General features: G+C 37.3%; 5 protein-coding genes, 1 non-coding gene and 1 pseudogene across 9 annotated transcripts; 5 read left to right on the plus strand and 2 right to left on the minus strand.

Moving 5' to 3' along the window:
- Positions 1–6627: 6627 nt before the first annotated feature.
- Positions 6628–12432, minus strand: LOC125470521 (long chain acyl-CoA synthetase 9, chloroplastic-like). 2 transcript variants are annotated; one of them, XM_048569700.1, is made up of 12 exons: positions 12180–12432; positions 11368–11845; positions 11015–11095; positions 10229–10492; positions 9289–9420; positions 8968–9141; positions 8627–8856; positions 8034–8151; positions 7627–7758; positions 7396–7530; positions 7120–7326; positions 6628–6997 (listed from the first exon to the last, which is right to left on the minus strand). In XM_048569700.1, exons 2-12 carry the CDS (start codon positions 11812–11814, stop codon positions 6830–6832), a joined length of 2088 nt encoding a protein of 695 aa, XP_048425657.1. In that variant the 5' UTR covers positions 11815–11845; positions 12180–12432; the 3' UTR covers positions 6628–6829. The 2 variants fall into 2 exon arrangements, with proteins under 2 accessions (XP_048425657.1, XP_048425653.1); XM_048569696.1 differs by having other exon boundaries at positions 12156–12432.
- Positions 12433–21278: 8846 nt separating this feature from the next.
- Positions 21279–22878, plus strand: LOC125470524 (protein DMR6-LIKE OXYGENASE 1-like). Its single transcript, XM_048569718.1, has 3 exons — positions 21279–21802; positions 21874–22201; positions 22272–22878. The coding sequence occupies exons 1-3, from the start codon at positions 21279–21281 to the stop codon at positions 22527–22529; spliced, it is 1110 nt and encodes a 369-aa protein (XP_048425675.1). The 3' UTR covers positions 22530–22878.
- Positions 22879–24179: 1301 nt separating this feature from the next.
- Positions 24180–35529, minus strand: LOC125470433 (annotated as a pseudogene).
- Positions 35530–45159: 9630 nt separating this feature from the next.
- On the plus strand, positions 45160–49661 carry LOC125470527. Its single transcript, XM_048569725.1, has 7 exons — positions 45160–45318; positions 45668–45734; positions 46585–46662; positions 46742–47911; positions 47981–48683; positions 48788–49255; positions 49359–49661. The coding sequence occupies exons 4-7, from the start codon at positions 47100–47102 to the stop codon at positions 49530–49532; spliced, it is 2157 nt and encodes a 718-aa protein (XP_048425682.1). The 5' UTR covers positions 45160–45318; positions 45668–45734; positions 46585–46662; positions 46742–47099; the 3' UTR covers positions 49533–49661.
- On the plus strand, positions 46092–46239 carry LOC125470564. The gene has a single exon (XR_007252866.1). It is a non-coding gene; the product is annotated as a small nucleolar RNA snoR135 (small nucleolar RNA).
- A 10524-nt stretch (positions 49662–60185) lies between the features above and the next one.
- On the plus strand, positions 60186–61996 carry LOC125470529. Of its 3 annotated transcripts, none has more exons than XM_048569730.1 (3): positions 60186–60346; positions 60513–60844; positions 61587–61996. In XM_048569730.1, the coding sequence occupies exons 2-3, from the start codon at positions 60544–60546 to the stop codon at positions 61628–61630; spliced, it is 345 nt and encodes a 114-aa protein (XP_048425687.1). In that variant the 5' UTR covers positions 60186–60346; positions 60513–60543; the 3' UTR covers positions 61631–61996. The 3 variants fall into 3 exon arrangements, with proteins under 3 accessions (XP_048425687.1, XP_048425693.1, XP_048425684.1); XM_048569736.1 differs by having other exon boundaries at positions 61596–61996; XM_048569727.1 differs by lacking the exon at positions 61587–61996 and adding an exon at positions 61152–61465.
- Positions 61997–66391: 4395 nt separating this feature from the next.
- Positions 66392–70413, plus strand: LOC103953175 (DNA repair protein recA homolog 2, mitochondrial-like). Its single transcript, XM_048569745.1, is given in 9 exon segments — positions 66392–66688; positions 66774–66803; positions 66885–67103; positions 67317–67404; positions 67861–67949; positions 67951–68034; positions 68545–68691; positions 68809–68943; positions 69651–70413. Coding segments are annotated over 9 exon segments (1164 nt in total). The 5' UTR covers positions 66392–66592; the 3' UTR covers positions 69927–70413.
- Positions 70414–71775: the final 1362 nt, after the last annotated feature.

The following is a 71775-nucleotide window of genomic DNA, read 5'->3' on the forward strand; positions in this document are numbered from 1 at the left end:
AATAAAACATCACGAATAATTAGATATGATGAGATTCACTTGATATTTCAATAAATTTTCATAAATAAACCAAATCAAATCCAATCTAATAAGCTCTAGTTAGATTGGGTTGGATTTACGCTACTAGTTTCACAACCTCAAATTGTGAAATTCACATCTCAAACCCCAAAAGGTCTATTGGATTCCTAACCAACCATGTCTACGTGCAATTTATTGCTTTTAAGTAGATAGTAATATGTCACTTAATATTACAATTTAGTAGTATTTTTTTTCATTATATGAAGTTTAGCCTACTCCATTCCCCTTAATGTAAATAATATCGTTTGTTTAAAAAATATATATATAATATTCTATGCAGGTGACCCTCTACTATGGTAGTGGAGAGAAGTGTTGATCTTGAACCACGACGCCTTAATTTAACATTTAATCTAACAAATTTATCGTTTGACCCAAAAAAAAAAAGTAAAGTTGAACAAAGTTTTGGATTGGATGCTTCCTTTTTTTCACAATTCAATTACTAAAGCTAAAATCTCTAGCAAAAGCATTGTGAATTAGTCTTGTTGCACTAGATAGACCCGTTCTCCTCCCAAGAGGAAAAAGAAAAAGTATGGAGGCAGTGGTGTCAACTGAACTGAGAGCCCACACGTTGAGTTGATTAGTATGATATATTTATGGCTAATCTTCCTAAAACCAAAAGTGGAAGACTAAATGCCTAGAATTTGACAAACCAAACCCCGAAAGCCTATCGAAAACGCTTGGATTGGGGATGCGGTGTTGGTTACTGCCATGTGACTTTTAAGTCAAAAAGTGCGACTCCCACTTGATTTCTTTCCCAACTTTATAAAGGCATAGATAAGATGTAAGCTAAAGTCGTGAGATTGCAATTGCAAAAGTAGGTTTTTATAGGTAGTTTGTAGGTGCTCAAAGAAAAGTTACAAAATGGAGAAATTTTTGCGTGCGACAATTATATCAGGTATATACTATTCGACTCATTTGTAAAGAAATGAGTTGTTTTGTATTTTAAATAGAGTAACTACTGATTTCTCTCTTGAACTTTCATTTAACTTTTTAATTAGAAACTCAAGGACTTGAACTTTTCTTTTTGTCGATTTCCGACCTAGTGTTAGCTTTTCACATATTCCATCCAAATTAACATTAACGCTTATCACGTGGACACCATGTGACTCCTTTGAGGAAAAAAACGTCACTTCACTAGACCTTCAAACACAAAAACTATAGAATCACATAGATTTGCCTAGGTCAATATTTTAGAAATCTAAGGTTTTCGATTATTTTAAAGAACAAAGCGACCGAACTATCCTCACATGTTGTGCACATGCTTCCATTTAACAGAAATTTGGATAGAATAAATGAAAACCAAACAGCAGGGGAAATCGGCCAAAAAAAATTAGTTTCCTTAATTTTCCAATTGAAAAGTTTACGAGGGAAATTGAAAGCTAAAGTAAAAGTTCAAGGAGAAATCAGCAATTTACTCTTTTAAGTATCACTTGATTCTATACACGTGCTGTATGAATTTCAATCCAAAAATCCCACTCTTTTATGAGTAAGTTGAACAGTTCACTTAATTTGACCACCGGACACAAGAACTTCTCAACAAGATCACCTAGCTGTTTTTTCGTCATATCACATCTTGGAAGAAAGCTACGGTGTGGGTGCATAACCTTTCTCCAAGAAGATTGTTTTCACTACAAATGTGTAGTCAAGGCCTTGATATTCCAAATTTCCTTGGAAAGCTATGAGGATTATGTGAAAAAATGGACTTGTTTTTTCTCTCTGTGAAGATTTTCCGGGACAATTATGCAAATCCCTATCTCCAAAACCTCTCATTCATGCCTCGTTTTCTACAAATTGGTCTACATTTTTCGTGTATCAAGATATAGGTCACTCAACAGTTGCTAACAAGATCGACAAGAGGTTTGGAAGACATAAGAAAAATCAATACCTCCTTAATTTAATTATGTCTTGTGACGTTTTATTATCTGAACTTTTTTTTTTTTTTTTTTTTTTTGAAAAAGATTAGCAAGTGGTTTCGTTATGGTAGTCTATTTTTTCAAATACTGAAAAGACTCATAGAGACATTTCAGCCTCTTCCTAACCATCATTATGTGATTCAGGGAGGCTGAAATGCTTCTTTGAATTTTAATTTGTGCCAATATTATCATTTCTAGTCCCTTTTTAATAAAATAAATAAATTATAAAATAAAAAATAAAAATAAATAAAAAATCTTTTAAGTTTGCTCCCTCAAAACTTTTAATTCGTGCCAATATTATCGCTTCCCCCAACACCTTCCGGTTAGGTTGGTCAATTTTTCTATCAAGTAAAGCGTTATTTGTGGCCATTTGGTACAATGAAAGCTTTTAAATTTGTTGTTGATGTGTAAGTTACCCTCTGTATTTTTCTCAAGCTCAAATTATCATAATCTTAAACATTTACTATTCTACCTTGTAAATGTATCATTTTGTTGACAGAATTGACCGTTGGGGGTATGTGTCTATATATATATATATATATATATTTTTTTTTAATGTAGAATTAAAGTGACCAATAGGTGGCTTCACCACAATAGTCCCCACTTCTAGGGGCCGAAAGACTCACAGATGCATGCACTGAAAGTTTAAGAGGATTAAAACCCAAATTGAAACTTTTTGCAAACCGAAATAAGATCCAAAGTTGAAGAGCATTGCTAAACTTTTTTTTCTTTTGGTTAAAGATTATTGAAAGGGAAAGTAAATGAAGCATAAAGTTAAAAGGATTGAAAGTTGATGGAAACAAACTAACTAACTAATGGAGCACATGGGGTAAGTGGCCCTCTACCATAATGGTTCAAACCTCGTTGGCTCTCTAATTTAACATCTAATCTAATAAATCTATCGTTTGACCAAAAAAAAAAAAAAAAAGCGAACCTCGTGGCTCCCTAATTTAACATCTAATCGAATAAATATATCATTTGACCAAAAAAAACAGAGAGCACATGGGAATGCTTCTAGTTGGGCTGCCTCAACTCTCCAAGTCAGGTTCATAGCATTGAGCGTGGAGAATGGACCAGACCAGATATTTCCCTTCTCCCTTTCTTGACCAGACCAGATAAGTCCCTTTCCAAGCTGAAAATTTCATTTCCAAACCCTACCTTTACTTTTCTTATATACCAATAATGAAATGAAACATTTTAAGGTCCATGAATTGGAAAGTGAATACACTATATCTTCTCAACGCTATCGTGTTATTTCTAACCAAAAGAACGAATTGAGTTCGTATAGGCATTTTAGATGCTGCTATTGAAATAGTCCTTCTAGCTATATTTTTGTTACTCTGTTCATTTCATAAAGTATTCTACCGAGTTTAACAATAGTAGCCCAATATTCGGGAGATCCTTTTCCCGAACCCATAGGTGTTTATATAGGTCTTATAGTAACAGCTTTGTCTGAAAATATGCGTACCCATATTTTTCCACCGTTGTGTGCATTTCATGTTATTGCTCACCTCCCTGCTTCTATTTTTCTAGCTATGATCCGAGATGGTTCAAGCGCTTGAAGAGCATATCTACCAAAGCAATTACAATTACTTCAATACGATATTGCTTTCATTATTCCTCTGTGTTGTTTACAAAATCTAGTACGACGTCACGTGTTTTAAACTTTATATGGTATCACATGTTTCAAATTTCACGTTGCTTGATTCAAGAAGTTATCGTATAGGAATTAACCATTGGATTTTATTTAGTGGTTCAATGTATTCCCAATTTTTATCTCTGAACACCCTAAAATTGTTGGCAAAAAGCTATGGAGACCCATTGCACTAAGAAATTTGAGAAACAACGACTTTTCTTCTTTTATTGTAAGCTAAGGCACCACTCTAGGTGGTTGGAAAATGATTGTCTGCAAACCTGTCGATTTGAAGGTGGGAGAAGCGCCGGTCACCATTAGTACGGTGACGAGTCAAAAATTGATAAGAGAGCGGATAAAGGATATGGGTGGTTGTGCACCGATGAAAGAGAGGGCAGGGCGACTGAGAGAGAGTTGGGTGGTGCTGCAACTGCAACACGATTTAGCTCCAACACTAAACCCATTCATTTTTTATTTTATTTTTTTTATACCTAACAATTATTCCCTAAAACTTAGTTGCGTGTTTTGGTAACTTAAACAATAGGATACAATGATCATTAAAATAAGAAAAATATGTGGGCTGTCCAAAGAAAAAAAATGAGTATACAAAGAACCAATGATAAAATTACGCTAAATGGTAGCCTAAATCCCATAATACGTAATAATTGAGTATCAACCATGGGACCAACTGTGGTACTAAGTGATTGTCAAATTCTTCGAAACCTAAATTTTGCCGCAACAAAAAAAATGTGGACAAGACGAACGAAAAATACAGGTTAAAAAATCAACTTAAATAAATAAAAAAATACAGAGAGGATGGTGGCATTCTAAAAAATTGGTATCTTGAATTAGGGTTGGGCACGGACCAGGTCGGGCCCAATTTTGAAAGGACCAGACCAGACTTAGGTTAAAAAAAATAGGCCAGACTGGGACGGGTACAACAAATTTTAATACAGGAATCGGACCTAATCCAGCCCATTTGAAACGGACTGAGTCCACAGTCCTCCTTTTTTTTTGTGGGGAAAAAAAACTGAATTTTTACCGTAGCACAACTACACAAATTCTCAGAATACAGATTTTACAGTTTGCACAACACATCCAAACATTACAAAGTCCAACATCTAAGTCCATAGATTAACATTACATCCAAAATAACAACATTACATTGTCCAACATTGTTCGATACATTAAATCCAAGACATTCAAAATAACATCCAAGACATCTAAAGATCAAATCAACATAGAAAATAACATCCGAGAGTTCGAAACATCCAAATTCGAAGTCCAAAATCAAATAATCCAAAATAACATAAACATGACATCCACAATAAATTCCAAATTAACATCCGAAATCATATCCAACGTCCAAGTTCCAACAATATTCCTCATTGAATCTATAAGGAAAAATAGAATATAAACATGACATTTTTAACATTCAATATCATATTATCCTAATTGAATCATTGAAATTTAAAGTTTATTCATTTGAGATATTAGCACAATTCTTTGCTTTTATTCTTTCGAGTTGTTTGAGGAGCTTCAATTTCAAGAACCCATGGTGAGAGGGTTGAATTTGTAGATATAGTATTTGTTTTTTTTCTTTTATATTCTACAACAAAGAACAAAAGAAGCACGTTAATTGTAAATGAATAGAAGACAACCATTAATATAAACCAAACTATACAAAACAAAATAATTACCTTCTTCACACTCTTGATAAAATTCAAGCTCGGCCAGATTTGCTTCATACTCAATGTTGCTAATTTGTTCACTTCTTAACCAGTTTTGGAGGCATATCAATAACTCCACTATTTGAGGAAGGAGAGATGATCTAAAGGGATCAATTACTCTCTTTCCTCATGGCCTTCTACTTGGCTTTGAGATAATGCAAATCCAACTTCCGTAAAATCGTCTGCAGGAACAAATAAAATATACCAAGAGATCTAGTTAGGATCACCTGCTAAATTTGAACGATATTTTCATGAAGACTTAAACTTTAATAAGAAAATGCAGAATTCGATCAATCCCAGATTGAGACTTATATGCTACTTAGATCCATCTGACTAAATATTCCTAGACGTGAACCTATGAAACAGATATGATCTAAGCAAACCCTATCAACAACAATATTCTACAACAATGTAAAAAAAAAAAAAAAAAAAAAAAAACTTATAGATAAGAATTAGCTCAAGAACTACAGTCCAATTCAAATCGAAAACCCACATCAGAATTACATACATACCAATAGATCAAACTACAAACACACAAGAAATTATGCAAAATATGGGAAGGACTAGGTTTAGATTTGGCAGGTTTTTAAGCATCAATTAACATTAGAGGTTAAAGAATTCACTTGAACTAGCGACGACGATGAACTGTTGGTGGTCACGACAGTGATGATGTCGTCGGGGAGGAGAGAAGGAGAATCGAGAAGATGGGTGGTGTGGGTGTCCTGGGTTCTCTAAGTCTGAGATGTCGTCGAGGAGAACAATTGAGAAAATCAACCGTCGTGGTGGTGGCCAAGGCCCAGACTCACGACGGCGGTGATGTCAGGGTGGTGGAGGAGATGGCTGATGGGTAGTGACGGAGTGTGGGTGGAACCGTGGAAGGAGGGGATGACACGCGCGAGAGACAAAGAGTTGAGGACTCGAGTCTGTAATCAAAGAGCAGACTAGGGTAAAAACTAACAGTGAATATTGGATGATATGTTACTTTTTAATCTAGTCCGTCCATTGCAATTACAAACAGGCCGGTCCAGGACCCCCTTTTTCTATACATTTGGAATCGGCCCGACCTGGCTCGCCCTGTTTCCTCTATTAAAAAATTGAAACCGACCCATACCCATCCCGAACCTTGATTACCCATCCCAACGCGCGGTTCATATACCCATTTGCCCACCCCTACCTTGAATCGTCTTTGTTTCAATGTTGTAAAACAAAGAAACAAAAAAACCTCGAACTAACAAATCTATCGTTTGACAAAAAAAACAAAACAACCTCGAAATAACCAATAAAAAAATCTGACCACTTTGCTTCAGTAGCTAACATAATTACACTAATATCCTCATTCCTCTTATTGCTTGGAGAGTAGCTTAATACAAGTAAACTCAACGAATTTTCCCTAACACTAATCCTTTGGCTTGCATTAAACCTCCCAAGGCCACAAATAAAATGGAGAAACGAAATCTGGTGGTTCCATCGATTTATCACGAAGCGTATAACTTGGAGAGGTCTTCTGTGAACGCCTTCCTAATGACATCTCTCTTGAGCTTCAGGGCTGCAGTGACCAGGCCGGTTTCTGGAGTCCATGGTTCCGAAAGCAACTTGATTTTGGCAGGGATCTCAAACTTCTCCAAACGCGCATTCTTTGCTTCCTGTTAATTGGTGAAGCATAAATATTTGAATCAGAACAAAGCAGAACAGATGGCACCAAGCATGTTCAAATAGATTGCACTAAGTTTCAAGTTACAGAAATTTATCCAGAAGATGTACGTACCTTTACAAGTGATGCTTGCACTTCTTTTATGGCTTCTGATTTCGAACACAAGTCTGCAAAATCAGTAAAAGCGATTCCTTGCTTTGAAGCCCAATCTTCCACCGTGACTTGAGAAGCCACCACCAGAGCCACACAGTAACTATGAAAAGGATCAGCGTGCAACATGATGTTGTCGATGTAGGGGCAAACTGAAAGAGCAGCCTCAACCTGTAAAGGAAACATTAGTCTCCGAGGAAAACCTGATGAAAAGTTGCATTCATCTAGCAACACTCGTACCTTTCCTAAGGAGACATACTCCCCATGCTGAAGTTTGACTATATCCTTCTTACGGTCAATTATCTCAAGACAACCATCAGCATGAAATCGCCCTATGTCACCCGTATAGAACCACCTCATTCCCTTCTCATCGACCTTTTCACGATAAGACCAAAACAAAAACAAAAACAAAAATTCCACTAAGTGACTGAAATGAACAATTGTTTTGGTATGAAATATCCGTAAGTCTACCTTGTATGACTCTCTTGTTTTTTCTTCATTTTTGAAATAACCAAGTGTAACATTTGGGCCACCAATGACTATCTCTCCACGAGGCATTGGGGTATCGGTTTTCAGGTATCCTCCTTCAGCCCAATCAATTAACTGGATACAGAAGATAAAATATTTTAAAATGATTCAAGTAAATATCATCTTCATGCCTTGGAAACAGAGTACAATGCTCTTAAGCAATTTGCCCTTAACAGATACAAAAAACAGACAATTCAATCCAGAAATGCACAAATGAACACCTCCATCTATAAGTCATGAATCATGATAAGGATTTCATACAAGTTTCTTTCTTTCATGTTTCTTTTTAAAGAGAAGTTGATATTATGAATCAGAAAACATGTAAATAAAAACCCACTGTCATCTCTTACCTTTATAAATGAGCAAGGAAGCGGAGCTCCAACTCGACCTACAGAAGTATCATCAAACTCTGAGAATGTCCCACCAGCGCAAGTTTCAGTGAGGCCATACCCTTGGCCAATTGGAGAACTGTCAATAAAGAGATATGATGAGAATAGAGCAAAAGAAAACAGGAACACAAATAAATTTGTTGCTTTACAAGAATGGAATAATGAGTCATCGCACACCCCTGAATTTTAACATTCTTAGGAACTTCTTATTAATATACAAGTTGAGTTCTTCCATAAGTATTACTGTCTAAACTTTATTTACTGTGGAGAAAGAAATAGGGTATCATAATCCTTTTAGAACACTGAATTTGTCCTGCTGGTAATCTTTGACTTTGAATTCATAAACTTTATAGGATTGGAAAAACACTCGAGGTGAAATGAGAGTTGGCCAACTTAAAGAAGATGAGCAGTTAAAAGTACTAAGACCATGTAAACCCAAAGCAAACTTTCATGAACTATTAAAATCACTCGAAAAAGTAGCAACATCACAGGATAAGGTCATGATTCACAACATCTTATGCTGTAGCTGTTAAAAGTACTAAAATCATACTAACCCAATGCAAATGTTGATGAATCTTTGAGTATCACCCGAGAGAGGGGCACCACCAGAAAGGATAAAACGAACGTGACCTCCTAGAACTGCACGGACCTTTCTAAACACAAGAAGGTCCCACAGAAACTTTTCCAGGCCCCAAGCCCCAAACCAACTGCCATTCACAGAAGACAACCTACGAGCATATGCCAAGTGAAACAATCTCTTGGCTAGTCCACCCTTTGCATTTACCTGAAGCATCATGAAGATACAGTGTTGATAAAATTGGCATAATGTGCATTTGTATATGCATCAGCTCATGTAATTTTGTATATATATTATATGCACAAGAAGTTTCAAAACCTTATTGAGCACTCCATCTCGAACACGGTCAAGAATTGCAGGGACAGCTGTCAATACGGTTGGTGCAAGTGCAGTTGCATCCCCCCTTGTTCCTCTTTTTATTTTACTTGATGTATCAATAAGGGTCAATGGAGATCCATACCCTATGGAACTTCCAACAGCAACCATGACGTTCTTCAACATAGATAGTAAAACTTGTTAATCAAGTACCAGAAATATATAAGAACATAACAACGCAGCTAGTGAACGTTATTAACAAAAAAAAACTATCAAAGGATCACTGTAGCCATGCAATCTAGCCAGCTAACATATTCTCCATACCTCCGCTGCTAATTCAAGGATATGAGCAAGGGGAAGATATGCCAGATAAACATCCTTGCTTCCAAGGCCAGGAACAATAGTCATGACGGCAGAAACTACAGCTAGCACATTAGCATGTGTCATCATTACACCCTGTAAAAAGTGAAGATAAAGGTTAATTAGTGGTGGTTGTTGATTGGATGAATGCCTATACTTGCATTAGATGCCAACTCAAATAAGCATACAAAAAGTAAAAAAGAACAGTACAGAATAGAGTATAATACAAAATTTTCCATATATCTGAGGAAATTATGTAAGGAAATGTAATGCAACAAGTGCCTATTCTATTTACACATACGACATAAATTGATAATATTTAATTGAACGCAACCATCTAGTGTTCACCACCCTGTACCCTAACTCCATAAGGCAATGCTCACATTAGCAAATTGCAATGCTTGTACTAAATAATTCCATCCATATTGATACACATGATAACTTTGTTCCGAAAATGTGATGGAGATGGATGCTACAAAGCGACTTTCAACCATATCTTAGTATTTAACTCAAGACTATATTAATAAGAAGAAATTTATCAAATGAAAAGAAAAAGAGTATGGTAGTAGTGACATTTATAATGCTGCAGCAGTTTAATACTGATAGAAACTAGAAATGTGCATTATAAAAATGTCACAATCAAGCATCCTTGTCTTCTGAAAACTTTAACAGGGTAACAAAAGCACTTTTCAAGGGTTGTTTCAAAACCAAAACTCAATATATATCAACTGTCGACAATGTGAAGGTAAAAGGAAAAAGAGTTGCAATATTGACCCAAACATCGCACAAACTCCCAAGTCAACAATCAACGATTAAGTAACCAATTAGAAGGACTACCATGTCTGAAAGTGCAAGGAAAAAAAGGCAGAAACCAAAATAACAATCTATAATAGAAGCTTTAAACCTTGGGTAATCCAGTGCTTCCACTTGTATACATAATGACGGCAATATCTGCTGGAAGAGGTAAATCAGGATCAACAGGGTTTTCTCGGCCAAGTTTCTCGACATCATCAAATGAAGTGATTTGCCATCGACTTTCAACAGATGAGGCACTAGACGGGATCTCGTCATCCAGACATATGATTCGCTTTACTGTGTCTAGTTGTCCACTTATGTGTAGAAGTTTTTTAAGTTCTTTTTGCCCACAAATCACAGTTGTAACTTCCGTCTGGAGAAAAATAAAATGAAAATTATGTTGGTTATGTAGTAGAACAAAAACTTTGAGGACAAATGACAAACAAACCCTAATGTAGAACTAACATGTCAACACCATCCATGCATTTATTTTCTCTATTTTTTTTTCTTTCAAACACAGAGAAACCTGACACCAGAAAGCATCTCCAGTCATTGAAAAGCTTCCCAACTAGGTTGCAACATTTTGGATGAGCTATATGTAAGTCACACTATGAAATTAGAAATATATTGCTTGTGCTTAATACGCTGTTTAAAAATTAAAATCACTAAATAAGTAAATAAACATACATGCCTCTAATCAACAAAAAAATGGTACAGAAAGCAGCCTATTCTGCATAGCATACTGTGCCAAACAACAGGAATGTGTGTGCGAGTCTAAGACAGAGAGAAACAGAGATATATATAATTAATAAACATGTATATGTATATATACAGAGAGAGGGAGAGAGGGAGAGGAGAGGAGAGAGAGAGAGAGAGAGAGAGAGAGAGAGAGAACCTCATTTAGTGAGTGACATAGAGCCTCCTCCCCAAGAGATGCGTATATGGTAACAACAGTGACATTGCGCCTAAAACAACCCTGATATAAGAAAGCATAATCAGGAAAAAGAAATTTGTGCATAAATTCAACCGCTTTATCATTGCTTACAAACAAAGCCTTAAAACTCTAATTAAGCTATAGATTATACAAATTAAAATCACATCATACGTGCAAAAAAAAAAATCATGCTCTCAGGAAGTTCAAGGTGAAGCAATAAATGAATCTCATGAATGTCAGAAGAATGATTAATTGTATGTCAGAAGAGCATGTAAGACATAATTTTATGTAAGAAGAGCAGGTAAGTAACGCACCTGCAATGCAATAAACCACTCTTCTCTAGTGTCAGCAAAGATTGCCACTCTCTCCTCCCTTTGATGCCCGAGTTGAGCTAAACCGGAAGCAAAGTTGCATACAACTTCAAATGCCTGTCCATATGTTAGCCATTCGTACTCCCCCAAATGAAGCTTCTCGAAGGATCTTCCGTCCTTTGATACTTCAACCTCCCTTGCAATCAATGCTCGGGTTCCAAGAAGGCATTTATCCTGGAACCGCTTGGATGACTGCTCGAAAAGCTCTGCAAGAGTTGTAACAGTTTCCCATAGTGTTTGAACTGGGGCAGTGTACCGATGGTTTCGGATTGCATACCCGGGTTCCCCACCAACATCAACGGGCACACCCCGTTGCTTCGCTTTCTTCGATTTCTGAACTATTATAGTTAGTAACAGAGGAATAAACGCACCAACAATGTAAGGACCCATCTTTTCCCAAATGAAAATCCAAATTTCAATCCTGAAAATTTAATAAAATTCAGTCACATTTTATTCAATCACAATTACACTAAAAAAACTTAAAAAATAAAGAAATTTAAACCGTTTTGATTATTCCAAATTTTAATAATTTGCTCACATTTATTTTTCATTTTTCAAATTTATAACATTCTTGCTACATTGTAAGCAAAGCATGTCATGAACTGAAGCACAAAAGCAGTGGAACGAAAGAACAAAACTACTACAAATCGCACATTGCAACAACACATAACAGAGAAGCAGAAACCCCAAAGAAAAAGCATAAAAACAACTTTTGAGGAAAGCAGATTCACCGTGTTAATTGCGCTTTGGAGTACCTTGTTGTTCAAGCCAGAGCCCCAGAAACCGAATTCGACCTTCAACTCATCAGCATTGCAAGAAATGCGAGCAATTAGAGAGCGAAGAGCTGAAGAACTGGGATCCAAACGAGGTCGTTTAGTAGCAGTGAGGGAGGGAAGGCTGAGAGGCGGAGAGATCGAGAGGAAGGGGAGTTGAAGTCTCAGACTTTTCGGACCGACTGAAATAGTCTCTGAAGACTGAACTGGAGCTTTATTTTGTTTTTTTCTGTTAGGTTATCGGCGCGGATCGAGTTAATATGGACCGTACGATGTGGGTATTTGTACGACCAGATATGGTGCTTGCGGCCCATGTGGGTTTGAATAACGGCACCCTATGCTCCACTATTTTGTCTTCTATTTACCCTCTAAATTGGCTCTTTTGTATTTCTAGTTCCGTCAAATCACAATTTGATATAACCACAGCAAGTGGATCAGTGGTCAGGACGCGAATTGTAACTCTTCAATAAACAAAAAAATATGGAAAATTTCAGGTTCGATGCTCCAAATTGGTGAGGCTGTTTGAATGTAGTCACAATTTGATATAACCACAGCAAGTGGATCAGTGGTCAGGACGCGAATTGTAACTCTCCAATAAACAAAAAAATATGGAAAGTTTCAGGTTCGATGCTCCAAGTTGGTGAGGCTGTTTGAATGTAGCCACGAGCAGGATGAAATTCTCCATAACCTCTCCAAATCCGGAAGGAAAAAAAATTTTAAATAACAAGAGAAATTGTTACACACATGTTAAATTATGATTAATAAGAATGTAAGAATGGCTCTTTTCAAGTTGTCTCCCTTTTTATAAGATGACATTTAAACTATCTTAATTAATAGGAAGTGAAACTGAATTAGGACAGAGTGAGACGAACATGCTAATTTAACAAACAAATCTAACTCACATCTCCGCCTTCTATTTTGCTATTAGAAAAGAAGAACCAGAACGTTGCATTGTTTATAAGTAAGAATTCATTCCTCTCAAGTCCTAAGTTTGAATTACAGCCTAACTGGTACAAAATTAAAATAGTGTTGAGTTTTACATCGTCTATGAAGAAGAATCAAAGAAGAATGATTCCTTACGGGTAAGATGACAATCGTTTTCGTCAAAGGAGGAGAAAAAAAAAACCATTTTTGAGAGGAAAAAACAAAAAAGTTGTTATTGATTGAATGAGTGTACATTGGTCTAACCACGTGGCGCAACATGAAAGAAGAGGATAAGAAGCAGGATGGTGATGCTAGGCCACCAAATTAGTTAGGTTTGGAATTAGTTATTAATTTTGAAAAGCACTCAACTGATTGGAGAAAAACTTCGGTGTAAGGCATGCATACACCCTTGTCGCAAGAGGGATGGGAACGAAGTGCATACAAACCCGATATGGCAGAAGTATGTCATGAAATTATCATGTGATAAGATAGATAAACCAACAAATCAAAATGTATACAATGTGAATCATGTGAAGAGAATAAGATATGAACAAATGTGCATGCAACGGGGAAGATAAGTTTTGTCCCCAACTTTTTGTACATTTCCCTACCTAAATAATCATTGCCAAATTACCAAACTACGTTTTGAATCATTAATTGAAATGACAAAGGTGTGTTAATACTCCTGTTTGGTCTCATTTCCTAAGGTTTCGATGCCGTCCCTAAACGCATGTTGATGGCATGTTGATGGCAATATTGTTTTAAAAATTTCCGTCTAGCATCGTTTAGGTTTTGCTTAGGCGCTAAAAGTTTGGTCACTGTCCCAATTAGTTCTTAGGCAAGAAAATGTGCCTAGACCCCTTTAAGTATCTATCTAGCCCGCCTAAATCCGTTTAAGCACCCGCTTAAATCGTGACTCTTACTTAGACAGAAAATCAATTAACTTTCATTTTAGATTTTATTTGTTCAATGGAATGTAAGAGACTTGTTAAATACCTCAATGGACACTTATTATACGTTTTCCAATATATTCTAATAATTTATGTTATTTTATTTTGCAATTTATGTAAACAATTATGTGTTTTTTAAGTATCAGTACACTTATTTATACTATATAAAATAAATTTACTCAAATCCGTCTAGTCTGCCTAAGCCCCGCCTAGCCCACCACCCAACTAGTGCCCATCATCTTTTAGAACCTTAGCAATGATACAAAAAGAAAAGATGTGAGAATTTATACAGTTCCAACATGTTGTAGGTTTTTAGCTTGGTCTTGGCCTTTAACTCGTAGTATCTTGTGAATTTCCATGGGACGTAGCTCCTCCAGAAAAACATTTCCTTCACTGATCTCAAAACTCCAGATAGGTCCTCAGGTATTTGCCCACCAAAATTCAAATTGGCGTTACTCCAATCCGTATTCTCGGTTCATCAGACCCATCGGTGCTGCTATTATCTCCTCAGCTATCTTGAGAACGTTGTCCTCGGTATGCGTTTGCAGCAACGTTCATGAACATATTGGCAAATTCTGCAAGAAGAGCACCTGTATGGTCATAGAACCAAATAGAGGTGGTGCAGCCAAGGTTTGAAATGACGTTAGGCACTAGTTGGGCAGCAAGTTAGGGACTAACACCTAATGTCTAGGCCATAATTGGATTGCCACCAGTTATCTCATTTCAAGTTTTGTCCTCCCTTTTAATAAGATGATATTTTAAACTATCTTGATTAATAGGAAGTGAAATTGAGTGGGGTGAACATGCTACTCACATCTTAAGAGCATTTCCACCTCAAAAAGTGTCTCGGGCAATAGTCAATTCAATTCACTCGTGTGAATGGTAACTGTCTATAATGAATGTTAACTATCTAAATGCATCTCTACCCTGAATAGCCCAAAGAATTTATATTAAAATATTATTATTTATTATAAAATAATAAAACATAATTTTATTTTAAATTTATGATAATAATAAAATATTGCTTGAAAGTATTTGAAATACTGATTGTGTAGTGGAAAAACATGATTAGGAATTTATAGTTATATTTTTAATTAATTTAAAAAAAATAAAACTAAATTAATAGAATTGTCATCTTGCATCACATGGCCTAGAGATTGGGCTAAGCAATTGTTGACTGGGAGACTAACTGGAGTCCCTTGGAGCCCATTGGATGTAATGGGCTGGAGACCAATTTTGGAGGGGAAAGAGAGGATTATGCCACGTCCCCTAGGGGATGCACAGTGGTGGAACTACTTTAATAGCATAGATGTAAGTCCCTTTAGTTATTCCAAAAATACGGTGACATGATTCATATCCACATGAACCAAACCTTTTTTTTTTTTTTTAATTATTATTATTAAGAGAAGAGTTCAAAATTATTAGAATTATTTAAAAGAAGTGAAGTTTTGAACCCTGAACACATATATAGAAACTTAACATCTTATAAACTAAATCATAAGTTGTCGTATGCAACACCAAACAACAATTGCGTATCTATAATCCTATCCATTGTATTACAAGCACTTGGTATTGGACACTTTAATTGCTATGTCACGAACAATAGTTTTATTTTTTTTTTTTTTTACAAATTAAGAAATTCACATTCAGCTCTTTTATTTATTTTTATTTATTTTAACATATAAAATGAAATAGTTAGTATAAAAAATGGTCATGCATATATAAACGGTAAGGTTAATTATACAAATTATTTCACAACTTAGTAAACCAAAACAAGAAAGTGAGTTTTCTAATGATTCATGGATTTTAAGTTGGTTTTGGTTTATTAAGTTGTCAAATATTTTAAGTCTTTGGATCTAAACTAATATAATATTGTGGCTAATATGCATTTGATTTATACAAGTCCTCAAAATAAGGACCTTGATTGCCCTTATCTTGGCCATTAATGCAAATTTTGTTTTTTAATAAACGATATTATCTACACTAAGTGAGAGGAGGTAGGCTTAGCCTCACAATGGGCTAGGAATAATGTGGTCCAAATTTGTCTCTAGCAAGAATCGAACCTAAGACCTCTCGCTTACAAGCATAAAAAAATATCACTAAACCATAGTGCTAAATGGCTAACCATTAATGCAAATTAAATGTCTCATTCCCACTACAATGAATCAACCTATGCAAAAGATGACTTGTTTATCTGAAAAATAGATGATCATTCTTAGAAGGATCTTCGAGCAATTCACTCCACCATTTATCGGCTTTTTATAATGAAATGATATTTTTGTTTGGTAGAAGTGTCGATTTAGTCATTGAACTATCATCTTAGTGAAAATTAGGTTCTTGAATTATTTTTTCGGTAAAATAAGTCTCTAAATTCATCAAAAATTGCTAATTTTATTCGTACTATTATATTCAAAGCTATTTTATCCAATTTTTTGTCAACTTAAATTACTTGACATACTTTAGAGTGTAATACCATTTTTTTCCTCGCCTATAAGCCTTTAACATTTCATATAGGTTGCAAATCTAACGTTTAATTTACCATCTAAAGTGAACTCTATATACTATTTATTTACGTTAAATTACAAATCTACTCTCCCATGTGTGTCATGTGCAAGTACATGACTTAAATTGATGTAAAATTGAATATAATATTTTTGAATCTAATATTAGGGATGTAATTGACTGATTTAAAGACCTAATTTTTACTAAGATGATAATTTAGCGATTAAATTGATAATTTACCCTTTTTGTTTTGAAACAAGTCTCTTACTTCATCCGGAGCTGGAGCAATTTATGCAAAAGGGAAGTTTTGGTTATCCAATTTTGCCATCCACCACATTTTGTCATTCCACCTCCACCATCTTTGTAAGCAAAGTAACAACACCATGTATAATCTACATAATTGCCATCAAATTTAGCTAGGAATGCTTTAATTTTCAGTTAAAAAGATTCTATAAGTGATACTTCTAAGGCCTAGTTTTGTATTGTTTTTTTTTTTAACCAAAAGCTGTTTCATTTTAAAGTTAAGCAGTAAAAAAATGTTTGGTAAAAAATAAATATCCTTCTTATTTTAATTGTAATAGCCTCCAGACAACAACTTTTAAAAATAGCATGTAGGTTGTTTTAACAAAAAGCGGAGTTGCATCTTTAATGAATATTTTTAATTCATATCTTTCTAAACACATTTATCCTTGGAAGTGACCACCACCACCTAACACTACAAACCCTAACCTCTTACACCACCATCACCATTACCACCACCACCACCACCACCATAACCATACCTACCACCATTATCACTACAATCACAATTGTCAACTGCCACCACCATTGTTAACAGCACCGCCACCACCATCCTTCTTAAACACAAATGCCACCACTGCCACACAACCACAATTGCCACCATCCCCATTGCCACCGCCCCTGCCACCATTGTTACTTATGCAGCCCAACCATCACACCTCTTTAACACCGCTGCTATTTTTGTCACTATATATAGGGTTGGTTCGGGTCAGGATCCCGAATCGAAACCTTAACCCGAATCCCAAACCAAAACATTTCGGGATGGGATTTTATATCCCAAAACCGAACCGAAACTATTCATTTCCCGAAATTCAGGATTCTCGAAAGTGTTTCGGGATTTTCGGGAAACTTCGGGATTGGGCCTTGAAGCCCAAAATGTTGGGCTTTTTAAACTTTTTACAATTTTAAGCTCTTTAACAAGTAAACCCCCCCTCCCCCCAATTTTTCAAGAAAAAAAAAAAGCTAACAATTGCAGGCTTGCAACCCACTGCCCGCACAGCCCACCTGTTTCAGTTTCACAATCACATAAATAAATTTAATTCAATCAAAGTTCACCACAATTTCATCTCATAATTTCAATTTTCATACCAAGCAAGCAACAACTAATAAGTTAAGTTTAAGTTCACAATTGTCTACCAAACTCGTTAATTAAAAGTGCATGTAACCAAAATCAAATAAGTTAAGTTTTACAAACCAAACTTCCAAATGAATTTAGATTAAGTTACAAACCAAAAGCAAAACATAGGTTATAAGCAAAAAAGTGCAAGCAACCAAAATGAAGCTTAAGTAAGTTCATTCCCTTTCGCCCATTCAGCCCCTTCCTCTTGTTGATGAATGACCCGTTTCCGTTGATGGTGGACCCCTTCCTCTTGTTGATAATTGAACCCTCCTTTGTGTTGGTGTAGATGCTCTTGAAATGGGTGGTCACGAAGGTAGTGATGGGCAGCGTTGAACTTGAGGTGGTGGAGGAGATGGCATTTCACAATAATATATCACAACCACAGTTCAGCATATATATAATATTCATATATCTCATATACTGATCAAACACATATATATATATATATATATATATATATATCACAACCATAAACTGATAGAGTGCACATTCCATAAACTGACAGAGTGCACATTCCATAAACTGATCCATACACACATGTATATCAAACAAATGCAATAGGAAACTAACATGCTGCAAAGTTGGCAATAGGAGAATAGGCTAAATAGCTACGGCGTGCTTTGATGAAAATGCTTTGATAAAACGGTAACAAATGCAGTAGGGAACTCACACTTGCTCTTAGATATTAGTTTCATTATATGATTGCCTATTATTATGCATGAAAAACAATAGTTCTTGTATGACACTGAAGATGTATGTTGGTTTTTTCTTTTGAAAAAGATTTTAAAGTGGTTTTTTGGTTTTTTTTTTCTTTTGAAAAAAAGATTTCAAAGTGGTTTTCTAGTGTTCAAACTTCAAACGGATTGAGAAATAACTTTTTTGTCATAAGAATAAAACTATTTTAGTTATAGTTTGGAATGAAATAACTCAATAAGCATGCAAAGCATAGTCAAATTTATGAAAAGGATATCCGATAGTTTCACAACCATTTATGCGAAAGTGATTTTCCATATGTTGAGATAAATTTGGGTTTAAGGGTACTTAAAAACAGCGAGTACATAAAATAAAACAATATATGATGCAGCTTTTATGGCAAAGCCTTGTATTTACCCACCCTAATTCGAAACCCACAGTCCTCAAACCCTCACACATTCAACAAAACCCCATTGAAAATCAAGCTAGTCAACATGAAATTTGACCCTAAACACTAAAGAACAAAACCCCAGTGAAAATCAGAAACCCTTACCTGGATTTTGGGACTCGATTAGTGTCAGATTCGTGTCTTCCTACGTCTGCATCTCTGTGTGTGTGGCCAGCTGGATGAGCGTCATTGAAGTGGACATACAACGGAAGGAGCGGCATTAGTCGATGGAGGAGCGGAACGGCAGGAGCACGAGTAGCTTCAGGAGATTGAGTGTGAGACTGTGAGAGTGAGCGACCAAGAGACCACAAATGACCTAACTCCATGGACTTTTGGATTAGATCTTACCAATCCAACAGTCCAAGTAATTTCTAATTATAAATTAAAAATAAATATATATATATATATATAATATTTGGTTCGGTTTAGGATTACCAAACGCTTTCAAAGTTGTGGCTGAATCCCAAACCGAAACTTTCGAGAAGGGTTCGGTTTCGGGTACCGAATTTTTCAGGAAATTCGGTTCGAGCATTTTTCGGTCAAATTTCGGGACAACTTCGAGACTGTTTGGGAAAAAATTCCACCCCTAATTATATACAATAAATTATTTTTATTGACATTTACCAAACGCTATAACACTGTTTTTCATAGTCACAACAATTTAAAAATACAATTTTATCAAACGCTTAACTGCTTTATTTTGCAGTTGATTTTTCTTAAAGCACAACAGAAGTCGTTTTTTTTTATTTTTTATTTTTTATTTATTTTTTTTAAGCATAGCAACTATACATAGTGTGTCTATTGTGAAATTGATGACATATGTGCAGTGAAATATAAAATAAATAAGACATAATATTTACGAGGTTCAACAAGTATGTCTACGTCCTTGGGGTTAGTAACAATAGTCTCATTATCATACTAAAATTACAAAGTAATGGAAACAATACATTATATCTCTTTTATAGCAATTGTGAGATGTGCTTAGGAGGGTTTGATAGAAACCCCTAAAATTATGGTGCATCTCCACCCTCTTTTCTTAACTTTGTCTATGCACGAAAGTGCCACCACCTTTACAACTGCACTAATTTCTTCAGGACCAACCTTACTCACTAAGTTGAGAACAGAAAATACGATTCAAAATATTCACGCAAGCTTATGCTAAACTTCTGAATTCAACTTAATAATTCCAAACCATTCAATTGGTTTTGGATTAATTGTATTGAATACGGTTAGAGATAAGGCTTGATTGATGGTGCTTTGTCTAGGCTCAATGACAAAACCATGCGCAGAACTTAGGCGCATATGTGGGCAATAAATATCTTATCTCGAATATAAAAGATAAATTAAATTGAATGTGACCATTAATACTAACTCAAATGCACCGCATCTTATTTGATCTGGAAAGTTAAATAAGTTTTGGCGAGAGTACTACTAAGACGAGTGACTTGCGTGAGAAGTCCTCGCATGCTTTCCTTTGTTTTGTGTAAAGACATGCCCCACTCACATGAACACATTACATTACTCTTTTTTACAAATAAAAAATTAACATAAATATAAATAATGAATCAACGTACGTAAAAACAAAAAACTTATGCATATTTTTCAAATTGTTATTGTCAAGTGAATAACAATGGATACAAGATTTCCATTAACGAGCCAAGTATTCAACGTTGCAGAAACTTCAATGAAACTCTCTTTGGTTTGAACTTTGAACATTTTTGGCCTTATTGATAAATGACCTACAGAAAAATATCACTAGGTCTTGGTCTTGTAATAAGACAAGTGAAAGCTGAGTCGGATTGTGTGACGAAATTTTGTACCATCATGCAATAAGTCCAACCACCATAATTAATTAAATCCTAATGACAGTAACCCATAATTAATATGGGAGGCATTATCAATGAAATGAAGCTAACCACAATAAGTGGTCTAGTGGTAAGGGCGCGGACTGTGGTTGCCCAATAAACAAAAAAATGTTGGAGGTCCCGGTTTTGACGTTCTGAGCTGATGAGTCTGCTTGACTGTAATCACGAGCATAGTGAAATTTCTCAAAAGAGGTGGATAACCGTGGCTTCCCATTAGTTGTCCTCAAAAAAAATAAAAAATAAAAAGGTGAATGAAATGAAGCCCTTATGCAACTATAAATGCAATGGCACCAGTGCCTAGCTAGGATAAGCAGCTCCTTAACAATGGAAGAAATCAATCCATCATACATTCTATCAGAAGGATACAGGCCTAAACACGTAATCACCGAAGGCGAAGGAATCCCGTTGATCGATCTCACTCCGATAACCAACCGAGAAATGTCGGCCGGCTCTAACAATAAGGCAGTGGAAGAGCTTGCCGCTGAGATAGGGGACGCTTGCAGGACATGGGGGTTCTTCACGGTGATCAACCATGGTGTGCCTTCGGATATTCGGAGAAGAATTATGGAGGCGTCGAGGAAGTTCTTTGCGCTGCCGCTGGAGGAGAAGAAGAAGGTAAGCAGAGAGGCTCATAACACAGCAGGGTTTCATAACGATGAGCATAGCAAAGACTTCAAGGACTGGAAAGAAGTTTATGATTTTTATGTAAATGATGGGATGCTAATGCCGGCCTCCCATGAACCCGATGACCCCGAAATTGTTCCATGGTACACTCCGTGGCCCGAGAACCTATCCGAGTTCAGGTAAATGTCCCTTACAAAATACTAACGTTATGTAAATTATTGACAATCTGACAACATAACATGCCATGTAGGGAAACATGCGAAGAATATGGTCGAGCATGTGAGAAGTTGTTTTTCAATCTGCTGGAACTGGTAAGCCTCAGCTTAGGCTTACCTCCTAAGAGGTTGCATGGATACTTCGAGAATCAGGCAAGCTTTGCCCGGCTCAACTACTACGCTCCGTGCCCCAAACCGGACCTTGTTCTTGGCACCGGTGGACATAAGGACCCCAGCGCTCTTACCGTCCTTGCTCAAGAAGATGTCGAAGGCCTCGATGTGCTGCGAAAATCAGACGGAGCGTGGGTTCGCGTCAAGCCTGTCCCGGATTCCTTTGTCATCAACGTTGGTGACGTTCTTCAGGTACTACATCTCTTGAGCAAATGTTCATCCTGTTAACATTATTCGATTAAAAACTTTGGTTTCTTGGCAGGTATGGAGCAATGATCTTTACGAAAGTGTCGAGCATCGAGCCATGGTGAACGCAGAAACAGAGAGGTATTCGATCCCCATATTTTTTCACCCGTCTCACGACGTAACAATGAAGCCGTTGGATGAATTGGTCGACGAAAGAAGCCCGGCGAAGTATCCAGAATACAAGGCAGGGAAGTGGTTGAATCTGAGGATGTTTAACAATTACAAGAAACATGGCTTCTATATGCGGATGACTGACTACAAGATTGCTGCTTAGCCGACGGATTTCTAATCCAACGGCTTATACTATGCATGATTCTCCAACTTCTAGTACGGATTATATGGTAAAATCAAATAAAAAGTTTGTAAAACTATACTGTTTATTTTACGAGTAACGGGTCACCGAGAAACCGTAGAACGTTGTAGTTTTACGTATTTAGGAACTGAATCGTAGCTATTGAGCTCAGAAAGTTTGGTACTGTGACAATGTCGTATGTAAACAAGAGCACACATTGCAAAAGAGATGCAGGCAGCGAACTAGGATGCTATACATCAGAATTAGCCCTTCGATCTGATAGCATTTCCAAACTTGAATAAAATGACACGGACATTGTCTTAAATTATCATTCTACTTCTGAAAAGTACAAATATGTATGAGAATCTGTTCTTGCCTCTCAATTAGCATTAGAAGAACACATACTCGTTTCTACGTACTAAAGAGTTTCATTAGCAAGATGACTCGTAGATATGTACTTACGCATTCAAACTGTTCCGATGTTGCTTGCTTGTTAAGGAAGAATATATACAACACTGGCATCTAGAGTGATTACTTACAATGGCAAGGGGTGCAAACTCTGGGATGACCTGCGGGAACTTTCTGCCGGACTGAAAGCACCAGAGATTCCTTGGAGTGATCTGCCCCCGACCTCTCAACTAGACTGATTTTTAAGTTAGAGATGTTGCTGTTTTCAAGCACTCTAGTGCAGGATGCAGTATAATTCATAATAAAATATAATCATAGCTAAATTAGTTTCTTTTGTCTTCAAGTTCTTCTAGCCACCTGAACAAAGTAATCAAACAAAACTAGCGAAACATATAACCAGGGATATGTCAATAAACACAAACATACAAGGAACGAATTTTTCCTGGGCTGCAAGGAAACAACGATACTGCAAATAAATTATTCGACTTGATATGTCAATGTATAAGAGCAAAATGTAATGATAACAACGAAAATACAATGCAAGCCTTGCAGCATCCTCATTTGCATTAGTAACTTCTGATGCCGATGTGTCCACAGAGGCTTTTTTCCCAACCCTTTGTTTCTGCTACATCCAAAACTACAGAGTTAGCATAACATCATTGGAACAGGGCAAAGAACTCAGAGTGCAACTTTCACAATTCACAAGTACACACTGCACGCACAAAAAGACAATAATTTTCACGCTGTAGTTGAATGTTGTCAAATGGTATTTAGACTCCTGGGTAGCATGCATTGGAAACTTTAATGAATGATGCATCGGATAAGTATGAAATCTGCTAAAATATACATCCACAATAAATTAGTATATAATGAACGTAGTACACAAATCCATTCCAAGCTTGCGTCTCATAAGAATGCATCCTTTAAAGAAACAACATAGACTGTTACTCACTATCAACGTTGCATCAAACTGTGGGTGTGGTGATGGTTGAACAAGAGGTAGTTCCGACGTTTATAGAAAACTAAAACATATATCTAGTTTATGACTAAAACTAACTACATGGAGGCGGAAATGATACTTTCATCCAAGTCCACTTAAGATTTCAGCGATACAGCCACTTTTTGAGGGAATGGTATAACCTGTTAAAATTGTAAATGTCAAACAATATAAACTGAAGTTGAAATTAACAAGCTAATAAAGCATTCATAGTATTTCACTCTTACCCTTTCCCCCCGTGAAACGTCACTTGATAGTTTCCCAGCTCTCACTTTCCAAGCATACTAATTGAACGTCCCAGCTACTGTCACATGTGATCTGCCAATATGATGGGAAATTAATCACAATAATTCAGATCAAGCAGTACGGCGACGGTTTTGATAAATACACAACGTATCCAGCTTACAATGCATTAAAGATGAAACAAAGGCAACGAAATTTAATCTCTAAACTTTCCACATAGTTTACTGTATCATTGAAATAGTTGTTTAAAAATGGAAATAAAAAATATAGTCATATTTAGTCACCTTGTACGTATTGTTTCGAGTATTATAACCATCCACTGTACCTGAATAAAAACTGGAAAAGAAAAACAAATATTGTTATAAACAAGGGCTAAAACAATGCTGAAAATCATCTCCCAACTGGGGGAATGCTCACCATTTATCTACTGGAGACAAAAATTTGATCCTTTGCCCAATCAATGCCTCAGCCTTCTTACTAATTTCCTACATAATTAATTATAATCTAAAAAATGTAATACAATTTCAAGTGTACTCTCAGAAAGAGCTTATTCTTAGTTTCAAGCTGCAAGGGCCCTTTAGCTTCGTTCTGGGGTGATTGGAATGTTCCACATTAATGTTTCTTTTCACATTAACATTTTCCATCAATGGAATGGTATTTTTTTTCAAATTCTGGACTGAGACATTTGATCCATCGATTGTAGCTACAGAATCACAAGATGAATGTATTTCTTTTTCCAAAGTAATCTCAGATTTTTTGGATACACCATTCTGGTAATCATTATCAGAATCACTTGGCGAGAGATCTCGTTTTCTCCTACGTCCTTCAGTACTGGTGCCTTGTTTCTCAGCCTTCCGGGGTTCAGCTCCCCCATCATTGGACAAATTAACTATCTTGGAAGATGTTAGGATAAGTTTGTCGTCCTTGAAAACACCAGATTGTGTGCTATCCTCTTGACACTTACGCCCACGTCTAGGAAGAGCACTGGCAGGCTGAAACATGAAGAAAGAGTTTCCAACAAAATGTTTATAGGAAGAAAATATCATTAAGAAAATCATAGGGGCAATATAACTAAAGCTGTAAAGGAAGACTGGAGATACATACCAAAGAGATATTTGATTCAAATATGTCAACTACTCTTTTGAAGTACTCATCAAAACATGATTGATTGAGGCATCTTGAATTGGACTGCACAGAACAGATAATAAAAAGGTGAAATGATGTAGAACATTTAACTAGAAATTTTTCTTCCAGCCAAAAGATAAAGAAAAGAATATCAAATCTTATCGAAAACTGCTCATCACTTTTATTAGAGATACTTACTTTATATAAGGATGATGGTAGAAAAACTTTCCCAGGAGCATGTGATGCGGAGATGCCATTATGATTTGTTAACGTCACAAAAGAGTTCCCAATTTCTGCCAGAATATGCAGCTTCTGCATAACAAGAAAAACCTCCTTTCCTTAATTATAAAACATAAACATAAAGTGAGAGGAAAAAAGATCTTCTGAAGGAAAACTCTTACACCGGTTAGTTCAACGTCTATAGCATTCTCAGCTCTCTTAATAGCACGGAAAATGCAAATCAAATACAAGACAGAATCCTTGGTAATATCCAGAGCACCAGCAGCATTACTGGCATTAACTAAAGCCTGCAATAAAACTAACAGTGGACTGCAAAGAGAAACATAATCCAAAGTGTGTCAGCATAGCTGCATTCATATTCAGTACTAGGCAATCTTCAATGTGATTATCTGGATATATTTACATACCTGCAAAACTGAGCATATGCGTTTTCATCTTGACCGTCGTCAGGTGGGAAACCTGTATCATAAGCAAGAATATGGATTAAGAGCACCACTATGTATGCTGGAAAATCAGTGTTTAATCCTTCTTGGACTCCAGAGATTTGACGCATTTGAGCTTCTCTACTGTAATCCTTGACAAATTCTGCAATATATTTTGACGACTAAATTGAATGGTATCAGAATACATTTACTTGCTCAAGCATACAGAAATAACTCATAGATACCGCATATTTAGCATACATCATCCTGCAGATCCTTGAGGCAATCTGAGGTGGCCATTGCGAAAGCACTTGCATATCTGCTAGGTATGGCATGCTCCTTCAGTAATTTGTGTGTTTTTATCAAGAAGTGATCTTCTCACCAATGGTGAGTCATCCTGAAATGTTTAAGAAGGAAAAGAAAAATGTCCGTGAACATATAATTAGTGGCAATTCAAGAGTGACAATGAAATCAAATATGAAGAAACTGAAGAGTATATAAATAGTATGGGATGCAAGTCAACTAACTGGATTAAGCATTACTGGTGATTGATATCAGATGCATAACACGCTTACTGCAGTGTTGTCATGCCATCTATTTAATAAATTTTATAAAGTGCATTTCTTTTACCATTTGTCAATCAGTCTATAAATGGGACAGCTCACTAGAAAAATCAGTGAATATTATTAAGTTAGCTAAAGACACGTTTATACTTTAGCAATAAACCATCATGAGCTCCAGGGACCAAAACCTCAAATTCCATCAGGATTCAGGAATATGTCTTCATTAGCTTTACAGGAAATGAAGTTCGAACAAGAAGTCCACCGGAATAACAGGTAACCAAGAAAAATGAAGGACTACACTAGGATGCACAAATCAGAACCAAACATAAATATCTTTGCCCTTAAAATTGTAAAGTGAAAGATCTCTGGAGAAATATGGAAATCCCATCTTTGAGCAAGCTGGAGAACAGACTTTGCAGCAGCTATAATCTAATACAAGCCTTATCACTTTCATTGCAATAAAAATAAGTGAAACCAAATGAGTGGTGTTCGAAAATACTTTCGACAAGCAAGTAAAATAGTATAACATAATTCACCGAACACAGATTTTAAAAGCACAAAAAAAAAAAAAAAAAAAAAAAGGGCAGAAAATTGTAGCCTTTTTATTCAGTTGTGTGTTGCTCAAAATTGCCGTTCACAATAATGAGCATCAGTCACAGACTCACAATAAAAGCCTAAACAAACAGTTGAGAATCTCATTTCTGAATGTGAATTTAAAAAATTACGTCAAGGTTTCAAAGCATCCCTCTTCCCATATTAGCAGAAATCTGGAAGAAAAAGAATTGTAACAATAAACTCAACCACTAATGCAGTCATGCTTATGAAAACAAAACCACATGTTTGACTGGTTCATTCAAGCACCACAGAGATTCTAGTCAAAAGCTGAGACGATATCCAAACACATGTATAAGCTATAAAAAAAAAACTGAGCGCACGGCAGAGATATGTAATTAAATGAGTTCGTTAATTTGATCTTCAATTCACTTGAGCCAGAACGAAGAATTAAACCCATATAAAAGTTAAGGACAAGCTCATACAGTTTTAAAACTTTCTATTTTATGAGGAATCTGAAATCATACCCTGAGGTGATACCCTCTGCAGTTTCTCCCTTTTGCAGCATTGATGACAAAATGCCACAGAGCTCATTAATTTGCCATTTAGTGTTGTCCTCGAGCTCATTAATTGTCTGTTTGGTGTGAGTTCGGTGTGGCAAGAAGCTCTTGACAAGTGTTTTCAGGCCATATATCTGCAAAATGAATGGTTAGAGAAACCAATGGAACTATCTGTATGAAATGAACAATTTCAATACAAGTTATTCTCTAAGTTATATAATCATCTTCGGTGATTTTGGACCCCTTGGTGGGTTGATCCTTGCATAGACACAGAATCGACCACTTCTTTCACATGAGCCCCTAACAACACTTGTAATTCATTAACCTAAATGATACATACAGGCTACGTATCATAATTCCTGCAAACTATAACAGTGCCAAAAATTCTAAACAAAAAAGGTATCCACTCTGTCAACCAAATCTTATAGTAACGTAATGACATACTTTCTCCTCCTCCATGGTAAACATTTCAGCAAAAATTTAAATTGGTTAATTCCATACAGAAATTAAGGAAATTTTTCGTGAAGATTAGCTCAATTTAGCACTGAATTGTCAACAATTTCATCAAATCCCACTCACAGCTCAGCTCAACTCAACTCAAGTTTTTTCATATACAAAAATGTACTATAAAAAAACTTTTTCTAGTGTTCATTGCATATAATTTTGTCTTCTTCTCACACAAATTTTTTTGTTTAAACATATAGCATTGCAAATTAATTCATGTATTTCAACCTGTTTTTCAATAATAGAGTACATTAGCAGGAATCAAGAAGGGAAAGTCAAGGCACATGTTCCCTGTAAACTAGAGAGAAAATCCAAACTTTGATGGTAAACACCATTAACAGCTGAACAAAATACTAGTACTTTAACTGAAAAACTGTTACCATTCAGAACCCACCTTTAATTTGCAAGAATCACTAGACCCAGACGCATAATCGAAAGAGTCTACATAATCTGAACATTTCACCTGCACAAAAGAAGTTCACATATTTTACAACCAATTCTCAACAAGGACTTGAAGCAAATAAATATTCAACATAGATCCTCGTTTAGGGAGAATAAAATATCTATATCCAAAACCTACTACATTCTGGCATCAACAAAGTCCAAATAGAGTGAGTTCATATTTATCTCACCGTTGATGTCAATTACTTGGAAAATATTTTGATATATATAAGAGATGATCTCTCCAACTTGGCTTTGGAATGTTGAAATAGAATGCTGTGCAAGACACCCCAAGGACTGTAACACTGTTGGCATGTTCCGCCCAATTAGTAGAGAATCCACAAGTTCCTAGACATAATGAACAAAGTTGATTCAGTATGGATAACTCAGCATTATTTGAGTATGCATGCAAATTATGACATTCTGAAATATGACGATTCTGAAATTCTCAGATGTACAGCAAACAAAAAGGTAGTCTCACTAATATATCCATATATAACCCATTGTCAGACTTGGGTCTCTTGTGAGGGTGAACTTGAACAACAATAAGACTTTAAATAGAATGAAAATGTATACGGCACATAAACACACACACACACAAACAACACAGATGCATGTGGATATAACAAATGGTAACCCAATACAGCTAACAACTTATTAGAAGGCAAATGAACGCCATAAAGTGTATGTGATTTAGAAATATAAATAGATTATCTATAGAACCTAGTTTATGTAAAGCTGAAACAATATTTTAAAGGGCGAAGGTGTAGGCGTGGCGTTTCATGGATAGCCCCGCCTAGGCTAAAGCCTTGAGGAGTGAGGCGAATCCTTACGGGACCTAAATAATTGGGGGACTGCTGTGGGTTTTAAAAATAAAAGTAAAAATAGACTTGGCCAAAACGGCGTCATTTTGGGCCAAGTCATTTGAAAAAAATTAAAGACTTGGCCAAACTGACGTTGTTTTGGGCCAAGTTTTTAAACAAAATAATAATAATTTCCTCTTCTTTGCGGTACTCTTTCTCTTGAAGAGGCCACCGCACAATGCAACCCTAAACCCGGATGACAGAGCCTTCGACTTCAATTTACCCAAACGACAGAGCCATTCGACTTCAATTTCAGGTCACTGATGGATCGCCACCCACCCACCTTCAGGCTCGCCTCAGCCGCCTAGGAGCGCCTCGACCACACCTGGGTGAGTTTTCGCCTACTCCCATTGGGCAGAGGTGTTATCACTCCCGCCCCGCCTCCAAAGCCGCCTAGGTGCGCCTCAGGGAGTGTTTTTTAAAACACTGAGCTGAAAGATACTTAACAATAAATATGGATAAACGAACCTAAAACTCCAAACTCAAGTTAAGCATACCTTACATAGATCTTGGAAAATGAATTGCTTCGAATTATCAAACAGCATATTTTGACTGAACATGAGTCCCCTCCAGACAAACCCTCTCCATAAAGCGGTGGATTTCACTTCAAAGGAAGAAGAAAAAGTTAAAGCCACTCTCTAAACATTTAGAAGAAAAAAAAAAATAAAAAAATAAATAAAGGTTTAGATTTGAAAAGGCTTTATATTTAAATTTAACAAAAGGAACGGAGAGGAAAGGAATCTATTTCTCATTTAACTGATGCCAAAGGAATATACAATGTATAAGCAAATAGCAAAAGTAAGAAGCCCAAATATCATAGCATGTACATTAAAGGTTGGGGTATTTTAACAATTTGACCAGTTACTCCTGTCACGTATAAGGAATAGTTACGCACGCACATTAGAAAAACTGACAAACAATTCTGACAAAGACAATGTACATGGTGCCCATGGATTGTGTGCACCATGTACAAGCTCTTTTAATATATATTTAACAAAAACAATTCTGACAAAGAAAAAGCATCCAAAATTGAATGACTGACCAAATTAACATCAGAAATAATAAGATAAACAAGGAGACCCTTCACAATACAGTCTCCAATGGAAAATAAAACTCATCCTGCTAAAAAAATGCATAAGAATCAGAGAGATTGCAGAGATTACCTGAGTTTAACTGATATGTGAGGGCCTGCTTTGGCTAATAGCCTAATACTTCAATCAACTTATCATTAATTGGGTCGCTTTCATTTAATAACTTCTGAAATTGCACTTCTGAACCTCTCAGGAGAGTTGGGAAAAAGCTGGTTATTGCCTGAACCAGAAAACAATTGAAAGACAATTTCAAACAGTGAAGAGACAAATATTCCCTAGATACTTACTAGTTGGTCACACATCCAAACTTATTTACTCCTAGTCTTATCTTATATAAAACATAGATACAAGGTCGAACCCCATAAAAATAAAAAATAAAAAAGGGTAAACGCTAGTTATATACACACAAAAAATTAAATAATACCTCATCCACTTATGGAAACTAACTTATTCTCTCAAGCTTTATCCCATCGGCAATGCACGAAGCCAATTTGGGCCATTATAAGTTAGATGAAAAGCCAACATACTACCAAATGACAGCATCAGGTGAACTCAAACTCATTCTAAAACCTGGAGCTCGTAAATCATAAAACTTAGTTCAGTCCTTGAGATTCATCGATGTCAGAAATGCTATATGTGCTTGCCAAATTGTTTGTAGACGACCACCACAACAGTAATTCATGGCCATTGCTTAAATTTACATGCTACATGTTTTTGTGCTCGCCAACCCTTCATGGCCATTCTCTTGTCTGGTTAGCTTTGTCTTTTTTATCACATGAACTCAATCTAACTTAAACATTCACATTCAAAAGTTTTACTCTTCTGCTGAAGAAAGTATTATTCAAATCCTCTAGGCAAAAAAAGCTTCTTACCAGCTGAAGTCTGACAGAAGCAGCCTCCTAGTGCCTCTTTCCGGGACTGTTGCTAGATAGATCATCTAGAATACAGCAAACATGCTCTGCACTGAATATATTGTAAGAGCATTTCGAGGTGAGTGTCCATAGAAACTCAAAATTCTGATGTTTCCCCCCAATCATATTCAGAAATTTGTCCTGAAAAGAAGACAATAAGTAAATAACACAAATTTTTAACAAAGGAAAAAATAAAAGTAAACTATTATAATTTTGTTACAATCAAATTTCTTAATCAACAATCATATAAAAGAAAAATCACCAATAAAATACAAGACCATCTTTTGACACCACCACATTAGTACAAGTTGAAATCCAACTTGCCTTCCCACAATACAAAATAACTCCCATCAAAATTACAAGGAGTCAAATCATCGATTCAAGCAAACAAAAAGTTGATCCCACTTGACCTAATTTAATTCCAACCATGACTTCTCTAGTATAGACGGACTATAAGTGGAAATTGTCTTAAAGAAATGGTCTTCGTGCAATTGTAGTTACACCAGAGAGTTCCATAATGTGTTTCTGGTTTTCCGGAGAAGTTTTGAACGACTCCTCCATATTCCTATATTGGCATTGATTAAACAAAAAGCAATTAAGCCTCATCTCAGAACTGGAATTCTCTATATATAAACCTTTTACTGCCTCTTCACAACATTACTTCAGATGTTTAAGTTTCATGGAAGTTAAAAGTTAAACCTTATAAATGACAAGCACTGTTTGCAAGTTGCCCCAACTCCACAAAAACTACCAATATAGGACACCATATGGTATCGTTTGGTACGTGGGACAGGACGGAACAGAGTGGGACAAGGCGTTCCGTCCCACGTTTGGTGCGCCTAAAACGGGTGGAACGAGCTGTTCCACGGGACGAGTTTTGGGTGAATTTTCGTTCCACCTCACCCCCCTGGAACGACTCGTTCCACATCCGTGGAACACAAAATTATAACCTCTCCGTCTCCTTCTTCCTCCTTGTTTCCATTCGAGAGCATCTTTGCTCCCGCTTCGTTCCGTTCCGTCCCGTCCCGTCCCGTCCCGTCCCGTCCCATTCTGTTTCGTCCCGTCCCGTCTGCATACCAAACGATACCTATATGATCCTATTCAACCGTTTTTGCCCTCCCCATATCATGAAACACTTTTAAAAAGGCAAGGTTCATTGAACTTAAAGCTCTAGCCTTCAACAACATTGACTTACCAATTCTGTGATTCAGATAGTCTTAAATCAAGAAAATCCAACTGAGATAGACAACAAATGCCATAAAGAACCTATATTAGGAATTAATTTCTTTACCTCTTTTGAGCAGTGAAATCATACTCTTTAATGAACCATAACTTAATATAGGATCTATATAACTAAAGTTTATATGAGGAAACCTGCATGTTATCTTTGCAATGTAAATCAACCAGATCCAAATTAATGAGCTAAGGATATACAATAAGAAATAATTAGCTTAAATTCTATGTTTACCGCATAAGACATGAAAATATCATATATATACATATATATATATATATATATTGTTTGCAACAAAGAAAGACATACGTGTGGGTTCCATACAAAGTACTATATGCACACACATAAGTACGTGCATGTACCCGACAAACATACACATGCGGAAGTGTCTCAAAGAGGAGCAACTTTGAGGAAGAAGGGCATTCATGGGATCATTTAATTAAAAGTAAAGGTACAATAGACACACTCTGCTGGTCCGGGCATCTTTAAATTGCACTGCATCCAATAACAGAGCAAGCGAATTAAAATTGTTATTATCTTTTATTTGGTTCAATTTTCCAAAGCACTCTTCCGCTCTTGAAGGGTCTGCAAAGGAGACTGCCATTTTTGGGAACTGAACTTTGTATCACTTCTGCATCTCTTCCGAATTATTCCCCTGCAACATAATGTCAACTGCTTCAATTACTCAAAACTAATCAAGTATAGCCAAGAAGTAAAGAACTGCCATCCAGTTGCCTGTACACAACTTTCTTCAACGTGTAAATAAATTTAAAAAAAAATGAAATATAAAGAAAACATAGAGCACCCTGATAAGCTAAAAAATATAAGGTTTATTTACAAAGTCTATTACACAGCATTAGTTACAGGCACAATGGTGTATGCTGAATGCTTTGAAAATTGCTGTTGAAAGATATCTCAAAGGAAGCTTAACATCTACTAGTTATTGAATTTTCCAGGAAAGAAAAATTTCAAGATAATGCTAAGCCACATTTTGGGCTCTAGAAGCAGTCACAGGTGTGTGATGCCTAATTGAACACTAGGGCATATTTTCATTACTAAAAATACCAAAATCAAGTCAAAACAGGAAATGAGGAAAAAAAAATCTTCCACGTGGTGAACCAATACTCATAAAAAGGAGGGAAGCAATCACTTTTGGATTTTAGTAAGAATCCAGCCTCAAGCATGTGTATTCGCATAAAGGGGCTTTGGTCTACTCTAAAGTCATAATAGTGATTAACAAATTAAAATTTTCCAGACATCAGTTAAGCATGCATTTCCAAGAACATAAATTAGCTCAAGAAGACAAGGCATCCCGATAATGGACAGTGCAATATGTATTCACATTTCAGTAGGTATATAAAATTCATCCTTAGCAAGTGCGAGTTTCAAGTACTCATCTCATTTTTGCAACCTATAAAACATTTGTACGTTGTAAAGAACAGATCATTCACATTAACTGCAGCAAGAGTGAGTTAGTGATAATACCTTTGTTTCTGAAATAAAATAGAGTTCAAAGCCTTTGTATGAAGCAGGGTGAAAAGAGAAAACAAGTGGATCCAGTGCCTTGTAATTTCCTCAACTGAAGGAACAGCTGGAAATAGATCTTCTGGAAGCACAAGCTCCATATTTTGGGACATAAAGTCAAACAACAAGAAAAATGATAATAGTCAAATACCACCTTTTAAAGCATTGGTTTATTTTAAAAAGATAGAGCATGTGAGAAAACAAACCTGAAATCCATACAATCTTTATCAAAGCATAGCATCAATATTTTACATGGAATCTTTTCAAAGTGGTCACTTATCGTCATGCTACCTTCAAAGCATTTGTTATAATAATCTCGATATACTTCCATCAACTTCTGTAGAGCTTTCTTTCTAATAGTTATCTGCAAATAAAACAAGCAATTATAAATACAAGACAGCATGTGTAACTTAGCAAACTGAAACTTTTTTCTGTAGAAATACCGTCTTGTCCCGAAGTCTTTCAGTGGTCTGAGATATTATTTTGGGAGGAAAGCATCTCATATTAGACATGGCAAGATCACAGGCAACAACCACTGCTTGTGTTCTCACTCTATCATCAAAATCTAGAAGTCGACTTTCAAGGGCAGCTGTTTAAAGCAACAAACGAGTATACGTAAGATCCTAAGAATTACATAATCAGAAGTCATATAGGAAACAGAAAATGTTCCATAACTTACGGAGAACTTCTTGTGATTCTGCCCCAGAGGGATTGGTCATGTAACAAACTTTAGCACATTGTAAAGCACTAACCCTAACGTCCGCAGATTTATCAGAGATTTTTCAAAAACTCAATGAAGAGGTCATGATACCTTTGTGCAATATGGTGATCAGGCAGTGTGAAAAGTTTTCCAATCAAATTAACAGCTTTTAGTCGCACATCAACCTGATCAGTCTATAGAAAAATAATCGGAGTCAGGTGATATTTATTGATTGCTTTTAAAGCACAAGTCAGGACCATAAGAGAACTATGAAGGAAGAGAAGAAAAGATCCTATGCCAAGAGATGAAATGATTAAATCAAAACAAAATGAACTAAGACATGAAGACATACCAATAACTACTGAGTCAAATTTGGAATGACAGCAAGAAGCATCTGAGGAGCACACCCAAAAATTTTAGAAACGATATCATGGTTAAATTCTTTGAGCTCACTCCCATCATCATCTCCATCCAAAATACAAGATGTCAGAAACCCACAAACAAAGGACTCAAGTTTGTCTGCGCACGTTTGAATCACAGAAACTGCAAGCTGGGAAGAAGCACAGTCTGCATTCTGTAAAACATAATATAAGAAACAGAATAATATTTAATAGTTAATTGAGGTAAATATTGATATCGAGCATGAGCAGATAAGAAGCACTAAATCTGTACACTTTATTTGTTTAATCAAAAGATGTTGTGTCGTAAAACTAATTTAAAATGTAAAACAGTCTACATGAAAATGGGCATTTTCAACACAATTTCCTTTTGTTTGGCTGTGACTGCAAAATACCCATTTCATCCCAAATTCCTTATTAAAACAAACATTTTTGTCCAAAAGGTAACAAGAGGCATTCCAAACCGTATACAAAAATCTCACATTCACTTGTAGTCAATATTCCTCTTTTCCTGTCAGGTTGGAGACCCAAATTAGAAATTAATCCATGATCTCACAAGCAACTACTAGTACATGAAGAAACAGATTCAATAAGATCCCAGTTTTTCTACTATAATACCAGAACATAATGCATAGGACATTTTCCCTATGACCAACAACCAAATTATGATAAGCGGAATGCAACATTTTAACTACCATGCCACCACAATCCCACTTACTATATATCAGTGAAAGTAAATAAACATGGGTTGGAAAAAGCTCATATTGTAACAAGCATTGCTTTGCCAACCGTTCTACTTAACAATAGTGAACATTGTTTTGATACCAAAAACATGTAGGACTAGTTGTTAGCGTGAGTCAATATTAGGAAAAATAGGGAATGTTAATAATAGGAGTCCTTTATTAAGTAGGTTTGTGTATATGTTTTTTGTTTCCTTGTAAAGCTATGATAGCACATGTATATATTTCTAAACAAGTAATAGAAGATTTAATTCCCGTAAAAGTTCTATTTGGTATCAAGAGCCAAAACCCTAAAACCCTAGTTTTCTTTTCCGATGTGCTTGGTTGACCTTATTTCTGCAAATCTTCTGCCGAAAACAGTCTGCCGTGTGTGTGTGTTGCTGCCAAGACTTCGTGTGCCGTGCTATTGCTTTCGTAAAGGGAAACACACAGCAAGTTTTTGTTTTTTTTTTTCATGTTTTTCCCGCTGCATCCTTGCAGCAAAGTCAATTACTTGCTGCGTGCTACTGTGTATTGCGTGCTGCTAGTGTCGTGAGGAACGAAGGAGAACATAGACTGCACGAAGAGACAACTGCTGCGTGTGTGCTGTGTGTTTTTGTTGCTGTGTTTTTTTTTTTTGCAATTGTACCGTGTATTGACGTGCAGTGTGTACTTGTCTACTGCTTGTCTGTTACCTTAGAAAGACTTGGGGCTGCTACGGTATTGGTGGTGTGTTCTCAAATCAGAGTTGTTATCGGTTTGTACTGCTTCAGTACAGATTGCAGGAAGCCGTAAAATTTTATTAATGGACTCAGGAGGCAGTGGCGTGTTGAAGTTAGAGGGCAGTAATTCAACCAATAATCAAGTAGTGAATCCTATCGTTATTCAGAGTGATGCGTCTGCTGTACCAAATACCGTGAAATTAAATGGATCGAATTATCCTCTTTGGTCCAAGGTTTTGGAGATGCACATCGCTAGACGCGGTAGGAAGGGTTTTGTGACTGGGAATACCAAGGAGCCTGCTGAGGCTAGTGCTGAGTATGAGGCGTGGGAGACAGGGAATGCAATAGTAAAAGGGTGGTTGATTAATTCCATGGAACCTGCTATCATGGGATTTTTTATTCACCTACGTACTGCTAAAGAAGTTTGGGAAGAGGTGGCTCGAACTTATTATGATGGTTCAGATATTTCTCAGATTTATGAATTGAAGGTTAAATCGTTCAGACTCCGTCAAGAGGGTCGGCCGGTTGGTGTGTATTATGCTGATCTCAAGTCCGTCTGGCAGGAGTTAGATCAACGGAGACCAATCAAGATGGTATGTGCTGTGGATTTCAAGACACTTCGAGAAGAAATTCAGGTTGATCGTGTGTATGCTTTTTTGGCTGGTTTGGATGATGTGTTTGATAAAGTACGTAGTGATATTTACGTACTCAGCCCTTACCTTCTGTTGAGGAGGTGTTTTCTGTTGTTCGACGTGAAGCTCAACAACATGCTACCATGATGGGTGGGAGTAACAATAAAGGAGGATTGCCGTCCATGGCAATGATCTCTCGGCCAGCTGGTACTCATCGTGCTAGTAATTTTTCTAATCAATCTTTAAATTCTCGACCTTTCAACCGAGAAAATAAAGATGATTTGAAGTGTACCTTCTGTGGACAAACCCGTCATACTGAGGATACATGCTTTACTAAGCATGGGGTGCCTGATTGGTTTCCAGAGTTAAAGAAAAAATTGCGGGCCAAGGAGCGTGGAGCAGCCAGATCCAGTGGAGGCCGTGCCTCCCTTGCTGCGGCTACACCCACAGTCCAGGAAGCCGTGCCTAGTTCTAGTAACTCCAGTCAGAATTTGTTGCTTGGTACTCGGGGTGACTCGTCTTCTGACATAGGTACCGTGGGACTGAAGGAAAATTTGTGAAAAACATGTTCATTTAAGCAACATCAATAGCATGCAATTAACAAATTAAAGGCGGAATCATGCTTGTATGCACTTAAAAACAAAACATTTACCCATGAAATTCAAAGCCTAGTAGATAGGTGAACCAAGACTCAACTCAAAACAAAGTGAGTTGAGAAATCAATACCTTTGTAGATTCCTCTTTGCATAAGCAAAGGCTAATCACCCAAAGAGAGGGCCTTCATTCCTTGCATCTTAGATCCATGGATTTGGATGGATGAAAAGGTTTCTCCAAGTTCCCAAAATTGAGAACCTCTAATTATTCATCACCAAGGCATAATGAAGAAGAAATGAGTGACCTTGGAGGAGTTTGATTGCTAGATGATCCCTCCAAGGTGGCCTAAATTTTAGAGAGAAAGGAGAGCTTGTGTTCTCATCCTTTCCCCAAAAATTACCATATGTAAATTTTAGGCTATAAAGTCCTTTATATAGTCCCTTCAAATAAGTGACCTAATGGACCAAAAGCCCTATTCTTCTAACATGGCAAGCCTATAGGGTTTATTGGGCTTTCAAGCCCTTTGTTTATTCAAGTTGTCATACAACTTGAGTTAATGGGCTTGACATTCAAATCCCATTGGGCCTTGCGGCCCAAAACTAACCCGAGGTCTTTAACGAACTTATTCGTTTGATTAATTAACATATTAATTAATCCTAGCCTTAGATAAATAATTAAACCATTTAATTATTCTTACTCATCTCCGTTGTTTCTTCAAACTCTACCTTACTCGGTGAACGATCCATTAGGTTCCTTTTAGCGAGGCAGTGGGCGATTAAAACTCTTTCTAATCGATTGTGAATTGAAACTTACTTTCAATTCTCCCGTTAGTGATAATACACTTTTAGGGCTTCCACAAACCATGGTTGACGCCTAGCAGCATGTCATGGTTACCCAAGCTAATCAGAAGAGGTGGAGAACCTATTCAGTTTTAGGATTACAAATGCAATACGGTCTTTCTCTAATACAATACTCTTGACCACATTGTTTGGTTTGATAGTTTATTCATGTCTACTATCCAATGTGAGTCTTGTGCTTATATGATTACCTTGAATGTGATTTGGAACACATTCCTAAATCTCATTCATACTTTGGCCAAAGATTCTTAATCATATCATAGAGTATTCTCCCTCAAACAGTTTGAAGGTTAGAGATCCCTTGTTGCGCATTCACTTGCCTCCATGGCTAAGTGGCTTAACCCCAACGATGCCATGGACACCCTCCTGATGGAGTGACTTTGACATAATCAAAGATTAAGGACCTAACCACAAGACAACTGTGATGCCTCAGGTCAAAAGACTAATTTGCATTATCCCAACCATGAGTTCTCATGTGACATGAATATGAGAACTCTTCGTTGATCGTGTTCAGTGAACTCATTCTCTATTGAGCACCTACGTACTTGTCTTGATGTCACACACACCAATGACTCGAGACTAGTCACTCTCCCTGAGAAAAGACATAGCACGTACTGATCTTAACGGATTGTCAATGCCCAATTGACAATCCTATGATCAGGAACGTTTAGGATGTGTCAACGAAAGAATGGTCTCATGAATCTAACTTTTTTAGATCGCATTCTTCCAATCACATATTCCTTGGACTTATCGTTTAAGCATATAACATTTATATGAGACGGCTCAAACAATAATGTTTGCCCTTAATATTAAACTAGATTAGTTTAACATGTGAAATGTCCATAAAGTATCATCATATGATTGGTTTTAGGGCACATTTCCAACAGGGACGTGTTCTCTTAGCCTCCGAAAATCAGCACTATACAGGTTGGATTCTGGACTCTGGGGCAACGGATCATATGACATATGATAAAAATATGTTTCAATACATGACCACATCTCACAGGAAAAATATATCAACTGCCAATGGTACTTTGGCACCCGTGTGTGGTGCCGGCACTGTGCATCTTACCCCTACACTTCCCCTACATCATTGCTTGTTTGTTCCTTCTTTATCCCATCATCTGTTATCCATACCGCAGGTTACTGAACAATTGGATTGTGTTGTTCTAATGTATCCATCATTTTGTCTCCTTCAGGATATTCAGACCAAGGAGATAATTGGGCGTGGCACTAAGAGAGAGGGGTTGTACTATGTGGACGACGTCGTTTCTGGCAGAGCTAATGCGGTTCGAGCGTCCCGGTCTAGTAATTTACAAGAAGTGTGGTTGTTGCATCGTCGGTTAGGGCATGCATCTTTTGGGTATTTACGGCATATGTTACCTAGTCTATTTAGTGGAATAAATGAATCAGACTTACATTGTGAAGTATGTATTCTTGCTAAAAGCCATCGAGCTTCGTTTCCTCCTAGTATGAATAAAAGAGCTTTACCGTTTGAACTTGTGCACTCTGATGTTTGGGGACCATCTCCTGTTGTTACTTCTTCTGGGATTAAGTGGTTTGTTACGTTTGTTGATGATTGCACTCGTATGACGTGGTTATATGTGGTGAAAAATAAGAGTGATGTTGGTATGGTATTCCGAACCTTTTCTCAAATGATTCGGACACAATACTTATCTGTAATTAAAGTTATTCGTTCTGATAATGGTGGTGAGTATCTTAATTGTGAGTTGTCGGAGTTTCTTTGTGATCAAGGCATTCTCCATGAAACAACTTGTCCCTATACTCCACAGCAAAATGGAGTGGCTGAACGGAAAAATCGCCATATCTTAGAAACGGCACGTGCTCTACTTCTGGACGCGTCTGTTCCTAAGATTTTTTGGCCTGAAGCAGTTACTTATGCTGTCTACGTGATTAATCGTATGCCCTCTCGTGTGATTGACTTTCGAACTCCTCTTCAAGTCCTCACTCAACATGTTCAGGTGATGTCTACTCATACTCTCAAGCCCCAGGTATTTGGTTGTGTGGCTTATGTACATATTCCGAAAATTCATCGCACTAAGTTGGATCCGTGTGCCCTTTGATGTGTGTTTGTTGGTTTCTCATCTCACCAAAAAGGATATAAATGTTATCACCCTGAGACTCGGCATATGTATGTTACTATGGATGTGACCTTTTCTGAATCGGAGTTTTTTTATGCCCCCGTATCTTCATCTTCAGCTCACCAGGGGGAGAGCTCTAGTGGTGATTTGGAATGGTTAGACTTGGCAGGAAATACTGTGGTTGATGCTGCGGCCGTGCATGCTGATGCTGCCGTGCCTAATGCGGCAGTGATCATACATGCCGTGCCAGATGCTGCTGAAATACCAAACATGCCACGGCATGAGTCAAAAGTTGCTGCCGAGAGCAGCATGCAGTCAGAAACAAAAGATGCCGAGAGTGATCTGCAGTCAGGCCAGTTCATTGTCGAGCCTACTTGTGTAACCCCCTCTCTCTCTAACTCCACGGTGATGCCCAATGATTCTTCTCTGAATAAGCCTGAGGTAAGTATTGTGGATGATTATGTAACTAATGCAAGTACTGATGTAAATACATATAAGTTGCCACCGAGACAAAATCGGGGTGTGCCACCTGACAGGTTTTCTCCGGAATGCAAAGTAAAGTATCTGATAGCCAACTATGTCTCATGCAATGGTCTTGCACCAGAGCGTAAGACCTTGATAGACAATATGGAGGCTATTCGAGTACCAACTCGTGTGGATGAGGCTCTAAAGGATCCAAAGTGGGCAAACGCAATGGATGAAGAAATGTTGGCATTACAGAAGAATAATACCTGAGAGGTGACGTCCTTGCCGGAGGGAAAAAAAACAGTTGGATGCCGGTGGGTGTTTACCGTCAAATACAAAGCCGATGGATCAATAGACAGGTACAAAGCAAGGTTGGTAGCTAAAGGATACACCCAAACATATGGTGTAGATTATCAAGAGACGTTTTCTCCGGTTGCCAAGATGAATACGGTACGTGTTCTGATATCTTTAGCCGCTAATATGGACTGGCCATTAAAACAGTTTGATGTGAAAAACGCTTTTCTCCATGGGAACTTGGAGGAAGAAGTATATATGGATTTTCCTCCTGGGTACAGTGCTGGTAGAAGTACCGAAGTATGCCGGTTGCGTAAGTCTCTTTATGGGCTGAAGCAATCGCCTCGTGCATGGTTTGATAGGTTTACTCAAGTTATGAAAAAGATTGGGTATTATCAGAGTCATTCTGATCATACATTGTTCGTTAAACGGAGACAGAAAAAAGTGACAGCCTTAATCATCTATGTAGATGACATGATTATTACTGGAGATGATTGTGATGAGATTTCAAGATTACAGAAGAATCTTGCCGCTGAGTTTGAAATGAAAAACCTGGGGGATTTGAAATATTTTCTTGGAGTTGAAGTTGCTCGATCTTCGAAAGGTATTTTCTTGTCACAACGTAAGTATGTTGTGGATTTGCTAAAAGAAACTGGTATGCTGGGATGCAAGACAGTAGATACACCTATTGTTGAAAAACATCATCTATGTGTGGATCCGAATAAGAAATCAGTTGATAAGGGGAGATATCAGAGACTTGTAGGGAGACTAATTTATTTGGCTCATACACGGCCTGATATTGCCTATGAAGTAAGTGTAGTAAGTCAACTTATGCATTCACCAAGTCTAGATCATATGGCTGCTGTTATGCGTATCTTAGCATATTTAAAGTCTGCATCTGGGAAAGGAGTTCTATATCGGAAGTATGGACATTTGAGAATTGAGGGGTTCACGGATGCTGATTGGGCAGGGAGTGTAGGTGACAGACGGTCTACTTCGGGATACTTTACTTTTGTATGAGGAAATTTGGTTACATGGAGAAGTAAAAAATAGAAGGTAGTATCAAGATCCTCGGCTGAGGCCGAGTATCGAGGGATGGCTCACGGCATTTGTGAGATTCTCTGGCTTTGAAAGCTTCTTGAGGGGCTTGGGTTCAAGCCAAAGGAAACCATGAGACTATACTGTGATAATAAGTCAGCAAGAGATATAGCTGATAATCCGGTACAGCATGATAGGACAAAACATGTGGAAGTTGATCGACATTTTATTAAAGAGAAGCTTGAAAGGAAGATTGTGTCAATACCTTTTGTGAAGTCAGAGGAGCAACTTGCAGACGTTCTAACTCATGCAGTATGTAGTCGAAGGTTTGATGACTCGCTTGTCAAGTTGGGCATGTGTGATATCTATGCACCAACTTGAGGGGGAGTGTTAGCGTGAGTCAATATTAGGAAAAATAGAGAATGTTAATAATAGGAGTCCTTTATTAAGTAGGTTTGTGTATATGTTTTTTGTTTCCTTGTAAAACTATGATAGCACATGTATATATTTCTAAACAAGTAATAGAAGATTTAATTCCCGTAAAAGTTCTATTCTAGTATATCATGTAAATAAATGTTTCTATAAACCATTTTAAGCATACATTATCAAACACTTGCCATTAACTCCGTCACACTTGCCATTAATTTGTTATTGAATTTTTTCAGCTTTTAAATTTGCTTTTCTTCTAACCAATATAGATCAAATTTACTAAATCATCCTCATATTAGTTCATGTGCTTGGTATCATGACAAGTTAACGACAAAATGGATATTAACTGACCTAGGTGTTAGATTCCTACCAAATATAAAGTTTGGATGGTATATTGCCGAAATAAAAAGTCTAGCTGATAATTGCGCACACAACTACAAGAAGGATAACTTAATTTAACTTATGATAATTGCGTGCACAACTACAAAACAATTTGAGTTTAACTTGCAAAATTTTTAACATGACGAACAAAATGCACTACTAGATGTAGAGCTGATTTCAACAGCTTGATTGATCCATTATGTTCCAAATTAATTGATGTAGTTAGCTTGTTTTTTTGTTATTATTATTATAAGATATCATTGCCAATGTAGTTGGTTTCATGTTTTTGTCTTCTCATATATATTTAGATTTTAATAAATTTTGAACAATATATTAATATCATAAACAATTTTTTCAACATTTAGTTTTAGTTTGGAAAAAAAAAAAACATTAGTTTTAGTTTACAATTACTTTATTATAAACCTATTAGCCAATTAAAATGGTCAAAACCCAGGCGAATAAAATGAAGGGGCGTTCTATTCACATATCATTTTTTACTTTTAATACATTCCTTATTAATTTTTATCATTTGAAATTCTTTAATTCATCTGATCCGATAGGATAAAATTTAAAAAAAAATATGTGTGAAGTAAAAAGAAGTGTGTAAATATCATATTCTAAAATGAAAAATGAAAAAAGAAAAGGAAATAAATAAATAAATGGAAAAACATATATTTTCACCCTGATCTCTTAGAGCAGTTCCATCGGGGAACCTTTAGGCGGGCACCCAGCGACACCCAGCCAATCCACTCCAGCCGAGCAGATAGGTTGGCACCCAGCCCAAGTTGGTCTCTAGGCCGGCTCAAAATGTGCTAAGCCCTTGCCCGGCCTACATGACGCCAGGCGATACCGTCACGCCTCCCTCAACCCGAATTCGATTCCCTGGGTGTGGAGCACCTCCTTGGCGAGCTCCGGCGAGGAGACGACGAAGAAGCAGGGAGTCCAGAGAGAAGAAGAAGAAGCAGGGAGTCCAGAGAGAAGAAGAAGAAAGGAAGAAAAAGAAGGGAAGAAGAAGAAGGGCAGCGGCGCCAGCAGCGTGATTCTTGACCCCGAGCTCAGCAGCAGCGGCGGCACTGGCAGCGTCGAGGCCGAGTCCCAGAAGCTCCCTTCCTCCAAGTACAAAGGCAGTGGTCCCGCAGCCCAACGGACGCTGGGGTGCCCAGATTTACGATAAGCACCAGCGCGTCTGGCTAGGTACCTTCAACAAAGAGGACAAGGCCGCCAGGGCCTACAACATTGCTACACAATGCTTCCGTGGCCGCAACGCCGTCACCAACTTTAAGCCCTCATCCGCCGAAAAACTATGCTTGACTGCACAATTGGAAAATCAGGGAAGAAAGTGGGAAAAGTGGGAAGAAGAAGAAGAAGAAGTCAGAAATTTAAAATTAAATTATTATTTTATAATAAAAATAATAATATTTTAATAAAATGAACTAGGTTATTTTTTTTAAGGGTGAAGATGCTTTGGCCTATTACCGTTCCATGTGATTTATTACTGTTCAGTTGAGTAGATAAATGTGCTTGTGCTGGCGCAAAGTCTTAAGAGTCTTAAGCCGCCCTCCCCCCACAACCCCCCCCCCCCCCCCCCAAACCCCCCCCCAAAAACAAAAAATCTCTCGTCATCCCCAAACCCCCAATTCATATCTGTTCCTCCATCCCGCCATCCCGCCATAATCAGTCTCACTCTCCCACTCTCCCTCCTCGCCACTCGCACGCGCACTCGCCTTTCCTTCTCCTCCAATCCCCCGTTCAACTCACACAGGTTTCTATCTCACGCTTTCCATTTTTTCCCTCCAACTGAGAAATTGGGAGAAGGGTTTTGATGAAATCACATTGGGTTTTTAAATTAATTTTTTTTTTCCTTCAGCTACTTGCTGTGCACATAATATAGGTTGTATTGAATTGAATATTTATTTTAATTGGGAATATTGTTGCCCTGATGATTGCGTATTCGGATTCGCGGTTTTTTGTTCTGCATTTGAACGTGGTTGTAGGTTTTGTATTGAATTTTTGGTCAAGTAAATTTAGAGTTGTAGTATGTGCATTTGCTGATCATGTTTCTTGGTGTGAAATTTTTGTGTCTTTCTCTAACAATCTCATGGATTACGCAGTTACTTGGCAGAAAAGAGGTTGCATAAAATGGAGCATCAAATCGCCAATCAGAGTTCTTCGAATGAGGTATGAGTGTGTGTGTTTTTTATGATTGTATCAATGTTAAGAAATGTGAAATTTGCTTGGTTAGTCACCCATTTGTTTCTTCATTGTCCGGTAGCTTTACGCCTATGTTGGAAACTATTTAGGGAGTTAGGATCAGTTGACCCTAGTGTGATTCGCTTCGTATTCCTCCTCCTACATATACACACAGTGTACACTACCTTCCTCTCATCCTCCTCCTCCTCGCTGTTTAACCAATTTCTGCAACTTTTTTCTCTATTTGTTTTTGTATATTTCTGAAGGTTGATTTTTATTTTATTTAATTGGCTTTTTTGTTGTTGTGTAAATGTTGATTCATGTTGATTAATAAATGGAAAAATGAAGGCAGGGATTGTGTGTATCGGTGTAGTGCTAGAATCAGTGCACTCTGATCCGAAAGAGTTCCCTGCAACATGAAATCAAAAGGGGAAGGTGGGCAGTTGTTCTTCATCCACCTGTTGAAATTTCAACTATCATCTTCCCCATATTCCATTGTTTTGTTTCTGCCATTTTCTGGGTCATTTGGTTCGAATGAAACAGTTTCATCTTTGAGGACAAAGATGCTAGATGCAGGGAGGATATGTGGGATAAAGTTCGACTATGCTTTTCTCATTGGGCTTCGGTTACTAAAGAATTTAAAGACGTGTCTTTCTCTTGTATTTTGTTTGATTGGAGGGCATCCGTTATCTAATTCTGTGCTGCTCTCTTCCTTTCCCCATTGTATATCTTTTTCTTTTGATATTAAAATGATATCGTTTCTATTAAAAAAAAAAAAAAAAAAAAAAAGATAGTAAGGGAAATTGAAACATTTCTAATAATTTTCTTTTTTCACCAGGAATACAGCTCTGCTGGGGGCAGCGGTGCTTTCTCAGAACGTGTGATCGACTTCACTGGTGAATTCACAACAAATGAGGTTTGTCCTATTTAAATTTTGGCTTGTGACTTATGATTGAGAAGTTGGATTAGAGATAATGTATATTTGCACTGTGTAGATTTTTAAGAGTAGAGACGAATTGGTGGAGTGGGCTCGCGAGCGAGGACATAGTATTGGTTTGGTGATTATTATCAAGAACTCGGATACAGGAGGGGTTGGTAGTAAGAAACCCCGAATAAAATTGGGCTGTGAAAGGGGTGGCATTTACAAAAGGAGGATTGATGAGAGTGTCCAGAAGAAAAGGCGTAAAAGGAGTGGTACAAAAAAGTGTGGATGCCCATTTCTACTGAAGGGTGTGAGCTTGGGTGACTGACGATGAGTGGAAATTGGAGGTTATATGTGGAGTTCACAACCACCATGCTGAAAAGAGCAACGCGAGGAGGTTATCTGAAGAGGAGAAAGCAGTGTTGGTAGATATGTCCAAGAGTTCAGCCAAACCCAAAGACATATTACGCACTATTCAAAAGAATGATGGACTCAACATCAATGAAACAATGAAAACAATTTATAATGTCAGACAACGGTTGAAGTTGAAAGAGAATGCTGTGAGATCACAGATGCATGTATTGCTAAATAAGTTATCCGATCACAAATATATTGAGTGGCATAGGAGCTCAGATGACAATAGTATGGTGAAAGATCTGTTTTGGACTCACCCTGCTAGTGTAGATGTCTTACGTGCATTCCCCCATGTCCTAATCATGAATTGCATAAGTGAGACGTATTATTTTCCCCTTTTAGAGATCGTAGGGGTGACTTGTACTAATATAACCTTCTCAGCTGCATTTGCTTACCTTGATGCTAAGAATGAAGACAATTACATATGGGCTTTGAGTAGATTGAGGGCTGTGTTGGATGAACATTGTCTTCCTACAGTTATTGTCATGGACAAAGACTTGCCTCTCATGAGTGCCGTCCATAGTATTTTTCCAAGTGCCCGACATTTGTTGTGTAAATTACATATCAGCAAACATGTGTTGGCAAAGTGTAAGGACATGTTTGAGGGTAAAGATCAGTTGGATAAGTTCATGATGAGTTGGAATATGTTGGTGTTATCGGAGACAGGGCACGAGTATCAAAGCCGTCTGCATGAGCTTGATTATTATTTTGGTAGATATCCACATGCACTTGAATATGTGAAGAACACTTGGTTGAACGAGTATAAAGAGAGGTTTGTGTCTGTATGGACAGATACATGTATGCATTATGGCCACGCGACGTCAAATAGGTAAATTTGTTAAGCTTATTTGTTTTCATATGAAAGTCATTATATACTACTAACTATTTTGTATGGCAGGGTGGAAGGCGCAAGTGCAAAACTGAAAAAACTACTTGGCAACAGCCGAGGTAGTTTCGAAATGTCTTGGGAAAGGATTCACTCCTTGTTAGAGTTGCAACATGAAGACATCAAGGTATCACTTGAGAAGTGTTTGGCCGTCGTCCAACACAATTTCATGCATGATGAATTGAAGGAGTTGCGAGGTTTTGTATCCACATTTGCTTTGAGCACAATTGTTTGTGAGTCGAAGAAAGCCAATTTGGTGGGGGTGGATTATTCGTCATGTGGTTGCACCATTCGACGCACACATGGATTGCCCTGTGTGCATGAGATTGCAGAGTATAGACAAACTCATCGCCCCATTCCACTTTATTGTGTTGATCCTTATTGGAAGAAATTGGATTTGTTGTACTCCCCAAAGTTTAGTGACCACACAACTCACGTAATTACAAAAATGTATAGGATCTTAAAGCAGTGGATGGATAGCGATGAGGATGGCAGGGTAGATATTAGTACAAAGTTGGAGGAGATTCTGAATATGGAGTCAATCACCAAGACTACCGAGCAGCCAAGTAGAATTGGCACGACCACTCATTGCAATCTTTCTACCTTTGAGTTGGCTTTGTCCTGTCAAGTAAGTCATTCACCAGCTGACAGGGTTGCCGCAGTCACTACCACTTCCCACTCGGAGAAAACAACGAGGCATCCACCCAAGATGAAGGTATGTATGAACATCATTGACTTTTATTCACTATTTAGTAATGTAAGATTTTTTGTCGATACTTGAAAGTAGAAACTAGTATATTTATGAATATTGCTGTGCAGGCGCTCAGGATGTCTCCTCTCACTTCTTCTACGCTGAAAGAGCAGTTTCCTACTGCTTTGAAGCCATATATTTCCTCAATTAGGGATTTTACAGGTGATGGTAATTGTGGTTATCAAGTTATAGCTGGATTGATGGGTTTTGGTGATGACTCTTGGAGCAAGGTACGCAGAGAATTGTTGAATGAGTTGCGTTCTCATCAAACACATTATGAGAAGCTTTTCAGTAGACATGATAGGGTTGACGAGCTTATGCATGCACTCTCATTCTTTGAGGATTCACCACCATATGATAGGTGGTTGACCATGCCTGATATGGGACACATTATCGCATCATGCTATAATGTAGTTGTGATCTATTTATCCATGTCATTATGTCTCACATTTTTGCCAACGAGGACTGTGTCATTGCCCTTGTTAGAGCGCCGACATATTGCCATTGGTTCAGTCAGTGACGACCACTTTGTTCAGGTATTGTACATGGCTTGAATACCTTAATTACCATATATGCTTTGATGTGCTTCGTGGAGGTGATTGCCCATTCCTAACAGTTGGTGTGTCATGTTCTCCATAGATTTATATGTTTCCAGGGCATCCAATGCCACCTGTTTCGGAATGTTGGCACCGAGTTTGCCTACCAGGTACTGATGGTTGGCAAATCCCATACGCTGAACGTATTCTACGATTTAGACAGACTTTTGGTTCGGATGTAGCTACTCAAGAGATGCAGTCGCTCAATAACTGTTGACATGATCTGATCGATATTCTTTTTGGTCAGCGGTTGACACTCAATTTTTCATTGGTTGCTAATACATTGTTACAACACTCTGTGAATAGTTATAAGATTGTACAGTGTTCAAGTTTTTCCTTTTTCCGAGCCTGTGCTTGTGCATTTTTTTCTTTTTCTTTACAACGCAGGGTAACATTTCCCTTTGTTTTGCCCTTCATTCAAGAAGTTTTTATTGGCATGCAAATGGATGTTTACCCCCCTCCCCTCTCCCCAACCCAAACAAATATTATCTATCATCTTTTTAACCTTTTGTTTCCACTGATCTGAACCGGTTTAAGGAATTGTCATGTAAAGAAAACTATAATCCTTCCCATCTAAGTTTTCAATGATCCTTGTTTTTGTTTCCAACCACAGCACTGAAAGCTAAGCTATTGATCTGCAACTACAGAAGACTTTCACCTTCTCCCCCAAACTCAAGGATCAATTCTTCTGATAGAACAAAAGAACCCTTGATTTTGGAATTATGCAAGACAAGTCAGTCTCCCTCTTCAATATTTATGCGACGAGGCAATAGATGACCCATATAATGCAATTGAAAAATAATGATGTGATAAAATTCCAGATGATCTGTTGGTTCTATCTTGTGAAGAAGATTATGAAATTTGTGTGCCTTTACTCGAAAAAGTAGGGGTCAGTTGCACCCATTTCATGCTAACTGCTAAGTTTATCTTCCTCAACATCTAAACTTCAGCAGCTGAGCTCGCCCTTCAAGCTGGAATACCACCGGTAACGAGAAAAAGATGACCTACCGACATTTATCCAGGGATTACAAAGTTGAGCAAAAGGTTTTCATCTTAGAGGTTGAAGATAAGTCTTTTGGTGAAAGGATTCTTTTAACAGAGAGAACTAGATATAGAGGGTACCAGATTTCTTTCGATTTGGGTTGCGCTGCTTGGCTCATTGATCAGTTAAAGGAGGCGGTAGTAACAGGCGGTCAGAATTTCTTCAGAAAATATAGAGGTCATAATTATCAGTTTTGGGTTGAAAGATTCCACAACAAAAACGGGGATTTCCTTGTTCTGTCCAAAACAGAAAAGGATGGTTTTGTCAGGAATATCTTCATCCCTAAAGGAAGTAACTTTTTCGGCTGGAGAAGTTTGGAGGACCTACTGTCTGAAATCCTCCGAGGGGGAAATAGAGCCGGGGCTTCTCAGAGGAATGTGAAGAGGGATGGAATTGAGCCTTTGAGCAGCCACTCGGGGTTTGGCCCTCAGGTTTCGTATAGAGATGCAGTTCTTGGAGGCAAGACGTTGACAAATGAGGCACCCCTTCGAAACGTCAGAGAGGAAATATGGATCAAGAAAAACTAGAATTTGAGAGATATTTCCACGGAATCCTATTGTTGGGGGAGTGTAATCATTTGTGAGAGACTTGTGGTGCATCAGCCTTGGAGAGATGTGGAGGCCTCACTTCAAAATCTGCTGGGAAAGAAAATTTGGCTTTCACCTTTCCAACGCAACAAGGCCTTGTTTGTTTGTCAGAACGAAGAGGAAGCAACAAAAATTGCTCAACTTGGAGTTCTAGCCATGAATAAGTTACCAGATGTGGTGTTGTCTGGATGGTGGGACAGTATCAAATCAAACCACAGAAAGGTGGTTAGCTATGGTGGATGGGTTGCTTTGGAAGGTTTACCGCCGCACCTTTGGACCAATGATTTTTTCCAAAAGATTGGCGATGCATGCGGTGGTCTGGTAGAAGTTGACCGTAGAACAGCTAAGTTTGGTTTTTTGCTTGAAGCAAAGTTAAAAATCAAACCAACAACACTGGCTTTATTCCAGAGTTCGTAAATGTGGCAGATGGAGAATTAGTATTTAGGGTAAAAATCCGTCAACTTTCGCCAGCAAAGAGACCTAATCTTTCGGCAGCAGATTGTGGGGTAACCAAAATACCAAATGGCTCTTTGAAGACTGAATTGAAGTTACAGAGGATCACCGGAATTATCCCTCCGGCGAAGGCAACTTTACAACAGACTGCCCCTATATCGAGGACACGTGTCTGCTTTCAGATTGGAGAATTTGAAAGCCCTGTCACTGTTGGATCTGAAAGAAAGCAAGGTGAGAGCATGCACGTGACTGAGGGTGTGCGGATTGAGGAGCCTGTAATTAATGCGTCTACTTTTTCTGTAAGAAAGCAAGGTGAGCAACAACGAGCAGAAAAACTGACATAAGCGGCGGAAATGGCAGAAGCGGTGGATTCCACAAAAGGAGCAGAAAAGGCAGTTGCAAGGCATTATTTTAATAAATCAAAAGAGAAGGGAAGTCACAAAGAAATTTTCTATTTAGATAAAGGCAAGGGCTTGGAGGTATGTGGGACAGATGGTGGCGGTGGTATTTCCACCGAAGGAGCACAAAAATCAACGAAGGAGTTTTATTTTAATAGGACAAAAAGGGAGGTTAATCTCAAAAGTGGTCTCTTTTGGATTAAAGAAAAGGTATTGGAGGCAAGTGGGCCTTCCATTAATAAGGAGATTTCTTTATATGACTCTGCAAGGATGGTGGGTCTTGACCCACAAAATCTTTTTGCTGGGTCATGTCTAGGCCCAATTAATCTAAAATTCAATGGGCTGAGATTTCAACTACAAGAAGGAAAAGTTTTGTCCACCATGGATAATACGCAAACATCCCTGTTGGTGGAATCAAAGCACTCGAATTGGTTGACAATAGGAAGTAGCACTTCAAAGTATTCAACAGTGAACAAATCTCACCGTGTTTTGGCTAAGGAAGCTCATCATAATGGTGTTTCAAGAAGAACCCCAATTTGTTTCAAATTGAATTTCCTTGGGAGATTTGGCGAATCTGATAAATGTGGAAAAAGACTGAAGCTTTTTCTTCCAGATGAGTTCGGATCTTATCAGACTCCTTTCGAGAGGCCTAAACTGAAGGAAATTCAATCTCCCAATCTCACTTTCTTAAATACTGTTTGTGAACAGATGGAAGATAAGGAGAGTGATGTCGATGAAGTTCCAATAAGGCCATCGGGCAGGTTGATTAAGGAGGAATCATCTGAACAAAGGATGAGGTTGACAGAGAATCTTGGTCTGGATTATTCTCAATTATCAAATTTTGTTGAAGATGAATACATGTCACAATCATCAGATTCAGAGGAGGAGCTTGGTGATTCTTCACAAGACGAAAAAGAAACCTTCGATGTTTTTGATCGCTTTAACGATGTGTTTCACAATCTCTTCACTGATACAACAATGGAAACAAGGACGACGTTGGATGAGGTACCTTCTCAGTCGCATCATATAGCAGATTTAGACACTGTGGAACAAGTTGAATACAAGGATACTGGAAAAAACAAGAAACTGTTAAAGTACAGCAGGAGGAAAAGGTCGGCTTGCGTATCAGTCAAACGTGAAGCACAAAACCGAACTACCAAATTCATGTCAAATATGAAAGTTTCTTTGGTGCCACTGAAAGGGTCTTTATTTCATGAAAGGAATACTGGGAAAGTCATTGTTAGCAAGCTTGTGGGTGGAAACAAGGAAGAAAAGAAAATTCAAAGGGGCATTGTTAGATTTAATGAAGATAATTAGCTGGAACGTTAGAGGATTGGGAAGTAGGCAGAAGAGGTTGATTTTGAAACAACAATTCAGGCGCTTAAAGCCCGATATCATTATCTTACAAGAAACAAAGAAAGAATCAATTGACAGGTCGCTTCTGGCTAGTGTTTGGGGAAGCAGATTTAAAGAGTGGATTTATGCCCCTGCTCAAGGAAGATCTGGGGGTATAGCTTGTGATTTGGAACACCAAACACATCTCGGTTATTGAATCTTTGGTTGAAGGTTTCTCTGTCTTCATAAAAATTAAATCCCTTAATGGGTTGGACTGGTGGTTATCTGGTGTTTATGGTCCTTGCAAAAATAGAGAGCGAAGGGAGTTCTGGGAAGAAATGGCTGGCCTTTACGGTCTTTGCGGACCAAGATGGTGTGTAGGAGGAGATTTTAACGTGGTGAGATTTGTAAATGAGAAATCAAATGGGGGAAGAATGACTACAAGCATGAGGAATTTTAATGATTTCATCTAAGATACAGAACTCAAGGATCTAGAGTTGCTCAATGCTCAATTTACTTGGTTAAACTTCAGAGAAGAACCTGTGTGTCGGAGGTTAGACAGATTTTTGTTCTCGGTAGGTTGTGAAGAGATTTTTCTAGAGGTAAGACAAATGGCTTTGGCAAGGGTCACTTCTGATCATTGTCCAATCCAACTAGATATTAACAAGGTGAAATGGGGGCCAAGTTCTTTCAGATTCGAAAACATGTGGCTACAGCACCCAGATTTCAGGAACTATTTCAAACAATGGTGGCAATCTAAGCAGGTGGAGGGTTGGGAGGGTTATAAATTTTTGTACAAGTTAAAAGCTATCAAAAGAAAGTTGCAAAGATGGAGTAAGGAAAGTTTCGGTGATGTCGAGAAACAAATTAAGGATGCTGAGGCTAGCATAGAGGATTTAGATAGGAAAGAAGGGTTGGAAGGGCTAGATGTTGCTGCCAAAAGAAAGAAGGAAGAGTTACTTTTCCTAGTGGAAGATCTGGCTTATAAGGAAGAAGTGAAGTGGAGACAGAGAGGTAAAGTGGAATGGGCTAAAGAAGGGGACGGTAATACTAAATTTTTCCATAGAATAGCAAGTGGGAGAAGGAAGAGAAACTATATAGAAAGGTTGGAAGTGGATGACAGGGGAGTGGTAGAGGATGCAGAAGAGATAGAAAAACATATCGTTAACTTATTCAAGTCCCTGTTTAGTAGCAACGAAGAGGTATGTTGGGGCTTGGAAAGCATCAATTGGGCCTCAATAAGTGAATCTGAGGCAGCTTGGCTTGAGAGGCTTTTTGAGGAATCAGAAGTACAAAGAGCAGTCTTTGATTGTGGAAGGGATAAATCGCCAGGACCAGATGGTTATTCCTTGCAAATGTTTCAACATTGTTGGGAAGTCTTGAAAGTGGATATTTTGAAGGTCATGGAGGAGTTCTTTGAGACCGGGATAATAAATGCGGTGACAAATGAAACATTTATTTGTCTAATTCCGAAAAAGTCAGATTCTTTGAAAGTGACGGACTACAAGCCTATAAGCCTAGTTACTGGTTTATACAAAATTGTGGCGAAAACCCTAGCTTCAAGATTAAGGGAGGTTATGGGCAGCACAATCTCTCCACATCAAGGAGCTTTTGTTAAAGGCCGACAAATTTTGGATGCTGTCCTTATTGCAAATGAGGTGGTAGAAGAGGTGAGGCAGAAGAAAGAGGAGGGATTGGCGTTCAAAATCGATTTTGAAAAGGCTTATGATCATGTCGAGTGTAGATTTTTAGACGAAGTTTTACAAAGAAAAGGACTTTGGCAATAGATGGAGGAAATGGGTGCAGGGATGTCTAAATTCTGCAAATTTCTCCGTTTTGATCAATGGGAGGCCTAGGGGAAAGTTTCATGCTTCAAGAGGTTTGAGACAAGGCGACCCACTGTCACCTTTTCTTTTTACCTTAGTAGTGGATGTCTTGAGTAGATTAATGGAGAAGGCTCAAGAAAACCATATGATCAAAGGTTTAGGCATTGGGCAAGAAAGGGTGGAGATCTCTCACCTTCAATTTGCTGATGATACCATTTTCTTCTTGGCAGAAGATGAGGAAGTTTGGAACAATTTATTAGAGGTGCTCAATTTATTTTGTACTGTTTCAGGGTTGAAAATCAACAAAGCAAAGTGTTCTTTGGCTGGAATAAACTCAGATTGTGAGAAATTAAAAAGGATGGCAGATTCTTGCGGTTGTGAGGTGGGTAGTTGTCCAATAAAGTACTTGGGTCTCCCTCTTGGGGGTAGGCCAAGAGCACTTATGTTTTGGGATCCAGTGGTAGAAAAAATGGAGAACAGACTTCAAAGTTGGAAGAAGGCCTTCTTATCCAAAGGAGGCAGATTAACTTTGATTCAATCTGTTTTGGGAAGCTTGCCAATCTACTACATGTCCTTGTTCAAAATTCCTTGCGGGGTGATTGGACGCCTAGAAAATTTAATGAAAGGGTTTCTTTGGGAGGGGGTGGAGGAAGGAAAGAAAAACCACCTGGTGAAATGGGAGATAGTTATTAAAAGTAAGGAGGAAGGGGGTTTAGGTGTGGGGAATTTGAGGAATCAGAATGAAGCGTTATTGGCTAAGTGGTTGTGGAGATTCCCAAAGGAACCAAATTCTCTCTGGCATAAGGTGATAAGAAGCAAGTATGGGCTGCATGATAATGGGTGGAATGCAAATCCTCTATTGCGGGGTTCAAGTCGAAGCCCCTGGAAAGATATTTCGTGTGGTTTCCGATCGTTTCTACAATGTTGCAAGTTTGAGGTGGGCAACGAGAAGAGGGTGAGGTGTTGGGAGGATGGTTGGTTGGAAGGGGGACCATTGAAAGAACAATATCCTAGATTATTCTTACTATCGAGAATGCACAACCAGAACATCGCAAGTTTTGTGGATCTTTCTATCAATTCTTGGATCTGGAATTTTGATTTTAGGAGAAATTTGAATGAGGCGGAGATAGAAGAGGTGGCTAGATTATTACAGAAAGTGGAAAATGTTTGCTTGTCTCAATCAAGAGCGGATGACAGAAGGTGAAACTGGAATTATCAGGATTGTTCACTTGCAAATCCTATCGCTCTTTCTTGAGCAACAATGGGATTGTGCAACATTTTCCACCTTCTTCTGAGATTTGGAAATCAAAAGTTCCTCCGAAGGTCAAAGTTCTTGTGTGGCTAGTGGCTATTGGGAAGCTCAACACTTGTGATCAAATTCAAAGGAGAAGTCCTTTTATTTGCTTTCTCTCCCCATTGGTGCAGTTTGTGTAAAGCTAAGGAGGAGAGTGTTAACCACATTTTTCTTCATTGTTCTTACACGATTCAACTGTGGTGGAAATTGTTTCAGGAGGTTAAAGTTAGTTGGGTCATTCCAAAGGGTTGTTTCGAGCTTCTAAGCACCAATTTTGAGGCTCTAGGAATTGGGAGGAAAGCTAAAGCTTTGTGGGGTTGTCTGGTGTTGGCAGTTTTTTGGAACATTTGGTTGGAGAGTAACAAAAGAATTTTTGAGGATTATACTGGTGTGGGGGTAGCAGATCTATGGGGAAGAGTAAGATATTGGGCAGCCCTCTGGCTTCAGTTTCGAATGATTTTAAGAATTACTCTCTTTCTCACATACTGTGGGATATGTTAGCAGTTGTAAAGTGATTTTGGTTGAGGTTTTCCTACTTGTAATCAGATCCTCTTGAGAGATTTTCTTGTTCTGTTCTTGGTGGATTTCTTATCCACTTCTGTGTATTTCACTTTTCTTTTTTAATAAACTGTTATAGTTTCTTCTCAAAAAAAATCTGAACCGGTTTAAAGTGATGTTTAATTTCTGGGAGCTGCTATTGGCATTAAAAAAAAAATAATTTATGTCAACTAGAGACAACAGTTATCAAACGTTCTCTTAGTATGCTTTTTTGTTCTAGATTATAGTGGTTTAAGACGCCCCTTGTAGCACCCCATACCAAATACTGTTAATATGTTAATTATAATATTTGGAGATGGTGATAAACTGATATTACTGCATATTAAGCCTATGATCGAAATTGGCTAACTCGAGATCAAAGTGATGTGTTATGCAAATCTCATAGACTATTTTGGCTAAAAAGCCTTTAAAAGTGTACATGGACCAATATGCTCTAAAATGTTTCTTTATAATTATGAGTTGGTAACATTATTCGATATACTTTGCGTGAGCTCGGATGTATTTGCAGAATTGGAAAATAGAGTTATACTATATTTGTGCAAGGCCATGAGTTAATTGTTGGAAACACTGGTTTTTAATTCTGTTGGGGGTGCCAGGAAATGAGGTGGCAAGATGGTAGTAGTTAGTATTTAATGTAAGAAAATAGATTTATACATCCCATCAAATAAACGGATTTATGGAGGTTTGACATTATAATAAATTCATAAATTTGTCTATGAAATTATAATGTTTTAAAGATGAGGTAATGTTTTAAAATTGAGGTATAATATTGTCATGTCACTCAAGTTTGAGAATGTAAATTTTTTTTTTTTGAAAATATCATAATATTTTTTAGGGTAAATTACATTTTCATACCTCGGGTTTGGGGCCTATTTTAATTCCTTACAACATCTTCAAAACATTTCACTTTCATACCTTAAGCACTATTTTATTTCAAAATAATACATCGGTTACATTTTTCATCCATGGATCCGTTAAGTGCTGACGTGGCTGCCAAATGTGTGCCATGTGGCAAAAAAAAATTTATTTATTTTTTTAAAAACCTGAATTTTCTCAAAAAAAAAAAAAAAAAACCATTATCCTTTCCCCCAGCGACCCACAGCCCCGAAGAACCCAAAAACATGAAGAAGAAGAAGAGGAAAAAAAAAATGCAACCCAAACACCTGCCCCCCCCCCCCCCCCCCCCCCAAAAGTTCCCCACCTGCAAGAAGAGGAAGAGGGAGAAGAAGAAGAAGGAAAAAAAAACAAACTACAACCTAGTTCTTCCCCCCCTCCCCCAAGTTCCCCACCTGCAACAAGAAAAGAAGAAGAAGAAGAGGAGGAAGGAGGAAGAAAAGAAAAAAAAAAAAAAAAAAAAAAAAACGCAACCCAGTTCATCCCCCAAACCCCCCCTCCCCCCCAGGGACCCCGCGACCCACCTCCCTTGCACAGAGACACCTAATCTCGGGTGGTTTTGGGGAGTTTGAGAAGGTGATGAGTTTGGGATGGTTTTGTGGTAGATCCACCTAATCTCGGGTGGGTGATGGGGGGTGGTTTGGGTGAGATTTTGGGGTGGGTGATGATGGATGGGAGAAGGGGATGGGTTTTTTTTTTTTCCTCAGGTTTTTAAAAAAAAATTTAATTATTTTTTTTTGCCACGTGGCACACATTTTGCAATCGCGTGACATATATGTGATAGTCACGTCAGTACTTAACGGATCTATGGATGAAAAATGTAACGGATGTATTATTTTGAAATAAAATAGTACTTAAGATATGAAAGTGAAATGTTTTGAAGATGTTGTAAGGAATTGAAATAGGCTCCAAACCTGAGGTATGAAAATGTAATTTACCTTATTTTTTTAATATCATTTCATACACATGCAATTTCAACAGAGATAAGTGGGCTCAAATCACATCACTTCCACCGGGAAATAGGCAATAGGCAATTCAAATCACATCACTTCCATGGGCAATAGGCAATTTAATCCCCTAAGTAAACATTAATTACCTAAGTGCATCTCTACTTCTAAGCTGAATAACCAGGCTATTGGAATAAAAATATTATTATTTTTTTATAATATAATAACAGATAATTTTATTTTTAGTTTTGATTAATGATAAAAGATTGGTTGAAAATATTGAAATGTGGTGTAAAGTAGATGCTTACAAAAAAAAATATATAAAAAATATTTATGTTTTTTTATATTTTTACTAGCTGATGAGCACACACTATGTGTGCGTAAACAATTTCATTTCATTTTTTGTGTTTTTTTTTATTAAGGAGAGTGATTAGTTTTTAAAATTTTAAAAAGAGTGAAAAATTGATGGTAAGACAATTTCTCTTAATAAATACATATTTTATCTTAATATTACATAATTACTATTTTGTCCTCCTTATGTAAATATTGTGTATCAAAAGTGAGAGTAAAATAGGAAATATAGGGATATGATTGTCATTTTATCAAAAGATGCAAATTACTACTTTGCCCTCTTTATGTAAGTATTGTGTATAAAAGGTGAGGGCAAAATAGGAAAAAAGGGTAAAAATACAAAATTACTATTTTGCCCTCATGATGTAAGTATTGTGTATCAAAAGTAAGGTCAAAATTGAAAAAAAGTGGCAAAAAGTTGACAAGGAGGGCTCTCTTAATAATAGTACAAGCATTTGTCTACACACTTTGTGTCTATGAACACATTTTTTTAGAAAAATGAGAAGAAAAGAGGAAGAGAGAGAGAGAACGTGGGGGGAGTGAGAGGTTTTTGTTTTTATTTATTTATTTTTTAAATATTAGAGATATTTTAACATCACCAGTAGGTGAGGCTTCAATAAAAAACACTAAAATTTGGACCTATGAAATTACATTATTATCCATCATTTTTTTGTGTGATAGAAGACTAAGTTGTCTTTTCACCGTCTTTTGGTTGGCAAAGAAGATTTCATTAATTAATAGAGATAGATAAGTTTTGCATTTTTAATTAATTTTTTTTATAATTTTTAATTATGGCTGATGTCATCCTTATGTCATATGGCTTAGGGGCTAGCCAATCGATTTTTGCTTGGATGAGCAATTGGGCTTAGGGTGGGAAAACAGGCCCTGGACTCGTGGGGCGGGAACTAGCGGTTTAGGACTGGATCGGGATGGTTCCATGTATTTTAGCCGAACTCAATACTAAATTATTGTCCATTGTGCGACTTAGTAGAACTTCTCCCATAAAAATATCAATGTTAAAAAAAAAAAAAAACAAAAGAGAGAAGGGGGGGGGAAGGCGGGTGTATTTTAGCCGAACTCAATACTAAATTATTGTCCATTGTGCGACTTAGTAGAACTTCTCCCATAAAAATATCAATGTTAAAAAAAAAAAAAAAAAAAACAAAAGAGAGAAGGGGGGGAGGCGGGTCTTTAATCATTTTCACTGTCTCCGTTACTCAATCTCTCTCACTTAAACTGAATCTCCACAGCTTAGTCCTCCCTCTCGAATTTCGATAGCTGAGCTCCCTCCCTCCACTCCTCTGAAGTCGACTCCGACCACCGCCTGACGGTCAATCTCACTAAAGGTATTCAATTTTATGGATTAGGATTGAAAAATAAATTAGGGTTTTGTAGATGTAAGGTTCTTGATTTGCTGCTTGTGTATGAGTTTGGAATTTGGTTTGCTGCTAGTGTATGTATGAATTTCGAATATTTAGATTTTGTGCTATTGCTGACGGTCCAACCCAGCAGGCGTCGACTCGTACGCTCTGTGGTTCCGGAAATGGAGTTGGCGAACAAGGTGGTGAGCGCTGCCACGAGAGCGGTGAGCAACAACACGGTGATAAACGTGGCCCTGGTGGGTGCGTTCGTTGCACTGGGCGTAAGGTCGGTGAAGCAGCAAAACGACATCGAATCGCTGGAGGCGGAGAAGGCGTTCCTCATCAAGTCGAACAAGGCGGCGAAGCAGACCTTGTGGGACTGGAAGCAGCAGCTCTTCGCGGATGCCGCCTCCGCCGACTCCGCCTTGGTTCCGCTTTCCAGGCTCAAAGCCATCTACGGCGAAGCCCCAGTCTCACAAATTGGTAATTTCACTCACTCTCACTCTCACTCTCACTTACTTTGATTTTGCGTTTGTTTATAGGGGTTAGAAAATTTAGGGTTTGATAATTGGGAAACTGACCGAAATGCAGATTTGACAAATCTCAATTGATGAAATGATCATAATCAAATAACGACGACATATCGATCAAATATTGATGACATTGTAGTATCGATAAAATCCCCAAAAGTGATCATTTTCGCAATTGAGATTTGTATTTTCAACATTTCAGTCAATTTCTGTTGATTATTTGTTGGTATGTTCTGATTTATCGAGTAATATTGCTTTAGGTGAGGTTGTGAAGGAGGAATCAAAATCTGCTGCCCCCAAATTTGTGGTCTGATGAGGTTTGAGTTATTTACAATTTTGGGACATTTGGGTTTCTGATTAAATGTGTCAATGTTCATAGATTTTTCTCAATCTTAGAGGCTTAGATGGATTATAGACCAAAAAGTGAGAGAGTCGGATGAACTCATTCTGAATTTTTGAGTTGTAGTTGAAGGGGCTGTTTGGTTTTGCAAATTACAATGCTACAATGCACAAGAAACTCAATATTTTCTTTCGATTCCAAGCAATTGCAGCCTAGTCAAATGTCTTGCTTTCATTTGATGATTGAGAATTTGGACCGCTTGTGTTCAAGTGTCGTGCCATGGAATTGTTGGTAACTTTCTTGTTTTTGCAAATTGCAATGCACAAGAAACTCAATGTTTTCTTTCGTTTCCAAGCAATTGCAGCTGAGTTTAATGTCATGCTCTCATTTGATGATTGAGATTTTGGACCGCTCGTGTTCAAGTGTGGTGCCATGGAACTGTGAGTAACTTTCTCTTGCCGGACTTAGGCTACCAACAAATGTTTATGTTGATGTCTAACAATTTAGGGGATGAATGTGTTGTTTTCATGAGAAGATTAAGGGGCTAAATTCAAGATTGCAACCCAGCTGATCACATTGTTTTGTTATTTTGTACTCACTTGATCAATATTTGCTTCATTATTTAGGGGAAATTTTAAGAATCAAGCTTCTGTGGTGTGTAATTAGAGATGCGAAAGACACCTGCATTCACATTTTGGCCTAAACTTGCTCCCCAAGTACTTTGTTATTGTTTTAGTTCATCTTACTAATCCTATTAACAACTTATTACTTGTTGCAAAGTGAGATTGTGAACAAGCATCTAACGTTCGGCCACATTTAGTTGTTAAGATTGGATTATATTGGATAACTCGCCAGATCAAGATAGGTTGAAGTAGTGGTATTCCTTTTCGCTTGTATGTGAGAGGTCTTTAGTTCCGAATCTCGGATATGGAGAGTTCGCAACCACTTTATTCTCTTATATTTATTCCAGTGTGTATATATATTTTGTTGTATAAAATAATTAGATAGATTGGTCTCAAAGGAAATTTATCTTTGAAAGGCATCGTTTGGTATTGTTTGTTTTTTTTTTTTTTTTTTCTCAAAAATTGATTCACTTTAAAGTTAAAGTAATAAAAAAGTGTTTGATGAAAATAAAATACACTGCTTATTTAAAAACAATGACCTCTATGCAACAGCTTTTAAAAGCAGCCTGTAGGTTGCTTTTGAAAATTGTTTTGATAAGAGAGCTGTTCGATCCACTCCACAGCCATATTTTCCCGACCAATTTTTAGTGAAAAATTTAATGACACATTGGACCTTGTGTAATATGACTTGTAAAGCCCTAATAAAATTATCCTAGTCTGTTTTTTATAGCCAAAAGAAAAATAATAATTAGAGAAGACGAAGAGAACGCATGGCTTTCTTCAAATTGGAAGAAAGGTTAGAATAAAAATAAGAAGAAAAGGTAGGAGCCCAACCATCCGTTTCAGAAAACACACTTTCCTCTTAATCGTTTTTTATCAAAATTTCAAAATTTTGTTTTCGAATTCTGTTTCGAATTCAAATGTCGCTATTGAGATTTGTTAGGGGAAAGATTTTCGGAAATCCAGCAAATTCTTCGTCGACATCAATGACGAATAAGATGAGGAGGAAGATTGAGATTATTTTTTTCATAGTCTTGGGCGTTGTGAGGTGAACATTGTACGCATGCGTCAAGCTGTCAACAAGCAGATGGTGCTCAAGGGCGAATTCACGATGAACAGTAAATGGGGTGCCGTCAATTGCTCAAGTCTATTATGAATTGGAAGGTCATGTTTGGTCGACCTGGGACGAACAAGATCGAACATCGGCTTGTGAGATTGGGCTTAATGTTGGATGCTCAGGTTTTTTGGTTTGAAAAACCTTCTGATGTAATTTCTAGTTTTCTATTTTAAGATAGTATTACTATTTAATTTAGAGTGCGGGATCCTCTTTTTCCTTTCGTCCGGATTGAAATCCCCTGCAAGATTTTTATCGAGGCACATTATTAGCTCCCTATCCTCTTTGATTGTACGTTTTCTTTATTATCTAATGAATATTGTACTTCATCTCAAATTCTAACTTTAAACTTTTGGAAAATAGTTAAATTGATATGAGGACATTTTAGGAATATTGGGGAGTGAAAAAAGAGTGTTTTAATTTTTTTATGAGGGGTGAGAATATAAGATGGAGTGTAGGGTTGCGGGGTGGGTTTAATAGCTGTTAAGCGGAGTTGAGTATAATGAATATTTCTAATTTTTGTAATACTCTCATTGGTTTTAAAAAAATAACATTGTTTAACCTTCTACACTCATTTCATCTCTTGGAGAGTAAAGTGACAACCACCACTTAGCACTACAAACACTAACCTTACACCATCACTGCCAATACCACCATCATTGTTGCTACAATCACCACCACCACCACCACCATAATGATAATTGCCACCACTATCGTTGTCACTGTCATCGCCATAATAACCACAAGCCGCCACTATTGTCACCACGACTACAACTGCCACTACTGTCGATGCCGCTACCCCTACCACCATTGTTACCTTTACACCCCAACCACCACACTCCACTATAGGTACCACCATTATATCCCCACTTTTGTCATTGCCATCACCGTTGCCCATACTCACCATCACTATCACCCCCGCCACCACCACCATTGTCATCTCCACCACCCCCACTATAATGTCCCTTTTTGTCATTATATACATTTATATCATTTTACATATAAATTTCTCAAAGCTTTTATACTGTTTTTCAGGCCATCTTTAAAATGCAGTTTATCAAAAGCTAAACTTCTTTTTTTTTATTTTTAATAAAGTTCAAAAGCAATTAAAAAAAAACGCAGTAATTTCAAACTGGCGATAAGTGTTATCCCAACATAATTTTAGGATTGGAAGTGAAACGTAACCAAATGCATAAAATTTGACACCAAATGCTCACAAGTTGATAAAAAGCAAACCATATATATTTGGTAACATGTGGTTCATAATTCGATACAAACATTTGCTGTTTATTAGGAACATGGTAAATACTATATCGGAAGTTGTGAAGGTAAATGGAGTGACTAGTCAGCAAAATGGTAGGTCACTCACTTAAATATGTAACCGCATTTTCTTGAACCCATCGAGCATGGATTTGAATCTCATCTGGATTCAAATTATAGGAGATCTTAGGGATCTTATATCTTAGTCATTCATCGTGCATTGTTTGGTCAGAAATCATTTGATTTTCTATATTTAAAATTAAACACAAATAATACCTAATGAAAACTGACCGTACGATGTACGATGAACGATTATGATATGAAATCCCTAGAATCCCCACAAAGTGGATCCGAAGAGGATCCTCTTTCATCTAGCATATTGGTGTATTTATGATATTTATAACATAGATACATAGTACGATGATGGTAAGGATGAGGACTGAAATGCCTTTGTAAATCTTTTAGGCCTCCAAAACAATGGATTGCTGTGGCAAAGCCACCAACTGATCTTTTTTTTTTTAAAAAAAGAAAGAAAAGAAAAGATACATAGTATGATTAAATATTACTAAAATTATGAATCGAACATATAAAAGCTACCTACACAATGTTTCACTTGAAATAGATTGTGTCACTGTTTTGACCAAGATCACCTATTATGATGTTTTTTTTAATTATTTATAATTATTGTTTTTGTGTTGATCACTTGAGTATTGTGTTCGGAATTAAACTTTCTTCCCAAAACCTAACATTTCTGAAAAAATTGGAGTGAGAGTGGTGGCGCCACCCTTCTACCCATTTTCACGCCGCAGCTTGATCCCTGTGCCACCACCCAATCCGACACCCACATCTCCTGCACTTAGGGTGGACATAAAAACTGTGGAACCACCAAACCGAATAGGATTGAGACAAAATAAACCAGAAAAATTGTGTTAACAAAAAAAGTCAACGTAAGTTCAAGAACCGAACTGAACTATTTAGACCAGCTCCAGTTCCAGTTTTCATGTTGGCAGAACCGCTCATAATAGAACCAAAACATGATTATAAATAATTAATTAAATTTAATAGTTGTATGCATGTGTCATTAAATGAGTGATAAAAACCAAATTGGTTTCACCTAGTCCGACTACACGGGAGCATTTCTCAATTAGGTTTTTTACTTTCACGGTTCACCTATTGACATAAAGCACATATTTGAAAAAAATTAGATCAATTTCCCTCATAGATCTCCAAATTTAACATTCTGGTTTCAATTTCATATTTTTAGATGAAATAATCTTAGATGTTGAGTTACTTCCTGCTTTTTTCTTGCCCTTTTTCCTGGGCCTTTGTTTTAATTTCTTGGTAAGTCCCTTTTGGACTTAAATTATTGCATTTATGCTAACATTCTTATAGCACAGTAAATGTATTTTACGTGTGGATGTACATTTGTATTTTGAATCTATATATGTACATTTGAATTGTGTTTCTTTTCTGTTACCTTGGTATCAAGGACATTTGCATTTTGATTTAGTATCTAAAAATGATTTGTTTTGCCACTCAGTACTTCAGTTTAGTGATATTCCTCTTTATTTGGAATCTTAGGTTCGAATCTTATGGATGGTGAATTCGATACCAAATCAGGCCGCTCATTGTGCGGGTTTGCCAACTCTCTCACTTCTTAATATAAAAATGTCAATGTACTAAAAAATGATTTATTTTGTTGGTAACTTTATATAACCATTTTAGAAGTCATATTTGAATTCAAGCAAGCAAAAAAAAAAAAAAAAACAAAAGGAAAGTAAAACCAAGTTGAATATCATTTTGATTTGGTATTTAAATGATTATTATGTCCTGTAAACATGTATGAACCAAGCCGAAATCGGTGTAAACCGAATCGTATAGTTTTAATAATAAATTTAAAAAATTGCATTGAATCGAACCATTAATATTTTCGAGTTCCCATTCCGATTTGAGCATAGAACCGTACCTTGCTCACCCAATTCAACACCCCACATTCCTAGGAGGATCCTCGTCAGATTCTTTTTGTGAGGATCCTGGATATCTTTTAATCATATCTGTTCATCGTACATCGTGCGATCATAAATTATTATAAATTTTTTATTATTTAAAATTAAATATAAACAGTATTTGATAGAAACTGAGCGCACGAAGGATTTGCGAGGATCCTCTCTTCCCACATTCGATCCAACACCTCCTATTCGACACAATTTCCCATATTCGATCCAACACCAGTTTCTCTCCCGCCCACACCCACCATAGAGCGGCGCCACACCTCCGGAACTCAAAAACCCTAAAACCCTCAAAAGCTTCTCTTCCGTCGTATACCCTCAGACCACCATTAATCTACGAGCAGACCGTCGGCGAATGGGGTTGCTTCTCCGTCCTTCACTTGCACAGCGGCTTGGTCTGGCTGCCTTCAAGCAACCTCGTCTTTCTCCCGTACCTTGCTCCTTCCTCCAGGTATCTCTCTCTAGAAACCTGCTGTAGAATTTAAATTCCAAATGATTTAATTTGGATTTTGATTTTGTTGGTGTTTTATGCCCAGAGAGGAAGAAGACATTGGACAAATTGTGCGGTAATTTTTCGCATTGATTCGGTAGGAAATTTTAGAGCTTGTTATGTGTAGAAACATTGGTGATGGTGTGTGTTGATGGCAGCTGAATGCGATGGACTGTTGGATTATGATGATAACGACGATGCCAAAGCAAGGGAGAAAGATGCTGCATTGAGTTCGGCTCTCTCACGGCTTTCCGGTGATTTTTGCCGGGAGTCTATGATGTCAATGCAGCGGTTTTCTCGATCAAGACGTCCGCCTGTCATCTCCACTGGCTCCTTGAAGCTTGATCTAGCTCTTGGGATTGGAGGATTACCCAAGGTAATTAAATCATCGACTACTCATTACTTTTTGATGGACATTGCTATTAGTTACCCTGTATGCCCTGTTGATGGTAGGACGAAAAGATGCTGGTAGTTACTAATAACTTAAAATAGGTGCATTGAATTCATTTGTATTTCAATTTTAGCTGCAAATCGATGAAATAGTGTCAATTGTAAAACCCTAGTGAGAGATGTGCATTGCCATCTGCAGGGAAGAATCATTGAAATTTACGGGCAAGAAGCATCTGGGAAGACCACGCTTGCACTTCACATCATCAAGGAGGCTCAAAAGCTTGGAGGTGTGTATTATCTCATTCTTTGTATTGGAAATGTTATTTTGCTCATCTTTGTTGAAACTCTGATCAGCTACTATATATAGAGTAAATTATCTTATCTTGTTATTTTCCATTGTGTTTGTGTATATATAATATTATACAACTCAAAGAAAAAAAATTGCCCCCCAATACACAAAGGTACACACAGATGGAAGCTATCTTCTTATAGATGGAAAACTGAAATTTTGTATGGTTGAACATGAGGCGAAATAGGAACTGATATCTAGTGATTTAGGCATGAGAGGGTAATAAAGTATAATTGGTGGACTGTATTCTCAAGGTCCTAAAAGTTTCTACCCCTTCGTTCCCTCCATAGACATGCAACCTATTCAATGAGTGATGGCCTTCAATTATATTGTTCTATATCGTAAATTTCAAGTCTGTTATTATATTTGCTTAACTGAACTGTCCTTTTGGCAGGACTTTGTGCATTTCTTGATACAGAGAATGCCATGGAATGTTCACTTGCAGAATCTATGGGTATAAACACCAAAAACCTTCTCTTTTCACGTCCCTGATTCTGCTGAGAATATGCTATGTGCTGTTGACACTCTGACTAAAAGTGGTTCTTTGGATGTGATTGTGGTTGATAGTGTAAGTGATTGATACTCTGACTAAAGATACATCTACCTGTTTTTCAACACTAATCTTTATTTTATTGACCTTTAACGCCAATCTTTAAGTGCACCAAATATTTCTACAGATATCCTGACATGTCTACACTTATATGGATGCTATCATTTCTGTTTGAAGAACCCTCTGTCATTTCTAAGTTATGCTATCAAGTTATACAGGAACGGTGACACTTTCAGACTGTTGTATTTTAAATTTCAGAATCTAAGAAAGTTACCTCTTATACAATTAGATAGACCTGGGAACCGAAATGCAGTGTGACTAACTAATGAAATATATAAACTGAGATCAGTTCAGTGTTGAATGGAACTCTTAGAGAGTTCATTATTGGACCTGTATTTCCTTTTCTTTGGTTAATTAATTTACGCTGCTATGCTGTCATAGATGTAGATAATCACTATTAATCACTTTAAAGTCTTTTGAGGATATAAAAACTATCAATTTAATATTTGGCATGTTTTGATATTTCAGGTAGCTGCCCTGGTCCCCCAGTGCGAACTTGATGCTGAAATTGATGGTGAATACCGAGATGCACAATCAAGAATCATAACCCAAGCATTACGAAAAATACATTCTTCATTATCCCATTCTCGTACCCTTATTGTTTTTATTAACCAGGTTATCACCACTGTACTTAAAAACATTATAACCTATTAATTGTCTGTTCAAAATTGCATCTTAAAAGCTGCAGAAGGAGAAATAATATTTACTATGTAACATTTCTTCTGTATCCAGATTAGATCAAGTCCAAAGTCAGGGAAAGAATTTGGACCTACGGATGAGGTTACTTGTGGTGGAAATGCCTTGAAATTCTACGCGGCAGTGCGGTTGAGACTTAAAAGGATACAGTTGCTTCAGACTGAGGAAAAGGTAAATCCTTTAATAGTTTAATAATGACCTGAAAAAAATTATTGATGTTATGCTGCGGCTGATGCTACTTAATGCTTCATGCTGTTTTGCTGTTGGTCTCTTTGGATGAGCCATATTGCTGTTGGGCAATATATTGGTCTTATTTGTTTTTTGTTTTTGTTTATAATTTTATTATTATCATTTGATCAAAAGTGAAAATATGGTCATATTTGTTAAGACTACCTAAAAGTTGTCCAAAAAACGACAGTTTCTTTGATGTTCTGAGCAGTGGGAGTACTCAATAAGAGTATCACCTGTTTTTGTTTGGTAAATGAAACAATAACTAATTGAGTAGGAAAACTGACAGAAAGGTAGATATATTCTTAAAAGTTAGAGAGCAAAATCAAAGAACAATAAGTAGAATAGTATAGAACTGCAAAGAGAAAGCAATAGAATAAAAAATCGCTTCTGCAGTTGATGTATTTTTCCATGAATTTCAGTGGCTGCAATCTCTTGTCCTTGCCTGAAAACTGAGTGCTAAGAGAAGAGAGCGTGACGTCCTTGACAAGTGAATGTGCATTAGAGCCACTAGTAGTGCTTTTCGCTTCACAGTTATGTGAACTTATTAAAACCACTATGTTTATTGTGGGTGTTAGGTTGATCTAGTTAGAATATGGCAGTTCTCTTCTTTATCGATGTGAACTTATCAAAGTCCATATTGTTTTTAGGTTACAGGTCTTGGGATTTCTGTGCAAGTTGTGAAAAACAAATTAGCACCTGCAATGAAGAAGGCCGATCTGGGAATACAGTTCGGGAGAGGCTTAAGCTGTGAATCAGAGGTATTGCAGTTGGCTTGTGAACACGGGGTCATTGCCAAAGAAGGAAGCAACTACCTCATAGGGCAAAAGGTTTTTAGTAATGAACGTGCAGCTGAACAGTGTCTGGCAAAAAACGATGCGCTTTTTGATGAGGTAGGTAACGATCTTAAGGAAAATACTGTTTGAAAGATAGAGTACCTAGACGACGCTGACTGAACGAACATCTGTCAAATGTGAGGTGTAAAATGGTGGAGTGATCTAGTCCCGTGTCATGATGCTACCTGAAGGTTTGGGATGACATTCCGGTTTATGATGCAGCTAGCATTTCTGTCAAAAATTTGACGGAGGCTAAATGCGAGTTCCGAATTAGAAAAAATGGAAGATTTCACCGTTATTCAACGCCTCAAGGTTATCGTATGTAAAATTGTCGGAGCTGTTCCGTGGTTTGTGTAGTAACAAATCCACGACACTGTCGACTTTCACTTGTATATAGAACCTTGATTACGAGTTATATTTTATATCTCCATGCCTTATGAGAAACGTGTCTCATATGATATCACACTTTGCATGTCTCGTAACAGAATTTTGGACAGAATTGTGATGGAATGACAACATTAATTTACGACACCTATTTTTAGGTGTTACATTAATTGATTATCAATTTCAGGTATCATTTTGATAGTTTGGGTTAATTTCAAGAACCATTTGTGATATAAATCGTTGAATTTTTATGTACTATTTTATTATAGATAGAATGGAAATTCGTAACGAAAGTGAGGGATATTGAAGAGTGGAGTAAGAATAGTGGGGAGAGATGTAGAGAAGGTACAAGGTATAGGATGAAAACTTGAAAAATCCAAAGACTGTTCTATGTTGTTCACCTTCGAAATTTTGGTTTTATTCATTTATTCCTGAGCCTAGTAGTGTATGCTTATAACTAAGCAATGCGCTTTAATAGTAAGGATACACGACCACTTGGTATTCTGTGCCAAGAATATGAGGACATGTGTTAGTTTTTTTTTTTTTTTTTTTTTTTTTTTTTCACATGCTCTTGTGTTATTGGCACATGATGCAGCCGTGACAATGTACCCGTATCATGCAAGCTACTTTTTGTCGCATGAGGTGTTTGAGTCTAGCTAGTCTTAAGCCTACGTGGCACTCTCAACCTATCATGGATATATAGGTAGTGAAAAAAAGTTGAGGTTTTACAATAAAATTAATTGACAATATAAAAATTAGATGAATTACTTATAAGCACATGGAAGGTCCATTCTTGCTCATATATGGGATTCGTACTCTCAACAGTTAGCAAGTAACAAATAATTTGAAATATGATTCCCATTCTCGTTTATTTTTTCTCGTCATCCGCCACTTTTCTTTGTCCCTCATTTTTCTTATGTATTTACTTCATACGTCAAGCAACAAAAGAAAAACTAAAATTGAAATAGTTATCAAACCATCCCTAAAAGTATGCCCTTAACTACCAAATGATTTTTCATTTTGAGAAAGCTAGACACGAAAAAAACTTATCTTTTCTAATTAGTAATTCATTTTACCATCTAGTTGTATGTTATCCAACCGAATGCATCAAGTGTGCCCAGTACAAATCGTGCATTCGTCTATTTTCTAATACGAAGATTAATATACCACGAGACACTATCCGACTACTATGCACACAACAATTCTTTCTCACATGGTAGTTGTATATGGAATCATCCTACCAAGGTGCGGCTGCCCCCTCTAGAAGGCAGACTGCGGCATGAGAACCTCCTATATACCTCCCATCTCGTGGATCTTATCAAGACGCCTCTTCATGTGTGGCGAATTTTCAAGCCTAATACGTGGACAACACAACTCGGATGACACGGAGCATGTGTGGGCTTCACACATAACAACCCGCTCTAATACCATGAAGAGAGTTGAGGTTCTAACATAAAATCAATTGGCAATATGGTAAGTAACTCAACTACTTGTAAGCACATGCAAAGTCTATTATCTCGTCAATGTGAAATTCATTATCAAAAAATCCATTACG

Source organism: the organism of the source record quoted next, unplaced genomic scaffold, assembly GCF_019419815.1.
Source record: "Pyrus x bretschneideri cultivar Hongxiangsu unplaced genomic scaffold, Pyrus_bretschneideri_v1 Contig100, whole genome shotgun sequence".
NCBI lineage: Eukaryota > Viridiplantae > Streptophyta > Magnoliopsida > Rosales > Rosaceae > Pyrus > Pyrus x bretschneideri.

Coding starts and splice junctions, on each gene's coding strand:
- LOC125470529 (XM_048569727.1), top strand. CDS start 60,544: ATGGAGTTGGCGAACAAGGTGGTGAGCGCTGCCACGAGAGCGGTGAGC. Junction 60,845..61,151: donor AGCCCCAGTCTCACAAATTG/GTAATTTCACTC, acceptor ATATTGCTTTAG/GTGAGGTTGTGAAGGAGGAA.
- LOC125470524 (XM_048569718.1), top strand. CDS start 21,279: ATGCAATGGCACCAGTGCCTAGCTAGGATAAGCAGCTCCTTAACAATG. Junction 21,803..21,873: donor GAGAACCTATCCGAGTTCAG/GTAAATGTCCCT, acceptor CATGCCATGTAG/GGAAACATGCGAAGAATATG. Junction 22,202..22,271: donor ACGTTGGTGACGTTCTTCAG/GTACTACATCTC, acceptor GTTTCTTGGCAG/GTATGGAGCAATGATCTTTA.
- LOC125470521 (XM_048569700.1), bottom strand. CDS start 11,814: ATGGGTCCTTACATTGTTGGTGCGTTTATTCCTCTGTTACTAACTATA. Junction 10,493..11,014: donor TATGTCACTCACTAAATGAG/GTTCTCTCTCTC, acceptor ATTTTTCTCCAG/ACGGAAGTTACAACTGTGAT. Junction 8,857..8,967: donor GAGATGGAGTGCTCAATAAG/GTTTTGAAACTT, acceptor ATGATGCTTCAG/GTAAATGCAAAGGGTGGACT.
- LOC125470527 (XM_048569725.1), top strand. CDS start 47,100: ATGTCCAAGAGTTCAGCCAAACCCAAAGACATATTACGCACTATTCAA. Junction 47,912..47,980: donor GGCCACGCGACGTCAAATAG/GTAAATTTGTTA, acceptor TTTGTATGGCAG/GGTGGAAGGCGCAAGTGCAA. Junction 48,684..48,787: donor GGCATCCACCCAAGATGAAG/GTATGTATGAAC, acceptor ATTGCTGTGCAG/GCGCTCAGGATGTCTCCTCT.